Here is a 72,089-nt window from a genome sequence, read left to right on the forward strand (position 1 = left end):
TCAGGTAACGACAGGTGTTAACGAGGAAAACATTCAGACTGTTCACCTTACCTTCACACGGGGAAATAAACTGCCACACAACCGCGTGGTGAAAGTGAAAGTAAAAAGTAAAAAGAGGAAGTGGGGGAGGGGAGGTGACTTCTGTAATCTGAGTAGACAGACTGGTGTTTTTACTGCTGTTTATTTCTACTACTGAACCATAAAGAGTTAAAACATTAATGATAATATCGATCTCCAGTCCGCCGCTTGTCAGAAGAACATGTGTGTGTTTCCCCTGTGTGTGTTGTGTTGTTGTGATGTGGTCAGGAGCGTCAGCAGGGGGCGACACTGATCCACTGCAGCAGGGACAACACCCACAGGAGAAGAACTGGGAGCTTCCTAGAAAACATCCATGGAAAAGCAGATTGTTTTTGTTTTTTGTGCTTTATTGAGGTGAGATGAGCATAACAGCATTATCTAAGCACATAACATAGACATATGTTGACATTATGCATTATACAGAAAGATAAAGGTGGACAAAGCAGACAGGGGGATCATGAAAAAAGGAGACACAAATGACAATGACAATAAAAATAATGACAATTAAAAAGAAAAAGAAGGAAAAAACATAAAATAAACATTGCCAGATGATAAGGAATCCATCTTTCTAATAAAGGTTCTTAAGGAAGAGAAGATGGGAGAGGTCTTGGAAGATGGAGGGACTGCAGGTGTTCAAATCAGTGCATCCTATCCTATAATACTTTCCAGCATATCTATGGTGATAATTAACCTGCAGCTGAACATAAACCAACCTGAAAATGAAATAATAAATGTAACCTGTGAAGTTTATTTTTTATTATTTTTTTATTTTTATTAAACATTTATATATACACACATACAAATATTCAAACAATAAACATACCATGAACAGACAAACAAAACATATATACATATATACACTGAAAGGGGTACCAACACTATATTATATTTTATATATTATAGGTATTATTAAATAGTTGTTTGCAATAATTTATAATATTCCAAGGTTTTTATAGCTTTTCTGTCTTTCATATTTTGTAATAGCTGCATGTAATATCTGATTTCTATTTTAAACTCATAAAAATATGTTTTTTTGGATGACCATTTACATTTATGGATATAATATTTTCCTTGTAAAATAAAAAGATTCAACAAAAACAATTCCTTTCCCTTAAGGTTTTTTTCCATCATAAGTAAGAATTATATATATATATATATTTTTTAGTTTAATCTTGATGCCTGTCAAACATTTAAACATGTTTTCTAGTCCTATCCAAAACAAATGAGTATAACGACATTCAAAAAAAAGATGACAAATATTTTCCTCCTCCTGTTCACAAAAAGTACAGTGGATATTAATATTTTTAAATTTAGAGATGGCCTGATTGACCGGGTAAATTGAGTGTATAATTTTAAAGGAAACTTCCTTCATTTTGTTTGTGACACAGTATTTGTTATTTGAAGTCCATACTGAGTTCCAGATGTTTGAATTGTTATGACCCGTGTGGACCGGAGCTCCGTGTCCGTGGGTGTTTTTGGAGAGAGAGAGAGAGAGAGAGAGAGAGACTGAGACCGGAGAGACTCCCGGTGAAGCGGCCCCGTTAAAGGACAATTCCGGGCGAATTCAACTCTGGGGTGTGTTTTCATATCATTTTAGGTCTGAAAGAAGGAATCTGAAGATTTTCAGTTTAATCGCTCCTGTTTTGCAGTAGTTGTGTCTGTCCCCGCATCGCCACTGCAGCAATGAATGGGAGTGGATGTAAGTTCCGCTGTTTAGGCTGTTTCCAGCCCTCAAAGCCGCAATTTTTTTCCAGACAGCGTCAGATGGCGACTCAAACATGCACCGAGAAGTTTATTTACTTCAAGCAAGCCGACATGTTTGTAAAAGTCGATCTAATTCAAAGTCTCCCGGAGTCTCACGCGAGCCCGAAGTTGCAGTGCTGGTGTATTCAGGCGCAGTCGGAGCTACCGCTTGTGTCATAAACACAGGAATATCAACTCTTTACTTGCTTGAAGTGTACATTTTTTTCCACAGACAGCGTCAGGTGGCTACTCAAACATGCGCCGAGAAGTTTTTTTTACTTGAAGCAAGTAAAGAGTTGATATTCCTGTGTTTATGACACAAACGGTAGCTTTTCCCACTGCATGTGAACACACCGCGCACGGCAACTGGGTCTCGCGCGAGACTCCGGGAGACTTTGAATTAGATCTAGTTTTACAAACATGCCAGCTTGCTTGAAGTAAATAAACTTCTCGGTGCATGTTTGAGTCGCCATCTGACGCTGTCTGGAAAAAAATTGCGGCTTTGAGGGCTGGAAACAGCCTAAACAGCAGAACTTACATCCACTCCCATTCATTGCTGCCGTAGCGATACAGGGACAGACGCAGCTACCGCAAAACAGGAGCGATTAAACTGAAAATCTTCAGATTCATTCTTTTAGACCTAAAATGATATGAAAATACACCCCTGAGTTGAATTCGCCCGGAATTGTCCTTTAAGAGGCTCCGTTCACCGCTGACACGATGCCCGCGAACAGCGCGAAGAAGCGGCAGCAGCAGCGAAGAGACACCGCGGTAACAACACGTCATGTAGCTACTGTTACTGTAACGTTACTGTACCGAGGAACTGTAACTAAGTACTCCGTTACTAAGTACTAGAGTAGGGATTTCCATGACATGCTGCTGCAGCTACTCCATCACTACAACAGCTCAGAGGAACATGTTGAACATTTAGGCTGTTTTACAAACTAAATGAGCCTACTTTACTCATTCAGCCTACTTGTTATTTCCATATAACCTGCTTCTGTTTCACAATCATTCACAGGGACATATGAACTGTTTTACTCCTCCATTCATCTGACAAACGTGGCTAAAACTTATCAAACAACACAATATGAAGTTTTATTGTTTGTTTTTTATACCTTTTATCATAACAAATACAACAGTCAGTAGTAGCAGCAATAGAATAATAATCAAAATACTATTTCTATAGACATGGATGATGGATGGATGATTTAATAATCATTTTAAGTCTTTTTTCTTTCTAAGAAAAAACATTAAAACGTTTTTTTCCATATTGAGACTCTCTTTTTTTTGTGTGATAACATGATGAGTTTTAGATGATGTAGCAGTTGTAATTAGTTCTTTATCACCAAGAACATGAATGAAACAGATTAATGCTTCTTAGACACTCAATAACTGAATATAAAGTGATTTCCTCTTTCTACCTGTAATAAATATTACTATTACTACAGTATTTGTGAGTAGCGTACCTGAACTATCCTGTGTGTGTGTGTGTGTGTGTGTGTGTGTGTGTGTGTGTGTGTGTGTGTCAGCAGTGTGGTCAGTAAGGTGTCGGCTGCAGCTCACGGTTACTTCACTGACCGCTTCCTGCAGCGCTTTGTGTGTAAAGTGTCCAGAAGAGCGCCGCTCATCAACAGGTGAGTTCAGGTCAGGTGACCAGCTGGGTCTGATGTCATAGATATATATACTGACTAGAGGCCGCCTTCTGCTTCTCAGCGTGTGTCAACACGGCCGCCATCTTGGTCCGGGGTTTCTGACCCAGCAGTCAGACCCTTGTAGAACACATTTCAGTGTATTTATGCATGTGGGTGTATGTAGCCTAAATGTATGTTAGATAGCCTACAAAATTGTTGTTGTATCATAAATATATGTCTGACATTTATAATAAACCAAGCGGCTTGAAAATCGGTTGAATATTCAGTGAGTTATGGTGATTTTAATCGTTGAATCCTTTTTTTTAATTATTACAAATGACACTGACTCCAGCATTTAAATTCCTACCAGTTCAATGTTACGTATGGACCAGTATCTGAGCATTTACCTTTACTTTGGTGCCACATCTGCCGACACGGTTCTGACATAATCTTTTTTTGGAAAGTGATGATATTTAGGAATCTTTACGATCAATTAATTGTGGCGTTTAATACCGCGATTAACTGTGAAAAACAAGTAATGGTGACATCCCTAGTAGAGAGAACACCTGAGTTCAACTGAATGTTCATGTCAGTGCCTTTTATTTAAACCTGTGAACCTGCGCTGACCTTTACTTTGAAAAGACGGCACGGCACCCTTCAAAATAAAACACCCGTTTATAGAGAGTGTATACATAACATGGACCAGATGTAGTTAATGACAGCGACACCACGCAACTATCTCATCACTGATCGATCATTATATTGATTAATTGATCAGTTATTTTGGTCTGAAAACGACCATGACAGATGAGGAATGTCTTCAAGAGTCAGAAAACCTCTGAATATTCAGTTTCTACACAACAAAGGGAGAAAAAACACGTTCTGTGCAGAGTCTGAGGTGAAGCTTCTGGATGTTGTCAAGGAGATAACAGACTGAATGTAATAATAATAATTAGCTGAGAGGATCAGACAGGAAGCAGAGAGCTGAGAGGAGCTCCTGCTTTTCATTATTGACCCGTTAAAGAGTTCGTTCACACGGAAACGGTCTGAACAGAAAACCCTGCACTGCAATAACTCAAAAATCTTACCAAGAATATTTGTCTTATTTCTAGTCAAAACAATCTCATTCTACTTAAAATAAGACTCATCACACAGAAAGTAGCTTGTTTTTAGACACTTTTTACTTCTTTCAAGTCTATTTTCATTTGAAATAAGTAGAAAAATCTGATAGTGGAGCAAGTTTTTCTTTGTTATTACAAGCACAAAAAACTTGCTTTCACTGGCAGATTTTTCTACTTATTTCAAGTGAAAATTAGTTTGAAACAAGTGAAAATTATCTAAAAACAAGTTAATTTTTAGGTGATGAGTCTTATTTTAAGTGAAAAGAGATTAGTTTTGACTAGAAATTAGACATTTTGACAAGAAATAAGACAAATATTCTTGGAAAGATGTAGAGTTTTTGCAGTGTAAAGTGGCGTTGTTGCGTTCTCACTTCTTATTCCGTGTTTAGACGAGCGTTTCTAGGGAGGAAATCCGCGTGCACACGACGACGCAAAAGTCTGTGGAATTGAATGTTGTAGCACGCCAGGCGCCGAGGTGGCAGTGTCACTTTTCTGCGTTTTCAAGCCCCCAGGGCCTCAGACTTTGATGATGACGATGATGATGATGTGATGACACAGTCGGCTGCACCAATCGCTGTACGACCAGGGTCCAATACAAACACACTAAGAAACCTTGATGATGGTCTGTGACGAAGGGCACAACGCAACAACTCAGACCAGATCTGATCTGACTGCACCAGACTGTTCAGGTTCTGCTCAGGTATCTAGTAGAAACTAAACCAGGTGACTTCAGACTCCCCATCAAACATTAACCAGTGTAAATGTCAATGTGTTGTTGTTAGGGATCCATTACTTAGTTTTTTTTTGGCTGGTTTATATCTGTTTTTAATAATCTACCTTTAACTAAACATATTTTCACTCTGTTCCTGTTGTAAAGTCGACGTCGTTACATCAGGGAACTTAAATCCATATCGCTGGTGTCAGGATTCCTCCTGTTACAATCAATCAATATATAGATTGTTAATCTTTAAAACCATGACGTCATGGTATAAAACCAGAGACGAGGCTCAGCTACTAACCTGCACACCGTGGTTTAAAGACTTCTTCATCTGCACAGACAAACACATGTTGTATATTATAGTAGAATATATAAATATAAATATAAATATAAGAGTGAAGGGCAGAGGCAGGTTAGACAGACGGACTAACTGTACTGTAACTACTACTTTTTGCTCAGTAGGGGGCAGTGTTTTGTTTCTTCTTCTTCCTGTTACACTATGCTCTGGTCATTATTATTAGAGAGCGATGCTGGACATAAGAGTTGCTGAATTATTACAAAGCTAAAGGGTGTTTGTGTTGTTTTTTCTCATGTGTGCAATAAGAGCAGTGTAAGTGTTATTTTTGAAATGCAGCTGAGCAAGTGTGAAAACCCACTGTCACTAACAATACCAACAATGTGATGTATTTGTTGTATATAAATACACAAACAGAGACGATGTGACAGGAAACCTGTTGATGATACAAGACTGAGACAGTGACGATGTTTAGACTGTGATAGAGAATCAAATCCATGCCAGATTTAATCTGAAACCTTGATAAATACAAATCTTCAAGCTGTTGTTATTGATGCTGCTTTTAGCTGATGTATTATTATTATTATTATTATTATTATGGTTATTATAAGAGTTGTGATTGGTTGATCTCAAACAGGAAGTAGCAGCAGCTGCAGTGTCTGACCTCTGCAGCTCAAAGAAGTAAAGAAATAGTTTTTATTCTTCTGTTTTTTGAGCTGGAGTCAAAGTGAAGAGTTTTTACTTGAATCTCTCAGCTGTTTAATAGATACAGTGCCTCCTCCTGGCCTCCTGGCAGCATATTTATCTTCATTTCTAAACATTATTCTCATTTTATCATATTTATGACTTAGTTCAAGTGTAAATATCGGTTTTGAGACGATCACATAAGAAAGAACTATATTCACTGCTTTTAAAGAGAACGGTTCTAATCTGAGTTTCATGTGGGGAGTGTTTGTGATGATGATGATGATGATGATGATGATGATGATGATGATGATGATGTGTTGAATGTGAGATGGCTCCAGAGATGTACCGACTGCATGATTTATAAACTATTTTTTCTACAAAAATTAAAAAATATATTATATATGATTGATGTTTTTGTGTGTGTGTGTTTATTTATCTGTGATCTGTAGAGATAGATCATCTGACCCCCCCCCCCCCCCTCCCTACCTGACAGCACAGAAATAGGTTCATCATGTGAGTGGTAAGAATAGACCTGTGGTTTGTAAATGTCTCTGCTGCCAGTGGGCTCAGTTCAAGGCCTCAGTCCTCTCTGACCTTTGACCTGCTTTATGAGGCAAAGACAAACATCACGGCTGTGGTCGTCTCCAGAAAGCCAGGGAGAAGAACCATTAGAAACACTATAAATAATATTATGTAAGTTTAGTTTTAGGGTTAGGGGTTAGGGTTAAGATAAGATCATCCTTTATTTGTCCCACAGTGGAGGGGATTTACAAGGTTGCAGCAGCAGACAACAGCAAAGGAAGTATAGTACAGATAATAAAGAGCAATAGCAATAAAAAGAAAGCAGTATTTGTAATAGAGTATGATTAATGAATAATAACAATTAGAAAAAAGGGTAGTAACACTTTACAATAAGGTTACCTTAATTAACGCTAGTTAGTACATTACTAAGCATTTATATATAAACTAATGTGTTAAGTAATGCTGAGTAATGCATACATAATGATAAATAATGATATTATTCAACTTTTAATTTATTAACTAACTTTGAGTAGTAAAAATTAATTAACTGCTTATTAATAGGCTACATTAATTAATGTGTTTCCTAACCCTAAGTAATACATAATAATGATTGTTAATATATCTGTAAACAGTTAATTAATGCTTAATAATGTACTAACTAACGTTAATTAAGGGAACCTTATTGTAAAGTGTTACCAAAAGGGTTACCTACAACTAAATTTGGTTTAAGATACGATAAGAATTACTTTATGAACCCCAAAGGAAAATTCATCTGTGGAGGTTTAGTCACTTTCTTTATATATTAGGCTAAATAAAACGCTACTTTTCTAATTTTTCAATGTTTTTTTTTTGATAGTAAGCTTGTATGAGGTTATGAATATACCTGCAGTAGATTTAACTGTGGGCAGGACCAACAGAAAAAACTTTTGTTTTTATTAGACACTTTACAAAATGCCACTGAAACAATCCAACTGTTATTCCCACTACAGGTAATTAGCATAAATGATGACAGTCCAGGAAATAAAGTCAAACAGTTTTATTTTTATGATGTAGCTAAATGAAAGACGCTAGCGTTCAGAGTTTTACTGGGGAAACGTTGGCCAATAAATGTAATGAAATGATTTTGCCCAAAAATACAACATCATTTAAAGTTACCTGACACGAAATGTGAACTGCAAATCCAGGTGTCGTTGCCAGGAGCCCAGCCGTTTCTCCGGATTGCAGTGATCCATCTTGGTCTCTTTTCTGGTGCTTTAGGTAGCCGCCCGACATGAGAAATTGTTCCGCGACACAGGAAGAGCAGTGAACTGAGACACTGGGAGCTTCCGCTACAAACAAGCTTAAAATATAGACTTATTTCATTTTTTACGGAACAATTTCTCATGTCGGGGCTTCAATACAAGAGGGACATTACAGACGAGCAGCATGGAGGTATTTGGATGTTTTTTGGTGTGTCTTTTTGGATGAAGAAAAGTGGTGTCCATTGACAACCATTATATGGACAAATACTGCTGCACGGACCCCCCGTAACTCAGAGAAGCCACGGAGGACTCTGAAACTTCTCCCAGAAATTTGAATTTTGGGTGAACTATCCCTTTAACAACTAGAGAAAAACAACTGATAAACATTCTACAAAGTAAAAGTCACACATTGGCAGCAGTGAACAATTTCAGAATAAGACGTTGACGCCTATGGAGAGACATTTTAGTCAAAACTTGATGAATGAATTAAAATCTGCCAGGAAATGAATCACAAAATAAATCCAGTAATAAATGTCGACATGTAAATGTTTGTTTATTAATTCATTTATTTACTGATTCTTTTTTAAATCATGTTGTTGTTTATTTCACATCAGATTATTTACATTCATGGATTAAATCAGTTGATTTTTTAAACTCTTCTCAGTGATTCTCATAAACTTCTTCTTGTTTTTCAGGTCCCAGTGATTTTTCTGTTGCCATGACGCTGATGAGTTCATTATTAAACTGTGTTCATCTCTGTCCTGTGAAGACGACGTGAGTGAGAGACAGAGACAGACGTGTAGAGACTGAACTGTCTGTTCAACAGAGAGAAGGTTTCTGTGACAGGAGGAGACTCTGCTTCACTCAACACAGACTCACTGACGAATCAGGATAGAAGAGTGTAAACCCAGGATAGAGAGGTTGAGTGAAGGTGGTGTTGAAGGTGTAGAGGTGGATCAGTGAGTCAGAGGAGACTCTGTAGAAGGACAGAGAGCCAGCAGGACAGTCCACATACACTGCTACTCTGTTAGAGACAGAGGAGGAGGAGGAGGAGGAGGAGGAGGAGGAGGAGGAGGAGGTGATATCTGTCTGTATGTCATTGTGACAGACTCTGTAACCACCACCATAGCAGTACAGACTCCAGGACTGATCGTTCCATCCAAACACACAGTCATCACTGTTTCCTTTCCTGCTGATTCCTCTGTAACTCACTGATATCTCAACGTTTCCTCTCCTCTCGACCTCCCAGTAGCAGCGACCAGTCAGACCAGTTGAACACAGCAGCTGAGGCCAGTAGTCAAATCTGTCTGGATGATCAGGATATGACTGATGCTCCTCCACACGTGTTGCCTTCCTGTTGTTGTCAGACAGTTTGATCTCTGTGTTCACTGTGTTTGTGTCGATTGTGAGTGGACAGGAATCTGATGGAGAGAACAAGACACAGCTGCAGTTATTGATCATTGATCAGTTATTGACAGTTTGATGAAGACTCATGAGGTCAGTGATGTGACAGTGTGAAGATGGTTGAATGTGCTGCTTTGTTTCCAGTAGGGATGCACATTTTAAATTTCTTTTCTGACCGATAACCGACGCTCGTTAACCGATTATTAACCGTTAACTGATAAGATTACGACGCTCCAATTCTTTTTTTTTTTGCTATTAAAGGGACAGTTCAACATTTTGGCAAATTGGCCCATTGCCATAACCCCTATAGTCATAGCAGTAGGTTTGTTACCTTTAATTGCCGGTGCAAGCTGTTTTTAGAACGGTGGAGCAGAGCCACTAGCTGCTCAGTGTTCTAAAACAACTCTGTGTGGTAATGTTGTGTTATTATCTCATAGTGTGGTGAATGTGCAGCTCACAACTTGTCCTTGTTATGAATTTCCCTCCTCGGGATGAATAAAGTATTCTCTACTCTACTCTACTCTACCAGAGCATTTTGGAGTTGTTGGATTTTGTATTTGACGAGTTTGATGAGGGAAACAATCTTTGTTTGTTTTTTGGTACTGAGCGGGATCATAGGTTATACTCAGAAGTGATTGATAAAGATATGTACGTACTGATGAATTGATTGAGGGAACCCATGACTGATATTATTATTTTTTATATATTGTTTCTATTTATTTTTGTCTTGTTCTGTCTTTTTTGTTTGTTTGGCGTGTTTTTTATTTATTTTTATTTTTTTATGGTTGCTGTTGCTAATTTCTTTTTTCTCTTTTGTTTTCTTTTTAAATATTCTAAAATTTTGTTTGTCTACTAATACCACTTGTAAAATGAATTGTCCAAATGGTTACTGAATTAGTATTGTAAAACTGGTTGTGAGGAAATAATTAATAAAAAAATAAAAAATAAAAAAAAAAGATGAGGGAAACCAAGAAATCCCATAATGAGCCTCCGTAGCGTAGCTCTGAGCAGCTCACGGCTCTGCTCCGCCGTTCTAAAAACAGCTTGCACCGACAATTAAAGGTAACGAACCTACTGCTATGACTATAGGGATTATGGCAGTGGGCCAATTTGACTAAATGTTGAACTATCCCTTTAAATACACACGTGCGCTGTGACAGCTGATCAGTGCCACATCCACTCTGCTCTGTCTCAGCTGATCTCTCATATGGAGGTTAGATCGTCCAGTGTAGAACTGTTTTAGTTACAAAGTGCAGCCAAACACCAGACTGAAGGAGCAGCAGAGCTCCTCTGTGGAGCTGCAGGAGAGCTGCATCAGCCTCCTCTTTTAGTTACTTTTTTCATTGTTTTCAGCGCCGTTGTTACAGGTGATGCACATCTATGTCTGTGTAGCTACATTTATGGTCTGACCTTCGGGGGCTGCTGCACATACTGTCAGTCCTCCGGTGGAACTTTTTACTGCAAAATATGACTGAAGGCAGTGAACTCTGCACGTGTCGACACGCCCCCATGAGTTGACGACAAGGAGCTACTAAAATTAATAATTGATAGTATTAATCGGTCAAAGTTCTTGTTATCGGTTAACGGTTAAACGGTTCAACATGTGCATCCCTCGTTTCCATGAATCAAAGTAAAAACAGACTTACACTTCCTCAGACCTGGTGTCAACCATGGGACTCCAGCAGGCTCCACCCTGAAAGGAGGAGGGGGGTCAGAGCAGCACCTTCTCTGTCAGCATGCACACATGGACATTACATGGCTATCACACACACACTGTTTTATCACTGTGTTCACATGGAGGCTGGTATGTATGGATGAACACTGAGCACAGAGAAGAAGGAGCTGGAGTCTTTATCTAGTGATGATACAGAGCAGGAGGAGACCAGGAGGAAACACTTCATCATGTCTTTTCTCCATCTGATGTCACTGCAGTGTGAGACACACACTTTCACTCTCTGACTCTCAAGCTGCACAAACACACGTCACAGCAAAGAAGATGAAGACACAACAGGTGGAGCTGACCAGCCCAGATATCCCACAATGCACCAGGAAAGAAGAAGACTGCAGCTGTGAAGAGTGGATGCACTGCAAAAACTCAAAATCTTTCCAAGAATATTTGTCTTATTTCTTGTCAAAATGTCTCATTTCTAGTCAAAACTAATCTCTTTCCATTTAAAATAAGACTCATCACCTAAAATTAACTTGTTTTTACATCATTTTCACTTGTTTCAAACAAATTCTCACTTGAAATAAGTAGAAAAATCTGCCAGTGAAAGCAAGTTTTTTGTGCTTGTAATAAGAAAGAAAAACTTGCTCCACTGTCAGATTTTTCTACTTATTTAAAGTGGAAAATTTGCTTGAAAAAATTAAAAAGTGTCTAAAAATAAGATACTTTTTAAATGTGATGAGTCTTATTTTAAGTATAATTAGATTTATTTTGACTAGAAATGACATTTTGACTAGAAATAAGACAAATATTCTTGGTAAGATTTTGAATTTTTGCAGTGTGGTTTCAGTGTTTGATGAGGAAGGAAACACACTCAACACGTTTGTTAGAGCTCAGCAGGTTTCCACAGGAGCCACAGCAGCAATGAGTGGATGAAGGAGCTCTAATAGAAACCATCTGATCACAGTGACAGGACGGATCAGGATCTCATGATCAATGACTCTGTTCTTCTCTGCTCTTCACACAGATCAGCTGCAACACACTGACTCACTGAGATCAGTCACATCATGTGGAATAAAGCAGCCGTCCTCAGGACCAGTCCTGGGGCCTCATTTAGAAACGCTGCATACGCACGAAAGAAGGCGTACGCCACCTTGTAAGCAACTTTTGGGATTTATAAAGAACAAACTTGGCGGGAGAATGTGCGCAATTCCACGGCAGCTCTGACTCTGCCGTACGCACAAAATCTGGAGAAACGGGAAACGGCGACACCAACAGCAGAGGGATGAAATCAAAGAAAATATGTGAAATTGATACATTTGTGTGAAATAATAAAATATTGCCTTAATCATATGAAGGATATATTGGCAAAAACAAAGAACGAGGCATAATTTATATTGATAATTCCGGATTCAGAAGCACTAAAATTATTTCACACACATGGAAGTACCGGCCCGGTCCAACCAGCCCGTTCGGATGCGCTGGTAACTGGTAAACAAAAGCCTTGGTGCAGGTCGCACCTTGGGCTTCCTTTTTTATATTGTAATGTAAATATATAAATCACATATGTGTTGTTTATTGTGAAATGGACTGAATCGGCGCTGACGCATCAGCCTTTCTTTTTTTTTTTGGCTGGGTTCGGGAGAATTGATGCTGGTGAGTCCGGCCACAGCACCAGAACCAGCGCGTCCAATCGGCCCAGTATTTCCACGTGTGAAATGTTTTTCCTAGGCTCTTGTCCCCCCTTTTCCGCCGTCTATTGGTTCATTTGGTATGAATGAATATTCATAAAGGGTGTTCCCTGACCTTATATAGGCACCGTATGGGCGGGGTGAAGCGCTTTTTCACGTGCGCCAACTTTAGTATTGATTGTGATTTTAAAATGAAAACAGGCGTAGGACATGCGTGCGCAAGCTTTTATAAATCTGAAAGTTTTTGTGCGCAAGCATTTCCTGTGTTTCCTCCGTACGCCACCATAGTCATCTTTCCTACGCACAGTTTTATAAATGAGGCCCCTGAGCTCCATCAAACCTGTCCACACATTTTGACTGGACTTGAGGTCAGAGTCCAGAGGAAGCAGAGAAACTGTAGAGCAGAGAGAAGCAGGCTCAGCTCAGAGCGCATGGACTCAGACAGGAAGTGAAGCTCCAGCTGCTGGAGACTTTCATTAAGGAGCCACTTTGTGGCTTCATCTGATCTGGAGTCAGCACACACAGTCTGAAAACAGCTGTTTGACCACACACACATTCAGCCGCAAACACTGATTATTACACTGTTCACTACGGGGAGCATACATCAGTCCGACTGCCCAAAAGTCCGACAGCTCATTTTTCCGACTACCCATTCTACAGTGTTAAGGTTAGGTTTAGGGTAAGGTTAAGGGTTAGGGCCACTTAAGTCGGAGAAGTAGGAGGTCGGACTAATGGATGCAAAAATAAAGAAATGTATGGTCGGAGAAATGGGTAGTGAACAGACGTCTGTTCACTACACTTTCTTCTGAGTGACAGCTCCAGGCCTCTGGACAGTGAGGACATCTGGATGTCACACTGTGATTGACTGTCTCCTCAACACAACAACACATCTCATCAGGACAAGATCAGGATCTCAGAGAGACTGAGCTGATTATTGATCATCAATATCTGACCAGAGAGAGACCTGATGGTGCCGCCTGGTTTCTGTCTCTTATTTCCTCCTTGGTTGGAGACGCTGGGAGACGAATGTCTCTGAGCAGTGGACATGCTTTGATTCTTGTTGCTGTGTTGTTATTAGTGTGTCCACACTCAACAGTTGTCTACAGTAGAGTTCTCAACGGGTCGACAAGCCCGACTGGACCCGTGGGTTCGGGTAAAAAAAATATGAAAGTGACTCGGGTCGAGTCGGACCTCGGGCTTCCTTTTTTTCTCTCTCATAAAACACATTTCTGGTGTAAATTGTTGTTTGTTCATGTGTGAGTCTCAGACAAATATCCCAATCTGCATCTTGTGCTGCTGTGGGCAGAACCACTGAAACATTACGATAGACATGTGCCTACTCCACAGCTGCAGCTGTGCGTCAAAAGCACGTGCACTGGTTTGTGGATAAATCTCCACAAAGATGCACTGTTCCCGTGGCGGAAATGTAATCAATTGCGCCCGCAAAGGGCAAATCAAAGGGCAAATATAGCCTACAGCAGTGCCTTAAGTCCCGCCCATTAGCGGGCTGGTACCGTGAGGCAGAAGACAAGTGCTGCGTCTCCGGCAGCGGCACGTCCCGCTGCAAGCAGGCCTTTTTTTTCAGGCCGGGCCGGGTTTGGCCAACTAATTAATGCTGGTGTCTCGGGCTCCGTCGTGTCCGGGCTTAATAACCTGCGGGTCGGGTCGGTTCGGGTTGTAATTTTCAGGCCCGTTGAGAACTCTAGTCTACAGTCTCTGGGACTGTTCAGGTCAAACACTCTGTTGGTTCAGGAGCAGTTCAACCAGCTGCAGCTGAAATGTTTCCTGATACACTCTGAAATAAAGTCTGATCCAAACATCTGGAGAGACTCAGAGCACAGTTGCCAACAGCTGCTTTCATCACTGACATCTCTTCTCCTGAATATGACACAGTGAGTCATGATGAGACACTGAAGTCATCATGAGGAGAAACTCCTGATCCCAGTAGTTCATCACTGTGACTGATGAAAGCTGCACAGCTCATGTTTGAAACACTCTGAGACTTTGGCTTCAGTATAAACTGTGTTGAGACGAGTCAGACTGAGACAGAGGACGTCAGTGGAGTGGGCGGAGCTTCACTGTGGCCTACACCACCTCTGGATATGGTCTGAGTGATGGGATCTGATGTCATCAATGCATGGATCACCTGAGACAGATGTTAATACCAGGTGTGACCAGGTGTGAACGGGGCCATAGAAAATGTTCCAGCTCCTCCTCCTCTATCAGACAGTAGGTGCATTTCCATCAGCTGTTTAGATGCGCATCGAGATGTATCGCATCAGAAAATGATGATGGAAACGCCGTGATTCGAATTAAAATCCCCTGATTCGCACAAACTGAAATACGCTCGCTGTGGCCGGGTTTTGGTTGATTCGAATGGGATGGAAACAGCTGTATGCGAATCAAGTGTGACGTAGCGCACCGTCACCCCGTCTGCTCCCGTGTTTGCAGTTCACTCACAAGACAACATCAGGGTTTCCGCTGTCACACAACAATTAATTAATTGTGGCGCATCGCCACGGCAAAATAAAAGCCCCCACACACCTTCATAATTATGTTACTGCACAGTTCTTCATAGTTCCTCCTCAGTAAAAACCAAACTTATCAACCAGCGCGTCCAGCGTTTATCATTAATAAAGTCTGGGGCGGCGCAACTCTCTCTCTCTCTCCCACACACACACAAGTCGCGTTATGACGGTAATATGAGCTAAATCGCGCTAATGTGTTCAAATCAGACCGTCAGTCCGTCCGTCCGGCCGGGGGCGGGGGTGCAAAGTCCGTAGATGGAAACACACATGATTCGAATTTCTTTTAATGCGCATTTACCAGTAATTCGAATCACTTTGGATGGAAACATGGCTAGTGTGTGTGGCTGCAGCAGCCTCTCCATACCTGAGAGAGTCCAGTCTCCAGTCTGGATCCTCCAGTCCAGCAGACAGCAGCTTCACTCCTGAGGCTCCTGCATGGTTGTAGCTCAGGTCCAGCTCTCTCAGATGGGAGGGGTTGGAGCTCAGAGCTGAGGCCAGAGAAGCACAGCCTTCCTCTGTGACCAGACATCCTGACAGACTGAACACACACAACAACACACAGGAACCCTCTGTCAACACCTGCTGCTGTGTTCAAGTGGCATCAGATAAACAGCTGGATGGATCCTCACCTGAGAGTCTCCAGTCTACAGTGTGGACTCTCCAGTCCACCAGACAGCAGCTTCACTCCTGAGTCCTGCAGGTCGTTGTTACTCAGGTCCAGAGTCTCCAGTCTACAGTGTGGACTCTCCAGTCCACCAGACAGCAGCTTCACTCCTGAGTCCTGCATGTTGTTGTTACTCAGGTCCAGGTGTCTCAGACTAGAGGACTGGGAGCTGAGGACTGAGGACAGAGCTTCACAGCTTCTCTCTGAGAGGTTACAGCCACTCAGTCTGAAGAGATGATCATGAGGAATTAAAGAAGAAAGGAATGTATTATCTGTTCTGTTGAAAGACAGAATCTCTGTATATATCTCATACTAGAGACCTGAGTTTGACCTTAAAGTGAATCACCAAAACTATAGATGTGTTAATAAAGTTGAAGGAAAATAACTTCATTTATCTTTATTATTTGTTTGATGTCATAATGTGTAATGCTCCTTTATTATTTCATTGTACAGAACAAACCATCCACTACCTACACCAACCATCATCTATACTGTTTTCTCCAAACAATAAAATATTGGGACAGATTCCTGGAATCAGTGTTTTAATGTTCACACCACTTCAGATATTCAATGAGCCACCACCACCACATGCAGTTTAGTTTCTTCAGTCAGTGTTTGTGTCAGTTCACACTTAAAAACAACTCCTTGTAAGTTCAGTTCATTCAGATGAAAATTAACTAATTCATGTTCATTTAAATAAATAATCAGCTGTTGTTTTTCAGTAGAACCTCCTTCTCCCGCCATCACCAGCCTCTAATCACTACCACTAACAAACTCTATAATATTTTACCACATAAACAATGAGTCATGTTCTGCTGAAAGTGAAAGACCAGGTGTAGTGAAGGTAAACTGTATGTGGAAATATCCAGGGGCTTTTTTCTTTTTTCACTTGTTTGTTCATCAAACTGCTTCAAACACTCAAACAAACTGTCTTCAGCAGTGGTAGATGTGTCTGTACCTTCTGTACCACAATGACATACTATTTATGCTGAGCCGTCTCCATGGAGACGTCATGAGACGTGATGTAAAACTGTCATAAAACCTGAGCAGTGTTCACTCTAGTGACAGTGAACGCTGCTCAGGTTCATCATTTATAAACTGATTCGTTCAGTTCAACGTTCACTAAGAATATGAACATGTCAAATAAAGCACAGCCTTCCTCTGTGACCAGACATCCTGACAAACTGAACACACACAACAACACACAGGAACCCTCTGTCAACACCTGCTACTGTGTTCAAGTGTCATCAGATAAACACCTGGATGGATCCTCACCTGAGAGTCTCCAGTCTACAGTGTGGACTCTCCAGTCCACCAGACAGCAGCTTCACTCCTGAGTCCTGCAGGTTGTTGTTTCTCAGGTCCAGGTGTCTCAGACTAGAGGACTGGGAGCTGAGGACTGAGGACAGAGCTTCACAGCTTCTCTCTGAGAGGTTACAGCTGCTCAGTCTGAAGAGATGATCATGAGGAATTAAAGAAGAAAGGAGTTTATTATCTGTTCTGTTGAAAGACAGATGGGTTTTTATCTAATGATGAATAAATCCAACTATCTCTACACTTACATAACTTTGTTGGAGGCTTTGACCACTGGCAGCAGCCTCAGAAGAGCCTCCTCTGAAGCAGAGTATTTCCTCAGGTCAAACTCGTCCAGATCTTCTCCTGATGACAGTAAGATGAAGCCCAGAGCCGACCACTGAGCAGGAGACAGTTTATCTGTGGAGAGACTTCCGTATCTCAGGGACTGTTGGATCTCCTCCACTAGAGAACGATCATTCAGTTCATTCAGACAGTGGAACAGGTTGATGCTTTTCTCTGCAGAGGGAGTCTCTTCAATCTTCTTCTTGATGTACTGGACTGTTTCCTGATTGGACCGTGAGTCACTACCTGTCTGGGTCATCAGACCTCGTAGGAGATTCTGATTGGTCTCCAGTGAAAGACCCAGGAGGAAGCGGAGGAACAAGTCCAGGTGTCCATTTGGACTCTGTAAGGCCTCGTCCACAGCACTCTGGTAGAAGTTTGTCTCTGCAGATTTGACTCCTGTTGTTTCAGTCTTCTTGGAGGTTGTTTGTTGTTGTGACATCAGGTTGAGTCCAGAGTTGATGAAGGTCAGATGGACATGAAGAGCAGCCAGAAACTCCTGAACACTCAGATGGACGAAGCAGAACACCTTGTCCTGGTACAGGCCGCTCTCCTCTTTAAAGATCTGTGTGAACACTCCTGAGTACACTGAGGCTGCTCTGATATCGATGCCACACTCCGTCAGGTCTGCTTCATAGAAGATCAGGTTTCCTTTCTGCAGCTGCTCAAAAGCCAGTTTTCCCAGAGTCTCAATCATCTTGCTGCTCTCTGGACTCCAGTGTGGATCTGTCTCAGCTCCTCCATCATACTTGACCTTCTTCAGTTTTAGATGAACCACCAGGAAGTGGATGTACATCTCAGTCAGAGTCTTGGGCAGCTCTCCTCCCTCTCTGGTCTTCAACAGCTCCTCCAGAACTGTAGCAGTGATCCAGCAGAAGACTGGGATGTGGCACATGATGTGGAGGCTTCGTGATGTCTTGATGTGGGAGATGATCTTTCTGGCCTGCTCCTTATCTCTGAACCTCTTCCTGAAGTACTCCTCCTTCATTGGGTCAGTGAACCCTCTGACCTCTGTCACCATGTCAACACAGTAAGGAGGGATCTGATTGGCTGCTGCAGGTCGTGTGGTTATCCAGAGGCGAGCAGAGGGAAGCAGGTTCCCCCTGATGAGGTTGATCAGCAGCACGTTGACTGAGGTGGACTCTGTCACATCAGTCAGGATCTCAGTGTTGTGGAAGTCCAGAGGAAGTCGACACTCGTCCAGACCGTCAAAGATGAAGACGACCTGGAACTGATCAAAGCTGCAGATTCCTGCTTCTTTGGTTTCAGAGAAGAAGTGATGAACAAGTTCCACCAAGCTGAACTTTTTCTCTTTCAGCACATTCAGCTCTCTGAAGGTGAAGGGAAATGTGAAGTGTATGTCCTGGTTGGTTTGTTCTTCAGCCCAGTCCAGAGTGAACTTCTGTGTTAAGACTGTTTTCCCAATGCCAGCCACTCCCTTTGTCATCACTCTTCTGATTGGTCGGTCTCTTCCAGGTGGAGCTTTAAAGATGTCTTCTTGTCTGATGGTTGTTTCTGGTCTGTCTGGTTTCCTGGACGCTGTTTCAATCTGTCTGACCTCATGTTCATCATTGACCCCTCCAGCCCCTCCCTCTGTGATGTAGAGCTCTGTGTAGATCTGGTTCAGAAGGGTTTGGTGTCCTGCTTTAGAGATCCCCTCAAACACACACTGGAACTTCTTCTTCAGGGTAGATTTGAGTTTACGTCCACAAACAGGAGCAAAATATTCTGAATAAAAACACAAGAAATTAGATCAATAAGAGAATATAACATTTTAATTCCTCTAAACAACGACTATGTGAACATGTTTCCCTCCGTGTGTTGATGTCAGTGAATGTCTCATTTGTCCATCATGTTGAATCTTTAGAGAAATCCTCTTACTGCTCTGCAGACGCTCAGCCAGCTCCTCCTGCTTCATCCTCCTCAGGAAGTTCACTGTGATCTTCACTAATGCCTCTCTGCTGCTCCTCCTCTGCTCTTCATCCTCACCGTCCAACACCTCCTCATCCTCCCGCTGACTCCCTGAGCATTCTGGGTAATCTGGACTCAGAGCCTTGTGGATCTTCTTCAGCTCGTTCTTGACAAAAGTGACCATGTTCTCCTCCAGCAGCTGGAACAGAAACTCTATGAGTGACAGCATCAAACTAAAACCATGGAGCCAAACATCAGATCCATGTTGGACAGACTGACAATCCACTGGTGTCAAAGTGCAGCATGGAGATGATGGTGAACACAACAGATGTGACAGCAGCTGTTGGACATGTCCTCACCATAAATATGGAGTCCAGGTGTGTTTGATGCTGCTGGGCAGACTGGCCACTGGGAACCTCTGAGCTCTCCTGGTCCACTCTGTGGAGGAATCAGTGTCAAGTCAACATCAGGACAGAGAGATAATACAAGATGGACTTCATATGTCCCCTGAGGACGTTCACAACAGACAGAGACACTTTGGTTTCAGACCTGGTCCAACAACACGTCGTACAAACTGGTTCTTTTCTACAATAACCTGAGTCTGACTGTCAGTTGCAACTTACATCTGATCAGTCGGTCCACGTCCTCCTTTAAATTTAATCAGCCAGTCCTTTGAGTCGTTGCTCTTTAGAGACAGACAGCTGGGTTCGGGAGAGTCTGGTCTCTGCTGCTGGATCCTGAAACAACAACACAACTGAAAGAGTTCCTTTTCCTACATTTTGTAACAATGGGCCTCATTCACCAATATCTCTTTAAGTTCATTCATCTTCTATCCAGCTCATCCGCACTAGGGTGGAGGGTGAGCTGGAGCCTTTCTCAGCTGACTTTGGGCAGGAGGCGGGGTTCACCCTGGACAGGTCACCAGTCTATCACAGGGCCAACACATACACACACACATTCACACCTATGGGTGATTTAGAGTCACCAGTTAACCTGCATGTCTTTGGTCTGTGGGAGGAAGCTGGAGAGAACCCACACATGCACGGGGAGAACATGCAAACTCTACGTCAGATTCATGAACGTGTTGTTAAATCAAGAATGTCAGAGAAGGTGAGTTGAGAAAGAAAGTTAAAATGTCCAAACAAAAATCTACAGGGAGCGTCGGACTTCAAACATAAAAAGAACTTTAGTGCTGAAGTGGAGCGACTGCTGCAGGAAGTGAACAAAAAGCAGCTGTTATATTTAGTAGTGTCAGCAGTGGACGCAATAACAGAAAAAAGATGCATGGGATGCTGTCAGTCATTCACTGAACGTGTGTCTGAGTTATAACTCAGTTTTTAATGAGAATCATTGAAATGTGACTCCACAGGAAGAACGTTCAACAGAAACTCAAAACCTTTGAAATGTAGTTTTGTCTCTTACATCTGATCAGCTGATCCACATCCTCCTTTAAAGTCAATGACAATGTCCTTTGAGTCGTTGCTCTTTAAAGACAAACAGCTGGGTTCAGGAGAGTCTGGTCTCTGCTGCTGGATCCTGAAACAACAACACAACTGATAAATGTGCATGTTGGAGAAAAACTGATGAGAAATATCTTCAATCTGAATCTTTTAATAAACACAACAACTGACTTCTAGAGAGAAAAGTCTTTCTGACTGTTTTGAATTTGAATTTATTGGTTTAAATATACAGAGACAATGCACATTAAACTCTGACCTTTGACCTGTGGTCTGGCTCTTGGTTTTAGAGGGAGGGGCTCCCTCCTCTCTGTCCTCACACTGATCCATGCTGCTGAGCTCACATCCACATCAGCTCACACACACTTTGTAGCTTCACCTGCAGAGGAAACACACATCATTCATCTGCACAGCAGCTCACATGTCCATCATGTCTCCAGCTGCTCCTCCACTGATTGGCTCTTCTCCTCTGCTTCATATCAGTGTCAGCTGAATGCAGTCACACAGCAGTGAGGAAGAGGAAGCTGCCATCAGCTGCTGTACTTCTACTATCCGTCCACTAGATGGCGTCATGGAGCTGCAGCCCAGCAACATGATCCATGGACCACTGTTTCCATCCACTGACACACACAAGGACTGAGATCCACTGAGTTGATGTGACACAGTCTCTGTGTGGACAGCGTCCCTGTAGAAAACCACTGGACCAAACAAGCTACACACACAACAACTGGGCCTCCACTTATTTCACCTCACAGCTCCACTATCACAACAACGAACATCAGGAGTTTTATTTTTAACCTTTTCTTCTTTTTTCTAATGGTGGCAAATAGTAACATCTATTGTCTTCTAGGGTGTAGCAACCAGGCTAAAAAGCACAAAACACAACATTATCACACACATTTATGTTTCATCTTCTTATTCAACTTCAGACCAACCTATTAATACTAATTTCACACTTTTTTTGTAATTAATACCTCATTTATATTAAATTATAACTATTTTTTGAGTTTTACAATTTTATTTTTAATTCATAAAAGAAACTGTAATTTAATTACACATTTTCCCAATTATGTAAATTTTGTAATTAAATTACGTAACGGCGTTACATGTAATTCGTTACTCCCCAACACTGATTATACCTATTTTTACTTTACTTTGTTGAAAACAGAAAATCTGAATAATTTCAAATATAGTAAAGATCAAAGGAAAATGAATTGATGGATTAACAGACACTGGTGTATGACAAACTTCCATCAGGATTTTTTTGTTAACCCTTTAATTTTTTTATGGCAGCAAATAGTAACATCAAAATGACCCCAACTGGGTGATGTGGGTTAGGGTTAAAAAGCACAAAACACAACATTATCACACATTAGGGGTGTCACGATTTCGATTTTTTATCGAAATCGATCGAAATTACGTCACGATCTCGAGCATCGAAGTCAAAGAGAGGATCGACGACCCCCCCCCGCGCCCGCCGCCCCCCCCGCAAAGCTACAACTGCCCGTTGTCCCCATTGCGCACCAAGCCTCTTGTCAGTCACTGGTCCGAGTTCTCCTTTACTTTTTATTTCGAGACAACACTCACTCACTCTCTGCAACTCTCTCTCTCTCCCTCTCCCTCTCTCTCTCTTTTTTTTTTTTTACCGGCGGTGTCAGCTGATGTGCACGTCTGCAGCAACCCAAACACATTCGCTATTTGCCAAAACATGGATGAATGAAAACTATCGACCACGTCTCATATTTCTATCGAAGAAAAGTTATTTCACAATTTATAGCGTTTTATCACCCAGCCCTGGTGGGCTACTGTCCCCCTCCTACCTGGGGAACAGGAGGGAGACACAGCTCTAACTGCACAACACCGACAAGCACTGAGAGCCGCATGTTGCAGAGACGTTATAAGATTTAAAAAAAAAACAAAAAACCCGCAAATAATAAGCCGACGAAAAGGTGCAACTTGCCACTTTTTGTCGATGTATTATTTGCAGGGGCTTTCGGGGGATCTGTGACGGTGGAGGATCCGGGACTGATTGACTGTGGGCCACCTGATCATCAGGTCCATGGCAGCACAGCAGCTGCAGCTCTGCCCCGCTGTCACATGAGACTCTCCGTATCAGCGCAATCTCGTTTACATTACATTAAACCGACATGTTTTGGAAATGAATGTTGATTTGTTTTATAACACAAATATGTGTGATAATGTTGTGTTGTGTGCTTTTTAGCCGTCAAACCAGGTGGAGTCATTTCCTGTTTTGTGAAACTCAGAAAATAGGTTTTATTTCATATAAATGAGGTGTGAAATTAGTGTTAACAGGTTGGTCTGAAGTTGAATAAAAAGATGAAACACAACTTGTGTGATAATGTTATGTTTTGTGCTCTTCTGTCCTCTGGGGACAAAGAGTGTTACTAAATTCAATAAAACACCCATAATTCAACCACATTGTTTCTAATTTATTTTAACTATTAACACCATAGTATTGAACAAATCCACTAACCCATCCACTGACTCTGCTTCTGCTCTTATTCCAGCTTCTACCCACAACATCCACACAACATGGAGGACACGGTTCTACCCACAACATCCACACAACATGGAGGACACGGTTCTACCCACAACATCCACACAACATGGAGGACACGGTTCTACCCACAACATCCACACAACATGGAGGACACGGTTCTACCCACAACATCCACACAACATGGAGGACACGGTTCTACCCACAACATCCACACAACATGGAGGACACGGTTCTACCCACAACATCCACACAACATGGAGGACACGGTTCTGTCGGTCCAGACTTTACAGCTACAGCTCTGACTCAGCTACAGTCACATTATAACAACACAACCAGTGCTTTAAATGGGCCGGTACTCACCGGTACGGAGTACCGGCACTTCTAGATTTTAACCCCCGGCGTACCGGGACTTTTTACGGCGTACCGGGGAGTACCGGGAGTCTGGACATACTCTGTCCTGTTCTCATTCTCTCTGACCGATTTGTGATAGTGATGCCTCTTTCACCCTGAGCGCCACGGTTCTGTTGCCCTGTTCTCTGTGCTCCTCTGTCTCTCACTGAGGGGCGGGGCTGCCGCGCTGTGCGCTCTCTCATCCATGACTCTCTCACATGCACGTACGGAGCGCACGCCGCTGCCTCGTCATAGTATAACTCCATGTGTCCAGACGAGATGTGAATGTGGAGCGACTAAAACCTTCGTGAGTTACAGTGTAAAGCCATTTACATGACTTTCCAGTGGTAGCCTACCAATAAGTAGCCTTCCACTTACTGTATTCAACATGCTTAAATGTGAGTCATATTTCCCAAAATGCTTAACACTACTCGTTAACAAGAGCAGAGTAAAATGAAAGCTCTTACTGAGAAACACTGTGAAACTGTTGCTGTCAGCTTGTTAGAACAATGACAGCTGTCTGTGGAGGCTGTTTATTTGGCCACAAATCACAAAAACTTCTTGATTTTAGTGAAAATTTTAATTTGGCAATAATTTAGGACAGCAATTAGGGAAGGATAGAGATACTTTATGAAGTGGGTAAACTTAAAATAACAAATACTGATTCATTTGTCGTCATACATTATTCACAGATGGATTTTAACAAGAAAATACTTTTTAAAAATCTTTCTGGAAAGTTCAATTGAACGTTTTTCTTTTTTTAATCAACATCATATTTGAATGTAAAGTAGCCTGTCACTTAATGATGTGCTGGTATCGACCGCCCACCGCCTAATTTACCAGCCAACAGCTGAAAAGGGGAGTACCGGCACTTATTTTTTCCCACTTAAAGCACTGAACACAACAACAACACAACAACAACACAACGACACGTTGAAGGGCAGAGAACTCAGGTAACGACAGGTGTTAACGAGGAAAACATTCAGACTGTTCACCTTACCTTCACACGGGGGAATAAACTGCCACACAACCGCGTGGTGAAAGTGAAAGTAAAAAGTAAAAAGAGGAAGTGGGGGAGGGGAGGTGACTTCTGTAATCTGAGTAGACAGACTGGTGTTTTTACTGCTGTTTATTTCTACTACTGAACCATAAAGAGTTAAAACATTAATGATAATATCGATCTCCAGTCCGCCGCTTGTCAGAAGAACATGTGTGTGTTTCCCCTGTGTGTGTTGTGTTGTTGTGATGTGGTCAGGAGCGTCAGCAGGGGGCGACACTGATCCACTGCAGCAGGGACAACACCCACAGGAGAAGAACTGGGAGCTTCCTAGAAAACATCCATGGAAAAACAGATTGTTTTTTTGTTTTTTGTGCTTTATTGAGGTGAGATGAGCATAACAGCATTATCTAAGCACATAACATAGACATGTTGACATTATGCATTATACAGAAAGATAAAGGTGGACAAAGCAGACAGGGGGATCATGAAAAAAGGAGACACAAATGACAATGACAATAAAAATAATGACAATTTAAAAAAAAAGAAGGAAAAGGAAAAAAACATAAAATAAACATTGCCAGATGATAAGGAATCCATCTTTCTAATAAAGGTTCTTAAGGAAGAGAAGATGGGAGAGGTCTTGGAAGATGGAGGGACTGCAGGTGTTCAAATCAGTGCATCCTATCCTATAATACTTTCCAGCGTATCTATGGTGATAATTAACCTGCAGCTGAACATAAACCAACCTGAAAATGAAATAATAAATGTAACCTGTGAAGTTTTTTTTATTTTTTATTATTATTAAACATTTATATATACAAATATTCAAACAATAAACATACCATGAACAGACAAACAAAACATATATACACTGAAAGGGGTACCAACACTATATTATATATTATAGGTATTATTAAATAGTTGTTTGCAATAATTTATAATATTCCAAGGTTTTTATAGCTTTTCTGTCTTTCATATTCTGTAATAGCTGCATGTAATATCTGATTTCTATTTTAAACTCATAAAAATATGTTTTTTTGGATGACCATTTACATTTATGGATATAATATTTTCCTTGTAAAATAAAAAGATTCAACAAAAACAATTCCTTTCCCTTAAGGTTTTTTTCCATCATAAGTAAGAATTATATCTTTTTTTTTTAGTTTAATCTTGATGCCTGTCAAACATTTAAACATGTTTTCTAGTTCTATCCAAAACAAATGAGTATAACGACATTCAAAAAACAGATGACAAATATTTTCCTCCTCCTGTTCACAAAAAGTACAGTGGATATTAATATTTTTAAATTTAGAGATGGCCTGATTGACCGGGTGAATTGAGTGTATAATTTTAAAGGAAACTTCCTTCATTTTGTTTGTGACACAGTATTTGTTATTTGAAGTCCATACTGAGTTCCAGATGTTTGAATTGTTATGACCCGTGTGGACCGGAGCTCCGTGTCCGTGGGTGTTTTTGGAGAGAGAGAGAGAGAGACTGAGACCGGAGAGACTCCCGGTGAAGCGGCCCCGTTAAGAGGCTCCGTTCACCGCTGACACGATGCCCGCGAACAGCGCGAAGAAGCGGCAGCAGCAGCGAAGAGACACCGCGGTAACAACACGTCATGTAGCTACTGTTACTGTAACGTTACTGTGGGCGATTCCACCAAAAGAGTGCCATTTCTGTCCCCAGCATATTAAATGTAGCCTATAAAAACATGTAATAATATAATATAAATTGTATTTAATTAATAAACAAAGCACCATACACATGAATCACTGTAGAAATTAAAGATATATAATTTTTAATTACTATAAAAAGGCTTTCAAAGCACTGAAACATAGCCTTTGTTGCATGTCCCCACAGCCAAACGCTATAGTTTACCACAATGCATAGTGAATAAAATCCTTCTAAAATCTCATTTTTTTTGCATATTAGTGTGACTTTATATTATATCTACACTTATATAACATTTTTTAAATTAAAACCTAATTATATTTTGGTTAAAATTCACATTTTAGTCCCGTCCCCAGGTTTTCACTCAGTGCTGTTTAACACATTCTACACTCTAAAAGTTTTGGACCATTCCACCAGTGACATGTTCAGCAGGAAGTGACATCATTTAGGCCTTTTGAAAGTCATGGGAAGACCAACATTAAATTCTGTAATTTATTTTTCCTGAAACTGAATGATATTGTAGCTATGTCAGGGTCGGTCACTCATTCCTGTTACCTAAATTATCTCTAGACAGTGTTTGTTGATATCAAAAGTAAAATATTCAGTTAAATCCTCAGAATGTGCTCTGTGTGCTCCAGCTATTAGTATAGATGCTATTTGGCTGGATTTCACACAATTGCTGATTTTATGCTAAAAACTCATTGCTGTTACCCTCATTGCTGTTACTCATACTTCAAAAATGCAATGATAAAAGCAGCAATAAATTAAATAAAGTAGCCTGAGATTGACCAGTACTCACTTTGAATGAGTAAATGTGTATATTAAAAAATTCTATACTGAAATGGAATGAAAAATGAAGTTTGAACTTTTTCCTTCATTCATCTGACAAACATGACTCAATTAAAACATATCAAACAACACAGTGTGTTAAGTTTTATTGTTTTGTTTTAATACCTTTTTATCAAAGAAATCATTCAGAGAAACAATAACAGTAGAATAAAAAACAGTAGAATTATAATGAAAATACTATTTCTATATATGGATTAAGTTGGTTTCCCAGAGAATGAATCAGGTCTTTTTTCTTTCTAAGAAAAAACATTAAAAAGTTATTTTTTCCATATTGAGATTTTCTTTTCTTTTTCTTGAATGTGGTGATAACATGATGAGTTTTAGATGATGCAGCAGTTGTAATTAGTTCTTTATCACCAAGAACATGAATGAAACAGATTAATGCTACTTAGACACTCAATAACTGAATATAAAGTGATTTCCTCTTTCTACCTGTAATAAATATTACTATTACTACAGTATTTGTGAGTAACGTACCTGTACTATCGTGTGTGTGTGTGTGTGTGTGTGTGTGTGTGTGTGTGTGTGTGGGTCGGTACCGTCTGCTGGGAGTGGACCTGAGGGAGGAGGAGCAGCTGGAGGAGGCGCTGGCTGCAGCCGGTCTGGACCGGTCCGCTCCGACCCTGGTTCTGTCTGAGGTGGTGCTCACGTACATGGAGACACAACGGTAAACACTGAGTGTGTCTATGTAGTATAGTACATGATAGAAATACTCTGTTTTCTGTGTGTTTAGTAAATATTTTGTTTGGAGAAAAAAACTTGTTCTCATTTCTTTACACACTGTTCGATCCCCGGGAATGAAGCTTATTATGTGATGTGAAGTCGTTGTTTAGCCTCTTCTATCTCACATTTGAGACATTTGGTGAAAGAAGAACGACAGGAAACATTTATGGTTAAAGCCCCAGTGTGTAACTTATTTGGCTTTTTATTAGCAAAAATCAAATATGTCTTTTTTTTTCTTTTTAGAGAATATTACGTTACTAATTATTTCCACAAAGTATCTATTAAAATACGACCAATTATTAAAGTGTTGGAAATATATAACTCATTAATTAATTGTCATCGATACCAAATGTTGAAGTTAATTTGAATCTTTTTTTTTATTATTACAAATGACACTGACTCTAGCATTTAAATTCCTACCAATTCAATGTTACGTATGGACCAGTATCTGAGCATTTACCTTTATGTTGGTGCCACATCTGCCGATACGGTTCAGACATAATCTTTTTTTGGAAAGTGACGGTATTTAGGAATCTTTACGATCAATTAATTGTGGCGTTTAATACCGCGATTAACTGTGAAAACAAGTAATGGTGACATCCCTAGTAGAGAGAACACCTGAGTTCAACTGAATGTTCATGTCAGTGCCTTTTATTTAAACCTGTGAACCTGCGCTGACCTTTACTTTGAAAAGACGGCACGGCACGGCACCCTTCAAAATAAAACACCCGTTTATGGAGAGTGTATACATAACATGGACCAGATGTAGTTAATGACAGCGACACCACGCAACTATCTCATCACTGATCGATCATTATATTGATTAATTGATCAGTTATTTGGTCTGAAAACGACCATGACAGATGAGGAATGTCTTCAAGAGTCAGAAAACCTCTGAATATTCAGTTTCTACACAACGAAGGGAGAAAAAACACGTTCTGTGCAGAGTCTGAGGTGAAGCTTCTGGATGTTGTCAAGGAGATAACAGACTGAATGTAATAATAATAATTAGCTGAGAGGATCAGACAGGAAGCAGAGAGCTGAGAGGAGCTCCTGCTTTTCATTATTGACCCGTTAAAGAGTACGTTCACACGGAAACGACCTGAACAGAAAACCCTGCACTGCAGAAACTCAAAACACCAAGAATATTTGTCTTATTTCTAGGCAAAACAATCTCATTCTACTTAAAATAAGACTCATCACATTTAAAAGCAGCTTGTTTTTAGATAATTTTCACTTGTTTCAAACTAATTTTCACTTAAAATAAGTAGAAAAATCTGATAGTGGAGCAATTTTTTCTTATTACAAGCACAAAAAAAGATTTTTCTACTTATTTCAAGTGAAAATTAGTTTGAAACACATGAAAATGATCTAAAAACAAGTTAATTAGTTAATAGGTTAATTTTTAGGTGATGAGTCTTATTTAAAGTGGAAAGAGATTAGTTTTGACTAGAAATGAGTCTCATAAGACAAATATTCTTGGAAATATTTTGAGTTTTTGCAGTGTAAAGTGGCGTTGTTGCGTTCTCACTTCTTATTCCGTGTTTAGACGAGCGTTTCTAGGGTGGAAATCTGCGTGCACACGCCGACGCAAAAGTCTGTGGAATTGAATGTTGTAGCACGCCAGGCGCCGAGGTGGCAGTGTCACTTTTCTGCGTTTTCAAGCCCCCAGGGCCTCAGACTTTGATGATGACGATGATGATGTGATGACACAGTCGGCTGCACCAATCGCTGTACGACCAGGGTCCAATACAAACACACTAAGAAACCTTGATGATGGTCTGTGACGAAGGGCACAACGCAACAACTCAGACCAGATCTGATCTGACTGCACCAGACTGTTCAGGTTCTGCTCAGGTATCTAGTAGAAACTAAACCAGGTGTGACTTCAGACTCCCCATCAAACATTAAACAGTGTAAATGTCAATGTGTTGTTGTTAGGGATCCATTACTTTTTTTTTTGTGGCTGGTTTATATCTGTTTTTAATAATCTACCTTTAACTAAAGATATTTTCACTCTGTTCCTGTTGTAAAGTCGACGTCGTTACATCAGGGAACTTAAATCCATATCGCTGGTGTCAGGATTCCTCCTGTTACAATCAATCAATATATAGATTGTTAATCTTTAAAACCATGACGTCATGGTATAAAACCAGAGACGAGGCTCAGCTACTAACCTGCACACCGTGGTTTAAAGACTTCTTCATCTGCACAGACAAACACATGTTGTATATTATAGTAGAATATATAAATATAAATATAAATATAAGAGTGAAGGGCAGAGGCAGGTTAGACAGACGGACTAACTGTACTGTAACTACTACTTTTTGCTCAGTAGGGGGCAGTGTTTTGTTTCTTCTTCTTCCTGTTACACTATGCTCTGGTCATTATTATTAGAGAGCGATGCTGGACATAAGAGTTGCTGAATTATTACAAAGCTAAAGGGTGTTTGTGTTGTTTTTTTCTCATGTGTGCAATAAGAGCAGTGTAAGTTATTTCTGAAATGCAGCTGAGCAAGTGTGAAAACCCACTGTCACTAACAATACCAACAATGTGATGTATCTGTTGTATATAAATACACAAACAGAGACGATGTGACAGGAAACCTGTTGATGATACAAGACTGAGACAGTGACGATGTTTAGACTGTGATAGAGAATCAAATCCATGCCAGATTTAATCTGGTCGCTGGTTTGAAACCTTGATAAATACAAATCTTCAAGCTGTTGTTATTGATGCTGCTTTTAGCTGATGTATTATTATTATTAGGGCCACGGGCAATCGCACCGGGCACTGGTCCCAACAGCTATGAAATAGCTGCAGGGACCAGTGCCCGGGCTTTGCCCGGGCACTACTGTTATTGTGTGGATTTTTTCTTATTATTAGTGTGAATGCTGGAAGCATTCACACTATTGTTATTCGGTTCGGCCATTTTCTGCCTTTCTTCGTCATGTAACTAGTCCTTCATACTTTGTGCTATTTCAACAATTCAAATATCAAAATGTTCAGCCTTTTCGGGACAGGTGTGCTATGTCTTTTCTCTTTTCAACTATTCATACTTTTTGCAATATTCAACTATTTCTGATTTTTTTTTCCCCATAGAGAATGCATTGGAACAGTCTTGAAACTCTTCAAATCTTCTTACTTCTTTCAGCCTTTAAAGCGTCCACATACTTTCAGCTAGAGACTTCATTCAAATTCTGAGCTGTAGACAAACTTCTAATGTATTCATCCTGTATGTACAACTTTTTCATAGCTTGTACCGTTTTTGAGATAAATCCTTTAAAAGCACATGAGGATTTCTGACAAATTTCACACTTTTCAATGAGTGTGTATGGGGTTGGGTCAGAGTGAGTGACATCATCGTTAGAGTGAGAGGGATCGAAAAAACATTCAGGATTTTTTCTGGATAAATTGCCAGCACGGCCACAAATTAAACTCTAGACACATGATTTCCTCACCGGTTTGTAGCCACACTTGTTGTGTCTCATTTAATGTGTTCAAAACAGCAGACAGACTTACAGAATTGTCTCAGTGAGCCTAATTGTGCAGCTAGACCCGCTCCAGTGGCTCATCCACTTCAATAGAAAAGTAGGAGCTGATTTTTTTAGAAAAGCAGAAATGCCCCCCTTTTCTACCTTGCGACCCTGAGAAAAGTTTTTGCCCTACAAACATTTAATGCACATTGCCTCGCTCAGGAAGGTCTGCTTGCCCAGATGGTCAGATGGCCACATTCTGATAAGAGGTATGGTTCTCTTTTTCTGGGCTGTTTTGGGAAGCTGCACAGAGCTCAAATCTCTCTGCTCTGCTCTGCTCTGTGTGCAGTTGGTCCAGCTGTTGGGGCCAGCTCGTTATCATGTCTATAAATAGAACAGGTGCAGGTGCAGCCTGGCTGCTCGTTAAGATGTTTTTAAACACAGCCCCACACACACACATGATAAACCAGACTGACAGAGGATGTCCACGCACAAACACAGGCATCACACTCACACAGACAGACACACACAGACACTCACACACAGTCACACATGCACGCATACACAAACAGATAAACACACAAACACAACACTGTTCCACACAGTAAAATGTAAGCATGGTAGTCGCCATGGTAACTTCTGAGGGCAGGCTGCCACACAGGTGTAATCAATCAGATCATTAGGGAGAGAGGAGTTTTGTTGCGCTTAAAGGGATAGTTCACCCTAGAATGATATTTCGCTCATTATCTACTCACCCTCATGTGGACTAAGGGCTGGAAGAATTCTCAGAGTCCACCGTCCCTTCTCTGAGTTACAGGGGGTCTTGGAGTAGCAGTGCATGTCCATATAACGGTTGCAAAGGGACACCAGAGCTCTTCGTAAAAAAACACACACAAAAAAACATCCAAATACCTCCATGCTGCTCGTATGTAATGTCCCTCTTGTATTGAAGCCCCAAATTGCGTAATTGTCCCGAAAAAAATTAAATAAGTCTATATTTTAAGCTTGTTTGTAGCGGAAGCTTCTCGAAGCTCCTCTTCCTGGTCCGTCCAAATCTCGCGTGATTCGCAGTAACCGTACTGACGCCGGCGCAGTACGAGATTTGGACGGACCAGGAAGAGGAGCTTCGAGAAGCTTCCGCTACAAACAAGCTTAAAATATAGACTTATTTAATTTTTTTCGGGACAATTACGCAATTTGGGGCTTCAGCACAAGACGGACATTACATACGAGCATCATGGAGGTATTTGGATGTTTTTTTGTGTGTGTTTTTTTACGAAGAGCTCTGGTGTCCCTTTGCAACCGTTATATGGACATGCACTGCTACGCCGAGACCCCCTGTAACTCAGAGAAGGGACGGAGGACTCTGAAACTTCTTCCAGCCCTTAGTCAACATGAGGGTGAGTAGATAATGAGCGAAATATCATTCTAGGGTGAACTATCCCTTTAACAGTTTTACTTTCTGCACATGTACACGCAGACAGAGAGACCGTCAGACTCACACACACACACACACACACACAGGTTTTCAGCTCAAATTCATCAGGCTCTCAATTATTTTATACTTTTGATGTAAACATCTCCAACAATTTATATTTTTCTCATGAATTTAAGTTCAGACGTTTAGTCTTTCCAACTCTATTAATAGTAGTACAATTACAGGTGGAGCCTAGGACATAGGATGCAGCTTTTAACATGTGTCCTATCTATCTATCTATCTATCTATCTATCTATCTATCTATCTATCTATCTATCTATCTATCTATCTATCTATCTATCTATACCCCTCCCTATTTTTTAACCCCTCTGTCTCCTTTCTTTCTTTCTTTCTTTCTTTCTTTCTTTCTTTCTTTCTTTCTTTCTTTCTTTCTTTCTTTCTTTCTTTCTTCTACTCCTTCATTTGTATTTTACGTAACTTTTTATATCCTTCCCTCTCTATCCATCCATCCATCCATCTACCTCTTTCTATCTATCATCCCCCTCTCTCTTTTTCTTTCTTTCTTTCTTTCTTTCTTTCTTTCTTTCTTTCTTTCTTTCTTTCTTTCTTTCTTTCTTTCTTTCACTCCATTTCTGTCTTTCTTTCTATTCCTTTTCTCTTCCTTTGTTTTTACTCCATTTCTTTCTTTCTTTCTTTCTTTCTTTCTTTCTTTCTTTCTTTCTTTCACTCCATTTCTGTCTTTTTACTTCTTTGTTTGTTTGATTCTTTCTTTCTTTCTACTCCTTTTCTCTTCCTTTGTTTTTACTCCATTTCTTTCTCTCTTTCTTTCTTTCTTTCTTTCTGTCCTTTTCTTTTTTCTCTCTTGTTTCAATCTTTCTTTCTTTCAACAATTTCTTCAGCTCATTCAGCATTGCTTCCAGCATTCACACCATTTCCATTCTTGGAAATGTTTTTTCTAGTTATTTTTCCACTTCCGGACGATTTTCGATTCGCAACTAGTCATATTATATATCAAAACGTGCGTCTTGATCGGGATCGGGGTGCTATTACTTTTCTCAACAGTTTACGAATTTTTCGCGACGTAGTCGCGAAAAACTGCGCAAAAATTTTGCATGTAAGTCAATGGGACGGGCGGAAAAAAAAGACCGAAAAAGACCAATCATTGGAGTTTAACAAACGTCTACTGCTCAGGCATACTTTCACCTAGAGACTCCATTTAAACTTTAAACAGTAGACACAAGTCTTGTGTATTGTCGTATTACTCCACGTTTTGATAGGTCATATAGTTTTTGATCAATCCCTGATCAATGACCATGATCATTTTTGGAGAAATTATGAGTTTATAATGGGTGTGTATTGCATGGAATGTTCGTGTCAGAGTGCGTGACATCATCGGTTAGAGTGGGAGAGAGTGAAGAAACATTCTGTATTTTTTCTGGATAAACTGTCAGCACGGCCACAATTTACACTCTACAGACATAATTTTTTCAGAATTTGTAAGACAAACTTGTTATCTCTCATGTCATGTGCTCAAAATATCAGAGAGACTTACAGAATTGACAGAATCAGCCTCTGAGTGCGGCCACGTCTGTCTCTGCTCCTCATTGAGTCCAATACAAATATTTTCTGAGAGGAGCAGAACGGCCTGATGTTTTAAAACTGCCAGCGTCGCCAAAATATTTACTGTAGAAACACCAAATCGTACCGAAATTTTCATTAAGTCCTTAGAGCAACGTTGATCTGTGTTTTGTTCTGATAGGAGTTACCGTTTTGTCATGCTAAGCCTAATTGTGAGACCGGTTTAGAGGCAGAAAATGGCTCTTTTTGTCCACGTTTCTGTCTGTCTCAGCCTGCGGGGGCCCCTATCGCCGTGGTAACCTCTTTGATCCTCAGGCCAGGGCTCGTTAACTTCATAAACAATCCACCTGGCGCTCGTTTAAATGTTTATAAACACAGACACAGCTAAATCAGACTGACACAGGATGCAGCTACTAACTAACTATGTGACAAGTCAGTCACACACACACACACAGACTCTAGAGCCAGCTTCATGTGATTACAGTCACACACACACACACACAGACACACACACACACACACACACACACACACACACACACACACACACACACACACACACACACACAGTTAACCTAATGTGGTTACAGCTCCTCCATATCAGTGCTTATAGAAAGATGATCATGTGTCTGTCTGATCAGCTCTGTCTTGACCTTAAGATCGTGGGTTTGATTCCCATGTTGACAGAGATGGCACAACCCGCAGTAGCTCCCGTGGCCCATTCAAAATTTCCCGAGAGGAAATTTTCTAGTTATAAACAGTTATTGGTAGTCTAACAGCTAGAATGGTGCTGTGATGTCACTTATGGTCCAGCAGGGGGTTTAATACAAGTAGATCCATCAGGAGGAAACCACTGGAGTGAAATAGAGAGCCTCAGCGGAAGCAGAAAGTAACGTTGCCATGGGAACTCAATTGGTAAAAAACCTCCATGTAAGTGAACGGGAGTCAAAATTTTATTTCGTGATCCGATTGAATTGTGTCATGAGAAAAAAATGTGACCTCTACCTGTTTAAAACACCACGGTTCATGAAGAGAAACCAGCAGTTTGTTGTAAAACTATTGTAAAATAAAACTCCTTAGAATCCGTAACCATAGAGACTCCAGCTGGCGTAGTGACGTCACCATGGCGACCACATGGTGTCCTTCCTTTCCCGTGTCAGTTGGTGACGTATTTTTAGTGGGACACCAGATCTGTAGTCCGTAGAGCATCTTCACACTAAATACATTCTTCTGTTGCCATTTTACGACAAACTGCTGATTTTTTTGGCATGAAACATGATGTTTTAAGTAGGTTAAGGTCAGATATTTTTCCCATGACACAATCACGAAATACATTTTTTTGACTGAGGATTTTTTCCAAATTGAGGTCCCATGGCGAGCTTCACTTCTGCTTCCGCTTAGGCTCTCTATAACCAAGTCTGACTGATCTCCAAGGTTTCAGAGAGATGGAGAATGTGTGAGCGATGGAAACTCCACATACACACAGCAAGAGATGAAGTGAAGACATAAAGCACAGAGTCAGATCTGAGCTCTCATAGAAGAACCTCAGAGAGGCAAGGAAGAGTTAATCCACCTTTATTTTGAAAGGTGAAACTTCCTCCAGATGGAGTCCACGGCGTTGAAGAGGCACGTATAATAGCAGACTGTTTAGACGGGGAGAGGAGGTGAGACTTAATACTGGACCCGGTGAGGTGGTTGGGTGTCCGGTAAGCTAGCTGGTTGTCAGCTGTCAGGGATTTCCCCACGCTGTCAGACCCAGTTGGATCAAAGTGTGGGACAAAGTGCAGCTTAAAAACAGGATTCAGTGACTAGAAATCCTATGAGCGGTTAAAAACAACTAGAGGAGGTAAGCAACTATAAAACAGAGTAAAAAGCGTTTGTATTTTGTTTGTTTTTCAAGTCGCAGGGGGAGAGCTCAGTTGTCAGTGCAAAAACTCAAAGTCTTTCCAAGAATATTTGTCATATTACTTGTCAAAATGTCTCATTTCTAGTCAAAACTAATCTCTTTCCACTTAAAACAAGACTCATCATCTAAAAAAATAACTTGTTTTTAGATCATTTTCATTTGTTTCAAACAATTTGTCACTTGAAATAAGAAGAAAAATCTGCCAGTGAAAGCAAGTTTTTTGTGCCACTTTCAGATTTTTCTACTTATTTCAAGTGAAAATCTGCTTGAAAGATGTAAAAAATATTATTATTATTATTATTTTTATTTTTATTTTTTTTTATTATTATTTTTAATATTATGAGTCTTGTTATAAGTATGATGAGATTAGTTTTGACTAGAAACAAGACACATATTCTTGGTGAGATGTTGAGTTTTTGCAGTGAGTCACTGACGCCATCTTGCTACCTGTCTGTCATACTTCCATCACTATTTTCTTGTTTTCCACCGTTTGAGGTTTGACTGCTCCTATTTTAATGACGCTAACACTCACTATGAATGACCAGGTGAGGTCACAGGTGAGTGAGAAGGTGTTGCTGACCTCACCTGAAGTATCTGACAAACACACACACAGTGGTTTAATATAATCTTAATGTGACACTCATGTGTTTGTGTGTGTTTGTTGTGTAACTGTGATAATCAACAGTTCACAGTGACAAACAGCTGGCGGCCATTTTGACCGTTTCTGAGCTGCTGCAGAGCGACAACGTCCTGACGTCAGAGCTTTGTGTGGTGTAGTTCAACAGGTTCAGGTGAGATTCTGCCTCATGTGACGTCAGCGCCCCCTACTGTCATAAACCTGCACCTGCATCACAGAGCAAAGGAGGAAAGGCACAGGATTATGGGTAATGGTCACATCAACAGAGGATTTGCTTTGTGAGAGTGAGAAGAACTCTGTAAAGAAGAAGAAAATGACCTGGAGTGTCATTCTTCAGAGATGTTTCACTGCTTCACATTTTTACAATCTTTAGTGAACAATATCCACTATTTCATTTTCTTCAGCTGCTGTGAGGAACATGGAGCTGGGCTTCCTATCAGAGATCATTGCAGTCCTCACATGGAAACGGATCAGGGAGTTTTTCTGCCACGTTTTCCTCCAACACTTACAAAACATTGATTAAACCTGTGAACCACATCATCCATGTCGTCCTTTTTAATGTTCCTGTAACCCAGTAGATGATTGGCTCTAATTATATGAATATATAATATAATAATATTGTTTGTTTACCTCAAAATTCATTTATTTTAGGCAGCAGAAAGCTTATATTGTCCCCGCAGAAACATGAACATGACCTACAGTTACTATTGTTTGTGCATTAAAGGAAGATTTAAGGCATTGACAACCTGTTATGAGCTATGATATATTGTGTGGATGCTGAACTCACTGTATTGTGTTGGTGTGTGTGTATTGCTTGCACTGATAATGTGCATTATAAACGGAGAACCTGCTAAATATGTTCATTACAAGCAAAAGCAATGTTGTGAATTTAAAAATTGAAGCGTTTGATTTGTGTTTTTACTGTTTCACAGTTGATAACTTAAAGGATTTGTTTAATGGTTAAAAAGAGATTAAACAAAATGAATCATATTTCATGGTTAAAAGTAAAACAAAAAGTATTGTAATTTATGCAAAACAGCTAAAATCCTCACATTTCATGGCAAAAAAAAACAAAAAAAAATTTACAGGATGGTTTTAAAATGTGTACAAATAAATATTCCATTTGATAGGCTATAGAACTAAAACCTGTACAGTTAATAAAATGTTTTCTATCATTACACTATTGTATTACAGTACTAGTGTGTTTAATTGTGTGATTATGTGATGTGAGTATGGCCATAAAGAGAAGAGTGTTATGACTATGAAGTAACAGTCCTGTCTCTGTTCCCCAAAGACTTTCAAAAAACATTAATTAAAACTCTTTTTTGTTATTATTATTTTCCTCATGTGGATATTTCCCATATGTGATAGAGAACAATTTGATTTGTCATTTGTGAAGAACAAAAAGAAAGAAACTGTGGAACATGAAGTCAGTTATTGTGCTGAATTTTCATTTTATCTTTATTTTTCATAAAGCATATGTTAACTCCAAAGTAGCTTGTGACTTCATTTCCTCATTGTGTTTATCACTCACCTAACCCTCCTATTACGAGCCCAGTCTTTCCTGCTCCATATAGCTTCATATCCTGTGACACTCTGAATGAAATACTGAGGGGAACTTCATTGTGTTGAGACATTTTTGATAATAACATTTTATATATCCCATATTCCTTTAGTGTTGTTTTTGGTGTTATTAAATATTGTCCTATAGTTTTATAGTATTGGTTCACCTATTCTGATACTTACATGTATTTTCTGCCTCTTTAGTTCTTTGTTTAATAAATTCTCTGTAGAGTGTATTTGTCTTTTGACAGGTGTTTCCTAATCCCTTCATGATCCATGGTGCATCTATAGAGGCTACTTTAGTTTTCTGCTTTGTTGTTTCACTGGACACTTTTTGTTTAACAATGATGTGAATATTCTTCAAATGTTCCATATACATTGTCAATATCGTTTTCGTTATAAACTGTTTACAAGTCATTCCTAAACACATTGATGCTTTCCTCTGTCCTCACTCTGCTGTAATGTGTTTTATTTATTTATCTGGCTGCTTTGTCTTGTACTTGCTGCTGTAACAGAGTTAAGGAGTTAGTAATTCCACTAACTGTAATTCTGTTATTATGGAAGCTGCACTACACTTAGTTTATTATTATTATTTATCTGCCTGTTACAATATGAAGTCGTTCTCCTTTATTTCTTTTTTATGATCTATGAGTTAGAAGCTCTTATTTTGAAACGCCACACTAACGAGCCCCTGCAGACTTGGCGGGTTGACCCGTTTCTAGGCAACAGTCTGCTGTCGGAGCCTCGTGGTAGGTTGACTTGTACTGAGCTCCGTTAATCTAACTTTCTATTTGAGGGTTAAAGGTGACTTTATTGATCATACATGTGAAGATCTGCTGCAGACAACAACTGCTGATGTTCTGTGATGATGCTGAGTGAGATACATGACAAGTTCATTGATACGGAAAAGCTTTTCACTCACTTTGATAGCTTCATGTTAGCTTGTGGCTAATCCTAGCAGCGTGACTGTTGAACAGGCAGAGAGTGTTGTGAAGTTTATTTTGTTCCAGTGTGTGTGTGTGTGTGTGTGTGTGTGTGTTATCCTGAGCTGTGACTGTGAAGCCTGATGCAGAGATTATTTCTCCTCTTTTCATTAGCAGATGTAAATAAAGTCTGATGGGAGTCTGACAGTGACGGTCCTTGTCCTCTGTGAAACTACACGACGACGCATGAGAAAGCACTGAACCGCTACGCTGCCATCAACTGTAACAACTGGTAGGTGCTCACTGAGCTCAGAGATTCATAGTCCACTCACTGGCTTGTTTTCTGTCTCATTGGTCAATATGTGCTCCGTTAAAGGGATAGTTCACCCGGAATTCAAATTTCACTCATTATCTACTCACCCTCATGTCGGCTAAGAGCTGGGAGAAGTTTCAGAGTCCTCCGTGGCTTCTCTGAGTTACAGCGGGGCTCCGTGCAGCAGTATTTGTCCATATAATGGTTATGAATGGACACCACTTTTCTTCGTCCAAAAAGACACACCAAAAAACATCCAGATACCTCCATACTGCTCGTCTGTAATGTCCCTCTTGTATTGAAGCCCCGACATGACAAATTGTTCAGAAAAAAGTTAAATAAGTCTATGTTTTAAGCTTGTTTGTAGCGGAAGCTCCCAGCACTGCTCTTCCTGGTCCGTCCAAATCTCGCGTGATTTGCACTGACACCCAGTTCACGAGATTCCGGCATTTAATTTTTTTTGGAACCATTTCTCATGTCGGGGCTTCAATACAAGACGGACATTACAGACGAGCAGCATGGAGGTATTTGGATGTTTTTTGGTGTGTCTTTTTGTTACGAAGACAGTTGGTATCCATTTGCAACCGTTATATGGACATGCACTGCTACGCCGAGACCCCCTGTAACTCAGAGAAGCCACGGAGGACTCTGAAACTTCTCCCAGCCCTTAGTCCACATGAGGGGGAGGAGATAATAAGTTAAATTTGAATTTTGGGAGAACTATCCCATTAAGGCGGCACAATGGGCTGTGATTCTGCTGGATCTAGTGGTTTTTGGATATAGGCTCATTGTATTGATGAACTCATCAGTCATTCTGTGCTTATTGGGATTTAGCAGATCAGTGTTTAATAGATAACTGTAATAATGTGTATTCTTATTTATGTATGTAAGCACACGGAGACCCGACTTGGTTGCAATAATTTCTGTTTACTTCCTGGTTGCTCTTTATGACACGCTATCAGGTTAACCACAACTCTGATAACATACTCCACCTAGTGGTAGGAGTCATACATGCACATACATCACACACTGTACACTGCAAAAACTCAAAATATTTCCAAGAATATTTGTCTTATTTCTCATCAAAATGTCTCATTTCTAGTCAAAACTAATCTCTTTCCACTTAAAATAATAAGACTCATCACCTAAAAATGAACTTGTTTTTAGATCATTTTCACTTGTTTCAAACTAATTAGTGTGAATGCTGGAAGCATTCACACCATTGTTCTTCTGTTCGGCCATTTTCTTCCGCCTTTTTACGGTCTTCCTCTAGTCCTTCATACTTTGTGCTATTTCAACAATTCATATATCAAAACGTGCAGCTTTTTCTGGACTTTATCGGCATTACTTTTCTCTTTTTAACTATTTATACTTTTTAAAATATTTAACTTTTTCTGCAAATTAAACTCTAGACAGATTATTTTCTCCAGTTTTGTAGCCACACTTGTCTTCTGGCTAAAATTCTGGTCAAAAATGCAAAGAGACTTAGATAATAATTTAAAATATTTTTTAAATGCAGCCAGGGAGCTCTCTCCTCTCATTCAGCCCAATGCATTTTTTTCACAGCAGCAGGAGAAGGAGCTCAACTTTGTAACTTCTCCACAACTCTGTCTGTAGTCCAGTTGGTAAGGTGGCTGCTTGCCAAACCCAAGGTCACTAGTTCGAATCCAGGCTGAGCAATCTTGTTATGTGATGTTGAATTCTGCTCCCCTCCCCCACCCTCAATTGGTTACAGGTGTTCGTTAAGAGACGCATTAATTGCTTCTGCCACCGTTTGCAGCCCATCATCACATTACAATGGCAACACGCCCATGTCTGTGCTCTCTGTGGCGAAGTGGCAGAGTAAAGGTTTACTGATCATCAGGTCATGGGTTCGATTCCTGCCTCATTCATGTTGTACTTTCTGCTAGAGACTTCATTCAAATTCTGATTTGTAGACAAACTTCTAATGGCTCATTTATGATGCTTTTTTAAAGACCCACTCCCGTGAAAATCGTGTTTTTTGAGCTTTTCACATGTTCCTGTGGCATTTTTCTTGTGTTAAAGCACATATCAGCAGAAAAGGAAGTGCAAAATTGCATTTCTGAGTTTTTCTGCCTTCAAACTGCTGTGAACCAATGGCAGACGCAAACTGGCAGTTTCAGGGAGACTGGAGCTGACGTGTCACAGCTCCAGGGGAGGGCACTAGTGCTACAAGCTGCCGCCCCGTTCTTCATCTGGCTCAGAGGTGAAAGGCTTGACAGCTCGGTGTAGCTGTCAACGTATAATAGGTATAGCTCATCTGGTAGAGCAGCTTGCACTGTGAGCAAGGACTATGCTCCAGTCTGGGATCGAACCCCAGTGTGGAGTTTTACACTAAATGCGCTGAATCTGTAATTGTACAATGTCCAGCTGTCAGCAACCGGGGGGTGGGGTGCGAGGAGCTGGCTGGGCGGGTGCAAAACAGCGCAGTCTCCGCCCACCCCCCAGAGGTGAATTGCTAATGTGCATGGCTAATGAGCTGGTTTTAAAATGGCCGAAAAGGGTCGCGGGAGTGGGACTTTAAAGCAGAAGTAAGTGGTCCGGCCGTTTTCGCTAATGCTGCGTTCCAGGCAGGCTTTTGAAATCGTAAATTACAGCTTCAAGTCACAACTTACGACTTTGTAGCGTTTCAGGCAACCCACTCGTGTTTTTCCGACCTGTTTTACTGGTGAAAGTCACTATAACGGCCACTCGTAACTTCCGACCCGTGAACTCGTACCAGATCGAACTGGTACGACTTCACGGTCGGAAAAATACGAGTTTCCTTGAACGCACCATAACAGTCCTCGTCCCTACGTCACGGCGTCCCATGGCTGCACACACAGCCCTGCATGCCGTTCTCTCTCCTCATTGGATAAAAACTGTAGGATACGATAAAAGTTTTCTCCTGGGCTCAGAGCAGAGCAGAGTGACTGACAGACCCGTGTTTCGGTCCAAACACTCTATAGAAGTGATTGCTGTCGGAAGATATAGCCTAACTATTTAAGACTTATATTAACACAAATATATCACTTACTTCTGCTTTAAGCATCATTGAAAAATCTCACATTCATCAATGTCTCAACCTCTACTTCATCAGAAGTGTTGGAATGGCCTACTGGATAAGGTTCCTGCCATCCAACCACAAGGTCACAGGTTCAAATCCCACCTGAGCAATCTTCTTAGTGTGTCAGCCACTTTGAACTTTAACCAATACCACTTGGTCTGGTCACATGATCAAACTTGATAATACATATGCGCCCCCACCTATTCTCTTTACCTCTTTCAATCTTGGTTTGTGTTAACATGTTTCTTGTTTATACCACTGCACTAAGATTGATTTGCACTGGAACTACAGCTTTGGGCTCGTTAACTTCAGAGTGAGACAGAGTGCAGTTCATCAACAGACAACAGTCTCTGTAACTGTGTGTACACTGTGGCCTAGAGGCAGAGTGAAAGTCTGCTGACCATGAGGTTGTGGGTTCGATACCTACCTTGGTCAACCATTTGAATGGTGATCACTGCTTGCACTATTTGCTAATTCTGCAACAGCGTTCAGCTGCTTTCAGCAGTCACACCATTTCCATCAGGAAATGCTACTTTATCTAGTTTTCACTTGAAATAAGTAGAAAAATCTGCCAGTGAAAGCATGTGCTTGTAATTAGAAAGAAAAACTTGCTCCACTATCAGAATTTTCTACTTATTTAAAGTGGAAAATTTGCTTGAAAAAATTAAAAAGTATCTAAAAACAAGCTACATTTAAATGTGATGAGTCTTACTTTAAGTAGAATGAGATTTATTTTGACTAGAAATTACATTTTGACTAGAAATAAGACAAATATTCTTGGTAAGATTTTGAATTTTTGCAGTGCATATATAAAGATGTGCTGCTCTTTTTGCTCCATTGCTTGTTATGAGAAGCCAGTGATGCAGTCGGCTACTAGTGCTCATATCTGTAACAGACGGACACAGATGCTGAACCCTGACCTGCCTGCAGAAACAGAGAGTATCAGTGTGGACTCTCACATTCAGAGTGTTGGAGGCCTGCGTGGACTTTGCTGCACAGGGGGCTCTTCTCCTCGCTTCCAGACCATCGGAGAGGTTTTCGGGGACACGGCAGGGTGTCCTACGCTGCTCTCACTAGGAAGCTGAGCCGTGACTGTGGAGTTGGCCAGATGTCTGCCCATGTTACCGCCCTGTCGACGGTGTCCTCCCAGAGGGTCCATGCTCCTTGTTTGCCCTGTGGGACACGGCCTTGATGCAGAAGTGGTCCCGCTCCACTTAGTGAGACCTCTTCCACAGCCATGTTCTTCCTCTGTTCCCTTGTGGCTTTGGACCAGAACGCTCCAAAACTCCAGATCGGTAAATACAGAGACTGCTGCTTGATGAAAAACTGTCCCTGAAGGCAACGCCCGACATGAGAAATTGTTCCAGCGGTGACACAGGAAGAGCAGTGAACTGAGACACTGGGAGCTTCCGCTACAAACAAGCTTAATATACAGACTTGTTTAATTATTTTCACAACAATTTCTCATGTCAGGGCTTCAATACAAGAGGGACGTTACATACGAGCAGCATGGAGGTATTTGGATGTTTTTTGGTGTGTCTTTTTGGATGAAGAAAAGTAGTATCCATTGGGGTGAACTATCCCTTTAACAACTAGAGAAAAAACAACCGATAAACATTCTACAAAGTAAAAGTCACACATTGGCAGCAGTGAACAATTTCAGAATAAGACGTTGATGCCGATATAATTCATTTATTTACTGGTTCTTCATTACATCACGTTGTTGTTTATTTCACATCAGATTATTTACATTCATGGATTACTGTAAATCAGTTGGTTTTTTAAACTCTTCTCAGTGATTCTCATAAACTTCTTCTTGTTTTTCAGGTCCCAGTGATTTTTCTGTTGCCATGACGCTGATGAGTTCATTATTAAACTGTGTTCATCTCTGTCCTGTGAAGACGACGTGAGTGAGAGACAGAGACAGACGTGTAGAGACTGAACTGTCTGTTCAACAGAGAGAAGGTTTCTGTGACAGGAGGAGACTCTGCTTCACTCAACACAGACTCACTGACGAATCAGGACTGGACCTGTAGAGTCTAAACCCAGGATAGAGAGGTTGAGTGAAGGTGGTGTTGAAGGTGTAGAGGTGGATCAGTGAGTCAGAGGAGACTCTGTAGAAGGACAGAGAGCCAGCAGGACAGTCCACATACACTGCTACTCTGTTAGAGACAGAGGAGGAGGAGGAGGAGGAGGAAGAGGAGGAGGAGGAGGAGGAGGAGGAGGAGGAGGTGATACGTGTTGATCTGTTATTGTGCCAGACTCTGTAACCACCATCATAGCAGTACAGACTCCAGGACTGATCGTTCCTTCCAAACCTACAGTCTTCACTGTCTCCTTTCCTGCTGATTCCTCTGTAACTCACTGATATATAAACCTCTCCTCTCCTCTCGACCTCCCAGTAGCAGCGACCAGTCAGACCAGTTGAACACAGCAGCTGAGGCCAGTAGTCAAATCTGTCTGGATGATCAGGATATGACTGATGCTCCTTCACACGTGTTGCCTTCCTGTTGTTGTCAGACAGTTTGATCTTTGTGTGCACTGTGTTTGTGTCGATTGTGAGTGGACAGGAATCTGATGGAGAGAACAAGACACAGCTGCAGTTATTGATCATTGATCAGTTATTGACAGTTTGATGAAGACTCATGAGGTCAGTGATGTGACAGTGTGAAGATGGTTGAATGTGCTGCTTTGTTTCCAGTAGGGATGCACATTTTGAATTTTTTTTCTGACCGATAACCGACGCCCGTTAACCGATTATTAACCGTTAACTGATAAGATTACGACGCTCCATTTTTTTTTTTAGCCATTAAAGGGACAGTTCAACATTTTGGCAAATTTGGCCCATTGCCATAATCCCTATAGTCATAGCAGTAGGTTCGTTACCTTTAATTGTCGGTGCAAGCTATTTTTAGAACGGCGGAGCAGAGCCGTGAGCTGCTCAGAGCTACGCTACGGAGGCTCATTATGGGATTTCTTGGTTTCCCTCATCAAACTCATCAAATACACAATTCAACAACTCCACAACGCTCTGGTGGACAAGTTGTGAGCTGCACATTCACCACGCTATGAGATAATAACACAACGTTACCACACAGAGTTGTTTTAGAGGGAAATTCATGCAAAACCGCTGATGCACGTTGCCTTCAGGGACAGTTTTTCATCAAGCAGTCTCTGTATTTCCCTCTAAAACAACTCTCACGGCTCTGCTCCGCCGTTCTAAAAACAGCTCGCACCGACAATTAAAGGTAACGAACCTACTGCTATGACTCTAGGGCTGTGACAGCTGATCAGTGCCACATCCACTCTGCTCTGTCTCAGCTGATCTCTCATATGGAGGTTAGATCGTCCAATGTTGAACTGTTTTAGTTACAAAGTAACACAGTACATCTAACTAGATCTGTTACGAGGGGTGAGTGTAGTATTCCTCAACGTAGAACTCAGTTTGGCAGCTCTTCTTTTTCCTGTGTGGCCATGAGTCAGTGGAATGTCCTTCCCACACAACTTATTCTATGTACAAATCCTCACACATTCTCATGCTTGTCAAAGCGCTGGTTACTAAGTAAGCAAGTTTGCACACATTGTTGAGTATTATGTGAGTGTGTGTATGTGTCTGGCTATGAGTTTGTGTGGTTATTAGAGGAGGATGATTGTTATCTGTGTATTGTATGTGTATGTGTTTGAATGTGTGATGAGAGTGAGAGAGAGTGTATGTGCTGTTAGTCCCTATTGTGCACTTTATGATTTGGCGCTCTTGTTTCCCTGCTTTTATTAGTGCATTCTGTCAATTTTTTAAATATTATGGTTATTATGTCTTATTTCAATTAATCTTAATATTGTATCTGTTTAGCACTTTACCTGCCCAGGGACTACAGGCGGAAATTAGCAATTGTTGCTATAACCTGGCTCAAAGCAGCTCTTCTTGTTTTACAAGATGAATGTTTTTTTGTGCATTGTCCCTGTTTTAAATAAATGAATTCATTCAAGTGCAGCCAAACACCAGACTGAAGGAGCAGCAGAGCTCCTCTGTGGAGCTGCAGGAGAGCTGCATCAGCCTCCTCTTTTATTTACTTTTTTCATTGTTTTTCAGCGCCGTTGTTACGGTGATTCACATCTATGTCTGTGTAGCTACATTTATGGTCTGATCTTCCTTCATGGGGGCTGCTGCACATACTGTCAGTCCTCCTGTGGAACTTTTTACTGCAAAATATGACTGAAGGCACGTGGAAATCTGCACGTGTCGACACGCCCCCATGAGTTGATGACAAGGAGCTAATAAATAAATAACTGATAGTATTAATCGGTCAAAGTTCTTGTTATCGGTTATCGGTTAAACGGTTCAACATGTGCATCCCTCGTTTCCATGAATCAAAGTAAAAACAGACTTACACTTCCTCAGACCTGGTGTCAACCATGGGACTCCAGCAGGCTCCACCCTGAAAGGAGGAGGGGGGTCAGAGCAGCACCTTCTCTGTCAGCATGCACACATGGACATTACATGGCTCTCACACACACACTGTTTTATCACTGTGTTCACATGGAGGCTGGTATGTCTGGATGAACACTGAGCACAGAGAAGAAGGAGCTGGAGTCTTTATCTAGTGATGATACAGAGCAGGAGGAGACCAGGAGGAAACACTTCATCATGTCTTTTCTCCATCTGATGTCACTGCAGTGTGAGACACACACTTTCACTCTCTGACTCTCAAGCTGCACAAACACACATCACAGCAAAGAAGATGAAGACACAACAGGTGGAGCTGACCAGCCCAGATATCCCACAATGCACCAGGAAAGAAGAAGAGTGCAGCTGTGAGCAGTGGATGCACTGCAAAAACTCAAAATCAGAAAATAAGTAGAAAAATCTGCCAGTGAAAGCAAGTTTTTTGTGCTTGTAATAAGAAAGAAAAACTTGCTCCACTATCAGATTTTTCTACATATTTAAAGTGGAAAATTTGCTTGAAAAAATTAAAAAGTGTCTAAAAACAAACTACTTTTTAAATGTGATGAGTCTTATTTTAAGTATAATTAGATTTATTTTGACTAGAAATAAGACAAATATTCTTGGTAAGATTTTGAATTTTTGCAGTGTGGTTTCAGTGTTTGATGAGGAAGGAAACACACTCAACACGTTTGTTAGAGCTCAGTGAAACACACAGTGGGTCTCATTCATGAAACGTGAGCAGCATGGATTTGTGTGTAAACCCTGAGCAGCGCAAATTTACGTGGATTTCCGCATTCATCAATCTTTTAGTAGCGCTGATTTTTTCGTAGCTACTCACAAAATCTACACCTGCTCCGGACTGTGTGTAGCGCTTGTGTAAATGTAGGAATGCAAATAAATACTGCTTGTCACTGTTGAAAATTACAATTTTAATCTGTATTACTCTCTCTCATGTTCAAAATACGCCGACGCCTTTGAAACACGTAATTTAAACATGACAAACAATTAGAAATATTTGGAGAGAGAGACGTTTTAGGGATCGGACACGCACAAACACGTCAAGGCTCCATTTTATGATGAAAATAATCTGATATAAAACCGGAAAAACTTTTTTGTGTTGCTAGCCTACACGCTTGGTGGATGCACACTTCACCCTGCACAGCAGCGCAGTCGGCACCGGTTTGGATGGAGCTGTGACAGACGGCTGGTGCTTCTGTAACAATATAACCTGCCTATATAACTTCATGTGTTGATACAACCATGCTCCTCTACAGCTGAGGCTGTGAAGAGCCTCCTCCTCCCGTCGCTGCTGTAGCTCTGTAGTTGTGTGTTTTTTTTTTTTTATGTTTCATATCGAACTATTCTGGTTTTACGTCTTAAACGGTTCTTTAAAAAACCAAGGATACTTAAAGCAGAAGTAAGTGATATATTTGTGTTAACATAAGTCTTAAATAGTTATATCTTCCGGCAGCAATCACTTCTATAGAGTGTTTGGTCTGAAACACGGGTCTGTCAGTCACTCTGCTCTGTTCTGAGCCCAGGAGAAAACATTTATCGTATCCTACAGTTTTTATCCAATGAGGAGAGAGAACGGCATGCAGGGCTGTGTGTGCAGCCAAGGAACGCCGTGAATGTGGCGACGTAGGGACGAGGACTGTTATGGTGCGTTCAAGGAAACTCGTATTTTTCCGACCGTGAAGTGGTACCAGTTCGATCTGGTACGAGTTCACGGGTCAGAAGTTACGAGTGGCCGTTATAGTGACTTTCACCGGTAAAACAGGTCGGAGAAACACGAGTGGGTTTCCTGAAACGCTACAAAGTCATAAGTTGTGACTTGAAGCTGTAATTTACGATTTCAAAAGCCTACCTGGAACGCAGCATTAGCGAAAACGACCGGATCGCTTACTTCTGCTTTAATTCATTAAATCTGTTACTTCCCTCCAGCCTTTGATTACCTGTCCCAGTCACACCACTACTAATTAAATATTTTTTCTGGACTCCACTTCACCCAAAATGACTTCGATCCGTGATCTCTCTCTTTTTTTCTCTCTCTCCCTCTTTCCTCGTTTGCGTCATGGCCGCAGGTGAACAGGATGCACCTACCTCCTAATATGGTGGTCAGGATCTCCTTATATGGCTGTTCATGTATGGAGATCTATGCTAATTGCTGATCACCGGGGGCGTGTTGTTAGTTTACGATGGGTTGGCATTCATGAAGTTACACACGTGTTTACGATCAAATCTGAGTTTCCCGCACCGTTCATGAATCCGGAGTAGAGTTTCAGTAACGTGAGCTTTTATGTGCAAATCTACACACAGATTTACTCACGTTTCATGAATGAGACCCAGTGAGTGTAGTGAGAAACACTGAGTGTGAACACAACTTGTGTTTGTCTGAAGAAAACTCCACAGGAAGCTGAAGAATGAGGCTGTGAGCAGGTTTCCACAGGAGCCACAGCAGCAGTGAGTGGATGAAGGAGCTCTAATAGAAACCATCTGATCACAGTGACAGAGCAGACTTTATTTTCTTAGGAGGCTCAGGTCATTTAACGTCTGCAGCACTATGCTGCAGATGTTCTACAACTCAGTGGTTGCAAGTGTCTTTTTTTATGCTGTGGTTTGCTGGGGAAGCAGGTTGAAGGCAGCCGACGTCAACAGGCTCAACAAGGTCATCAGGAAAGCTGGTTCTGTCCTGGGAGTAGAGCTGGAGTCTGTGGTGGAGGTGGCTGAGCGGAGGATGCTGACGAAGCTGCTAAACATGGACAACACCTCTCACCCTCTGCATGCCACACTGGCATCCTGCCAGAGCTCCTTCAGCCAGAGACTGCGACCACCTAAGTGCACTACAGAACGCCACAGGAGGTCTTTCCTCCCTGTGGCAATCAGATTGTACAATTCCTCACCCTTTGCTGGGAGGGGAACATAAAACATACACAATAACATATCTAATTCTTAGATTGTGTTTTTCGGACTTTGTATTATAGCACTTTTTTAAATTAATGTTGCACTGTATTTTAACTTTTAACTTATATCTAGGTTGCTCCTTTGTTGTGTATATTGTCTAGACATTGCAGGATATATTTTGTCATATATTTTCCTCCTTGTATCCTATTTATTTTCTTTAAGTGTTTTTCTCTGGAGCGGCCTGGCCCAATAATTTCCTTCGGGATGAATAAAGTTCTATCTATCTATCTATCTATCTATCTATCTATCTATCTATCTATCTATCTATCTATCTATCTATCTATCTATCTATCTATCTATTGTTGTCGGCACCATAGACTTTATACAGTAAATAATGATGCAAATTAAACATATTTCCCCAACTAGGATTTCTTAGGACTTTTAGTGTGTTGTTCTAGACACCTCATAGAAATGATGTATGGTGAAAAACCTTCTGTGACAATTATTTCTATTTTTGGGTCCAAAATGAGCTAAATTGCCTGGACTATACACTCACTTTCTTCTAATTGCCAGCTCCAGGCCTCTGGACAGTGAGGACATCTGGATGTCAGACTGTGATTGACTGTCTCCTCAACACAACAACACATCTCATCAGGACAAGACCAGGATCTCAGAGAGACTGAGCTGATTATTGATCATCAATATCTGACCAGACAGAGACCTGATGGTGCCGCCTGGTTTCTGTCTCTTATTTCCTCCTTGGTTGGAGACGCTGGGAGACGAATGTCTCTGAGCAGTGGACATGCTTTGATTCTTGTTGCTGTGCTGTTGTTAGTGTGTCCACACTCAACAGGTGTCTACAGTCTCTGGGACTGTTCAGGTCAAACACTCTGTTGGTTCAGGAGCAGTTCAACCAGCTGCAGCTGAAATGTTTCCTGATACACTCTGAAATAAAGTCTGATCCAAACATCTGGAGAGACTCAGAGCACAGCTGCCAACAGCTGCTTTCATCACTGACATCTCTTCTCCTGAATATGACACAGTGAGTCATGATGAGACACTGAAGTCATCAGGAGGAGTGTAAATGACCTTTAATATGAGCATAGTATTTTTATAAATGTGTTTTTATGTTTACTTAGTAACATTCTTTAAAGCCAGGCTTTTATTTTTTATATATCAAGCAGACGGATATTCAGTGCTTTTATTTTGAAAGCGTCTCGCCGAGACCTCGTACACATCCGGTGCTTCGGACTTTACCGGTGTTACAAATCAACTGGTTTCCACGTTAACTGGTGACTTTTGTTTACAAATGTTGGGCCGTTGCCAGATGCTCCGATCACGGAGAGAAGATGTAGGTGACCTCGCGAATGCCTGAATGAATGAATCTGTTGATCTCTCGCTCCACCTCATTAATCCAAGCATGATGCTTCATGTTGTGCATTACAAGTGTGGGACCCGAAATGCTGGACACAATATTGTGTATAGGATTCTCAAATAAAATTTGAAAAAAAAAAAAAATCTTGTAATGGGATTCGAACCGAGTCTATCACCAGCTGGAAAATGTATGAACCCGTGCTTACCCATTACACTACGTCCTTACAGGTGACATGGTTGCCACAAGACCATGTGATGACTGTTGAGACGTGTATAGTCATGGCTGTCAAAACAGTCACCACGGGCCAAATTAACTTGTGACCACTGTTATTGCAACGAGTTGGTGATGCTCGAGGAAAATCAAGCATTTGATGTTTTGGACACGTTTAACAATGTTTGTTGTAAATCATGTTGAAGCAAGTATGTAAATAAAACAATTTGAAATCGAGCAGAGTAGTAGGGTCTGTCATTATTTAGATAATATAAGATTTTTGATATTTAAGTCATTATGTGGAAAGATCGTTTTCATCACACCACGAAAAAGTTTTTCCAAACAAAATTATGAAAATTACCAATTTTTCAGAGCTTTTATAGAAATGTCAGCTGCATAATTTCCAGAACTGCAAATTGATGTATTTTTTTAAAATTAATTTTATGTGAAAATGTGTGTTGTGATGGAAATGGCAATGTGTGGTGGAAATGACTGCACATGTTGGAAATGACATTTGACATACAAATAGCTGAGTCACCTCCAAAAACGTGATGTAGTGAAATGACTGTTGTGAAAATAACAATCTGTCATATTTTTTTTTAATCTTATGATATAATGGCATGATGGTCTCATCTTTAAAGATAGTAATAAATGTACACAAAATGCACAATATCATTTTTATTTTATTTCATTTTATTTTAATTTATTTTTTACATTATTTGTAGTAGCCTACATTCAAAGGAAATATGAGCTGTTTGGAAATGACGACCAATAAACATACTCTTTGTTTGTCTGAAACATCAAATGCGTGATATTCCTCGACCATCTTCACCAGACTTGATCTTGATCATCGTGAAATGTTTTTCAGAGGTGCAACAAGCTGGAGTTGCAAAGCGGTATCATTGCAATAACAGTGGTCACAAGTTAATTTGGCCGTGGTGTTGTTCTGACAGCCACGACTACTCACGTCATTTTATTCTCTACAGCAGCACGACCTTGTAACTCGCTAAGACACTGGAAAGAGGTAGTGTAGTGGATAACGTATAGCGTTACGGTTTTGCAGTCGGTGGCAGACTCGGTTCGAACCCCGTGTTGGCTGACTTTTTTTTTTTTTTTGTAATTGATTTTATTTGAAAATGAATACATGTTATTGTGTCCACTATTTCGGATCCCACAATTGTAATGCACAACATGAAGCACCATACTTGGATTAATGAGGTGGAGCGAGAGATCAACAGATTCATTCATTCAGGCATTCGCGAGGTCACCTACATCTTCTCTCCGTGATCGGAGCATCTGGCAACGGCCCAACATTTGTAAACAAAAGTCACCAGTTAACGTGGAAACCAGTTGATTTGTAACACCGGCAGTAAGAAAAGTGTGTCTGCAAGGCTAAGAGTGTGTCTTCAATGCTAAAAGCAAGCAAAGTGTGCCTAACTCACATGAAACGCCCTAGCACCTGGCTGATAAGGGGCACAAGCAGCCCCGGCTGCAGAACCAAATCAAAGGGGGGGCATTACATCTTTTCAGGGGGGCGCACTTTTTAAAAATATTTATTTACTATCTAATAGAGTGTCGCCCCCCCCCTTCACAAGCACACACACACACACACCACTTGCAATAGGGGGGTCTGGGGGCAGTCCCCCAGAAAAACATTTTTTTAACACATAGGCTAAATGAGGCATTCTGGTGCACTCTGAGGAGAAACAGGGGGAAAAGACAACATTGCTTCAGATTAAAAAAAAAAAAAAAAAAACTGATTCAGTAGCCTACTGACTGGGGTTCCTATCATTGTAATGGCAAAAATGGCTAGAGTGTATTAAACTGGTCTGGGGAGCTGTGGCTGGAGAGCCCTGGACCAGCCTTCTAGGGCCTGATTCCTCTGCTTCACCATGGAGCTCACTGTCTCCTTCCAAACTTCTGCCCTATTTTCATCTTTATGTTGATAGCTGTGGCTACTGTCAGATATTAATATAAGACCCACACATGCTTTAGCTTTATACTGCTGAATAATTGTGTCCTGAGATTTTCAGCCTTCTATGATTATAGAATAAAGCCTTTTACAGCATGTACACACGCAGCGCGAGCACACACACGCGCGAGCACACACACACACACACACACACACCTGTTATGGTTCTCCTGCTCAGCTGTCGCTCGTGCCTCAGGTTGCTGCTCTGTCCTACCAGAGGCAGTTTTAGTTGGTGGCGGTGGTCGGAAAAGAATTTCCTAATATCCATTGATATCAGTCTTTAATTAGCCTACACATTTCCCCCTGCTCCGAGACGGCAGTGTGAATGTAAACAAACTTCCGAGCGTCACTTGCAGCAGCACGTACGCGTCACGTGACACAAGCCGAGACGTATCTGCCATAATGAATTAAATCATTAGGATTTTTTTTTTTGTATTTTAGATTTTACTGATTTCAGTTAACTGAATATGAATTAATACAATGTGACACACAAAACAAATTATGACTTCTCCCCCAAAAAAATTCAGCAGGAAAAAAAGACTCATTGCTCCTCTGACAGCCAATGGGGGGGCAAGGAGGCACGTAGTGCCCCCCCGCCCTTGACCCCCTGACGCCGGGGTTGGGCACAAGGTTTGTTTTGTTACCATTTCATGCTATATTTATGTCCGGCTCGAGTTTGGTCGCCGTTGATATTTTCATGTATGGAACGTATTGTGGTTAGCGGTAGCTACTATTAGCATCGGTCAAGTTGCCGTGTCGGTCTGTATTGAAGTGAGATTAAGATAACTCGTAGGTTGTTTTAATAATGCAACAGGATGTATTTTGTCTGTTTTATATAAGGTCTGCTAAAGTTAAAAACTGTTTATTGAGTTAAAAACGAACGGTTAAAAATGCTAATTTCATGTTAAATATTGTTTTATATTGCACTTTATGGGAGGTTGTCTTTCAGTTAAAATGTGAATTTTCCTTCATGATTGTAACATCAATCGTAGCAGTTAAAATATACATGTATTTAAATTCATGGAGTAAAACCTGTGAGTCTACAATAAGTTTATTAGATAAAAAGTCAACTTACATGATTGTGATAAAGGCAGTTAAAGGTAATTTCAAGTAAGAGTAAAGGTAACTGTATTTGTCGCCGGTAGACTGAGGTTTTGTATTAAAATGAAAAGGTGGCTGTTTTGTGGGCTGATGTGTTGTGGACTGATCGTTAAAATAACTTGGTACATGGACAGATGCTGATTGGGACTTGAATTCATGGAGGAAGTAATGGGACTGTTGAGACTGTGGGGGGGGGGTGGTGTGTACTCTTTTTTTTGTTCACAGCTGATCTGGATGAGCCTAAAGATTAGGACTGGTTGCTGATTGGTCGGCCGCAGGACCAGCCTTCCAGGGGGCCGTGGTGATTGGCGGAGCGGGGGGTGTGCCGGGGGGCTCACCTGAGGAGAAAAGGCAACAGCGTGAGACACGGGGAGATTCAGTTTTTGGTGCAGGCCAGCAGAGACGACGGGGACGAGTCGGGAGCCCGAAGGAAGCCCTGGACGGATCGGTGCAGCGGGTGAGGGACCGCTGTTTGCCTGTTTGGAGGAGAATAGGACCGAGGGCGGACTGCAACCAGCCGGAAGCGTTCGCGGCGAGGCCCGAAAGACCCCTTTACAACGCTCGCTATTGCATGGTGAAGGGAAGTCGAAACGTCAACCCCCGTGGCGTGTGTGTGAGTGAAGCCCTGTAGAAAAGGGATCATTGCTGATTCTCCGTTTTGTTTGTCCCCGGCAGCCGTCGGCCTCGGGACGCCCTGGAAGAGCATCGCTGGACCGCCTGCTTGGGGAGCGTGGAGACGCTGCGCCATCACGGACAACCGTGCTGTCGCCCTGCTGTTCGGGACCTCGCCGGTGGTGCCCCGGGGCGAAGTGAGAGACAGTAGGCTATTGTTTAGATTCTCTCGGTCGTGGCTCCCGACCGAGAGCGGACATTTATTTTTCTTATCCCGCTGTGCAGCCAGCGGCCGCTATCCTGGCACCTCGTCATGACAATGTTTATATGATAGGTAATTAGTGCCACCGCTTGCTAAATTCCACCCTCGTTTTTGACTGTCTATACTCCCCTCTAGTGGCCAGGGGGTGCCATAAGGGTGTTTCACTGGGTATAGTGTGCTGTGAAAAAGGGGGTGTCCCACCCCTTGTGTGGGTTTATAAAATTGACGATCGGGTGCAGTGATTTATTCCAACGAAGTGTTTGCTGTGAAATGTCCTCTCTTCAATGAGTGTGTGTAGTGGAAAAGTGTGGGTTCATTTCTTGTAGTGTCAGTTTCCGGTGCTACTCCTCCAGCATCCTTAGCCAGGAAGGAAGGGGAGAGTGGGGATACAATGTTAGAGTGGTTTTAGTAACTTACCTGTCGTGTTATTGGTCGAGAGCCGGGGGAGGGGGGGGGGGCTGGGCAGGTGGGATTGTGTAACTATATTTTAATGCATTGAAATACTAATAAAGTTGTTATATTTTTTGTACCTGACCTCGCCTACTGTCTGTGTGATTTGGGGGATCTAGATCCTGAGTGTTTCGCGACATATTTTGTTTTCTTCTTTTCATAGCTCTTACGGTGTGAGATTGAATACGGTCCAAGGAATAAAACATTGTGAACCATCAGTTTGAGAGTTCGACCATCATTTAGCCGGGAATGCTACAAGGAGAAACTCCTGATCCCAGTAGTTCATCCCTGTGACTGATGAAAGCTGCACAGCTCATGTTTGAAACACTCTGAGATTTTGGCTTCAGTATAAACTGTGTTGGGACGAGTCAGACTGTGACAGAGGACGTCAGTGGAGTGGGCGGAGCTTCACTGTGGCCTACACCACCTCTGGATATGGTCTGAGTGATAGGATCTGATGTCATCAATGCATGGATCACCTGAGACAGATGTTAATACCAGGTGTGACCAGGTGTGAACGGGGCCATAGAAAATGTTCCAGCTCCTCCTCCTCTATCAGACAGTGTGTGTGGCTGCAGCAGCCTCTCCATACCTGAGAGAGTCCAGTCTCCAGTCTGGATCCTCCAGTCCAGCAGACAGCAGCTTCACTCCTGAGGCTCCTGGATGGTTGTAGCTCAGGTCCAGCTCTCTCAGATGGGAGGGGTTGGAGCTCAGAGCTGAGGCCAGAGAAGCACAGCCTTCCTCTGTGACCAGACATCCTGACAGACTGAACACACACAACAACACACAGGAACCCTCTGTCAACACCTGCTGCTGTGTTCAAGTGGCATCAGATAAACAGCTGGATGGATCCTCACCTGAGAGTCTCCAGTCTACAGTGTGGACTCTCCAGTCCACCAGACAGCAGCTTCACTCCTGAGTCCTGCAGGTTGTTGTTTCTCAGGTCCAGGTGTCTCAGACTAGAGGACTGGGAGCTGAGGACTGAGGACAGAGCTTCACAGCTTCTCTCTGAGAGGTTACAGCCGCTCAGTCTGTAGAGATGATCATGAGGAATTAAAGAAGAAAGGAGTTTATTATCTGTTCTGTTGAAAGACAGAAGGGTTTTTATCTAATGATGAATAAATCCAACTATCTCTACTTACAGAGCTTTGTTGGAGGCTTTGACCACTGGCAGCAGCCTCAGAAGAGCCTCCTCTGAAGCAGAGTATTTCCTCAGGTCAAACTCGTCCAGATCTTCTTCTGATGACAGTAAGATGAAGACCAGAGCCGACCACTGACCAGGAGACAGTTTATCTGTGGAGAGACGTCCTGATCTTAGGTACAGTTGGATCCCCTCCACTAGAGAACGATCATTCTGTTCATTCAGACAGTGGAACAGGTTGATGCTTTTCTCTGCAGAGGGAATCTCTTCAATCTTCTTCTTGATGTACTGGACTGTTTCCTGATTGGACTGTGAGTCACTTCCTGTCTGAGTCATCAGACCTCGTAGGAGATTCTGATTGGTCTTTAGTGAAAGACCCAGGAGGAAGCGGAGGAACAAGTCCAGGTGTCCATTTGGACTCTGTAAGGCCTCGTCCACAGCACTCTGGTAGAAGTTTGTCTCTGCAGATTTGACTGTTGTTTCAGTCTTCTTCTTCTTCATGGAGGTTGTTTGTTGTTGTGACATCAGGTTGAGTCCAGAGTTGATGAAGGTCAGATGGACATGAAGAGCAGCCAGAAACTCCTGAACACTCAGATGGACGAAGCAGAACACCTTGTCCTGGTACAGGCCTCTCTCCTCTTTAAAGATCTGTGTGAACACTCCTGAGTACACTGAGGCTGCTCTGATATCGATGCCACACTCTTTCAGGTCTGATTCATAGAAGATCAGGTTTCCTTTCTGCAGCTGCTCAAAAGCCAGTTTTCCCAGAGACTCAATCATCTTCCTGCTCTCTGGACTCCAGTGTGGATCTGTCTCAGCTCCTCCATCATACTTGACCTTCTTCAGTTTCAGATGAACCACCAGGAAGTGGATGTACATCTCAGTCAGGGTCTTGGGCAGCTCTCCTCCCTCTCTGGTCTTCAACAGCTCCTCCAGAACTGTAGCAGTGATCCAGCAGAAGACTGGGATGTGGCACATGATGTGGAGGCTTCGTGAGGTCTTGATGTGGGAGATGATCTTTCTGGCCTGCTGCTCATCTCTGAACCTCTTCCTGAAGTACTCCTCCTTCATTGGGTCAGTGAACCCTCTGACCTCTGTCACCATGTCAACACACTGAGTAGGGATCTGATTGGCTGCTGCAGGCCGTGTGGTTATCCAGAGGCGAGCAGAGGGAAGCAGGTTCCCCCTGATGAGGTTGGTCAGCAGCACGTTGACTGAGGTGGACTCTGTCACATCAGTCAGGATCTCAGTGTTGTGGAAGTCCAGAGGAAGTCGACACTCGTCCAGACCGTCAAAGATGAAGACGACCTGGAACTGATCAAACCTGCAGATTCCTGCTTCTTTGGTTTCAGAGAAGAAGTGATGAACAAGTTCCACCAAGCTCAACTTTTCCTCTTTCAGCACATTCAGCTCTCTGAAGGTGAAGGGAAATGTGAAGTGTATGTCCTGGTTGTCTTTGTCTTCAGCCCAGTCCAGAGTGAACTTCTGTGTTAAGACTGTTTTCCCAATGCCAGCCACTCCCTTTGTCATCACTCTTCTGATTGGTCGCTCTCTTCCAGGTGGGGCTTTAAAGATGTCTTCTTGTCTGATGGTTGTTTCTGGTCTGTCTGGTTTCCTGGACGCTGTTTCAATCTGTCTGACCTCATGTTCATCATTGACCCCTCCAGTCCCTCCCTCTGTGATGTACAGCTCTGTGTAGATCTGGTTCAGAAGGGTTGGGTTTCCTGCCTTAGCGATCCCTTCAAACACACACTGGAACTTCTTCCTCAGGACAGATTTGTGTTTACGTCGACAAACTGGAGCAAAATGTTCTGAATGAAAACACAAGAAATTAGATCAATAAGAAAATATAACATTTAAATTCCTGTAAACAACGACTATGTGAACATGTTCCTCTCCATGTGTTCATGTCAGTGAACGTCTCATTTGTCCATCATGTTGAATCTTTAGAGAAATCCTCTTACTGCTCTGCAGACGCTCAGCCAGCTCCTCCTGCTTCATCCTCCTCAGGAAGTTCACTGTGATCTTCACTAATGCCTCTCTGCTGCTCCTCCTCTGCTCTTCATCCTCACCGTCCAACACCTCCTCATCCTCCCTCTGACTCCCTGAGCATTCTGGGTAATCTGGACTCAGAGCCTTGTGGATCTTCTTCAGCTCGTTCTTGACAAAAGTGACCATGTTCTCCTCCAGCAGCTGGAACAGAAACTCTATGAGTGACAGCATCAAACTAAAACCATGGAGCCAAACATCAGATCCATGTTGGACAGACTGACAATCCACTGGTGTCAAAGTGCAGCATGGAGATGATGGTGAACACAACAGATGTAACAGCAGCTGTTGGACATGTCCTCACCATAAATATGGAGTCCAGGTGTGTTTGATGCTGCTGGGCAGACTGACCACTGGGAACCTCTGAGCTCTCCTGGTCCACTCTGTGGAGGAATCAGTGTCAAGTCAACATCAGGACAGAGAGATAATACAAGATGGACTTTATATGTCCCCTGAGGACGTTCACAACAGACAGAGACACTTTGGTTGCAGACCTGGTCCAACAACACGTCGTACAAACTGGTTCTTTTGTACAATAACCTGAGTCTGACTGTCAGTTACAGCTTACATCTGATCAGCTGATCCACGTCCTCCTTTAAACTCAATGCCTAAGTCCTTTGAGTCGTTGCTCTTTAAAGACAGACAGCTGGGTTCAGGAGAGTCTGGTCTCTGCTGCTGGATCCTGAAACAACAACACAACTCATATTTTACAGTTTTAGGTTTTCAAAATAATTCTCTGCAAAGTTATTTTAAGGGTTACAAATGTGAATGAGTTCATTTTCCTACATTTTGTAACAATGGGCCTCATTCACCAATATCTCTTTAAGTTCATTCATCTTCTATCCAGCTCATCCTCACTAGGGTGGAGGGTGAGCTGGAGCCTTTCTCAGCTGACTTTGGGCAGGAGGCGGGGTTCACCCTGGACAGGTCACCAGTCTATCACAGGGCCAACACATACACACACACATTCACACCTATGGGTGATTTAGAGTCACCAGTTAACCTGCATGTCTTTGGTCTGTGGGAGGAAGCTGGAGAGAACCCACACATGCACGGGGAGAACATGCAAACTCTACATCAGATTCATGAACGTGTTGTTAAAGGTGCTTGAGGCAAGATCAAGGAATAAAACTCACTAGCGATACAACGGCCGTAGCGGCCGTCAGGGTTACTGCAGCCATATCAGCCAAGCTGGTGCGGGAGCGCGCATCAACTCTCCACAGCAGCAGCTGATGCTGTGACAGTGACACTGTGGCTGAATTGGAAACGGCAGAACGTTATACCAGTGTTTTCCACTAATCAGCCGCCACAGTTTGGTTTGTGTCCGCCGCAGCAGTCTCTCACAGAAAAAAAGAACATTTTTCACTATCCCTCATCTCTGCCAGTCAGCCCCTCTACCTGCTGTCTCTCTCACGACACACACACACACACCGCACACACCGCACACACACACACACACACACACACACACACACACACACACACACACACAGCGTTTGGCTGTTAATAAACAGTAAATGCGCCATGCCGCGCTCATTGTACAGTGCTCAATTTACCGCGACACCGGGAGGTTGACCGCCCGGGCATCAGGTCAGCAGCGGCCGCCGCCGCCGCCTCTGTGAGCCGCTGCTGCTGCTCGGCTGCTCTAGTGGCTCTGCTCCTCCGAACACGTCGGAGAATTTCCTTACAGACGTTGTTTGGATAAACTGACCACGGATGAATCAATCGGCTCATTGTAAAACTATTTATTTATTTATTGAAGTAGCCTAAATATGGTGATTTTTGTACGTACAGAGCCCCAAGGCTGCGCTGCTCACACACACCTGAAGCTTCACTTTTCATTCAAATGAACTAATGCGACTGCCACAGTGCCACTGTTAGATATCATCAATGAGACCAGCATTTATCTCATCAAAACAATTAAACCAGCCGGCAGAAAACCTCTAAAAACCTGTGGGGAAGTTACTCGGCTGGTTTTCTTCCCTGGGAGGAGGAGAACAGAGGACAGAGGTTGCCCGGCCGATGAGCTCAGCTCCCCGGCTGCAGCCTCCGTGACGAGCCGCTGCTGCTGCTGCTGCTGCTGCTGCGTGTGTGGCTCTGCACTCCTCCGAAAAATGTCGGAGCAAACCTAGTACTTACAGACGTTGGATAAACTGACAACAGATTGGGAATCTAAACCGTCACTTTCTCGCATGAAAAAATATTAAAATGTAAGAAAGTGACGTTATTTCTCTACTCGCTGCTCGCGTAACTGTTCAGGCTGCAAGACATCCGCCGACAACTGGTCGCACTCGCAAGCGGAGGAAGGCCGAAGCTGTCGAGGACGCGCATGCAGCGTCATTTGACGTCACATCCGCGGACAGCGCGGGAAATTCGGACCCAGAATTGCAGCGCATTATGCAGCACACAGCCTGTTCAAGGCAACGGAGAGATACGCGAGTGGGCTCATTCTTTTTGGTTTTTAACGCTTCATCGCCCATCAGCAGTAAAAAACTTAAAACGCATGTGCATTTCTTGCCTCATGAACCTTTAAATCAAGAATGCCAGAGAAGGTGAGTTGAGAAGGAAAGTTAAAATGTCCAAACAAAAATCTACAGGGAGCGTCGGACTCCAAACATAGAAAGAAGTTTAGTGCTGAAGTGGAGCGACTGCTGCAGGAAGTGAACAAAAAGCTGCTGTTATATTTAGCAGCGTCAGCAGTGGATGTAATAACAGAAAGAAAGATGCATGGGATGCTGTCAGTCATTCACTGAACGTGTGTCTGAGTTATAACTCAGCTTTTAATGAGAATCATTGAAATGTGACTCCACAGGAATAACATTCAACAGAAACTCAAAACCTTTGAAATGTAGTTTTGTCTCTTACATCTGATCAGCTGATCCACGTCCTCCTTTAAAGTTAACGATAATGCCCTTTGAGACGTTGCTCTTTAAAGACAGACAGCTGGGTTCAGCAGAGTCTGGTCTCTGCTGCTGGATCCTGAAACAACAACACAACTGATAAATGTGCATGTTGGAGAAAAAATGATGAAACATATCTTCAATCTTTTAAAGGGTTAGTTCGGGTCTTTTGATATGAATCTATATGGCATCCCCATCACCAGTTACGTGCTGTGACAGCGACTTTCCCCGTACTGCGTCCCGTGAGCGGAGTTCCGGTCTGGTTTCGGTGCTGACGAATGTAGTCCGGCTAGTTGGCTGGGGTCACGAAAATAAAGCGTTTTTCTTCTCAAAACAATATGCGTTCAAAAGAGTGATACATTTGCATCACAAAACCGTTGTCCACGAAAAAGTCTGACCTCGCAATCGCTTGGCGCTATTTTCTCTCCCTCCGTATCACTGCGCGCTGCCGCCTGTAGACGGCTGTGCGTGTTTCCATCAGCTGTTTCACTGAGTTTACTGCTCGGATATAGATTATATAGATTCATATCAAAAGACCCGAACTAACCCTTTAATAAACACAACAACTGACTTCTAGAGAGAAAAGTCTTTCTGACTGTTTTAAACTCTGACCTTTGACCTGTGGTCTGGCTCTTGGTTTTAGAGGGAGGGGCTCCCTCCTCTCTGTCCTCACACTGATCCATGCTGCTGAGCTCACATCCACATCAGCTCACACACACTTTGTAGCTTCACCTGCAGAGGAAACACACATCATTCATCTGCACAGCAGCTCACATGTCCATCATGTCTCCAGCTGCTCCTCCACTGATTGGCTCTTCTCCTCTGCTTCATATCAGTGTCAGCTGAATGCAGTCACACAGCAGTGAGGAAGAGGAAGCTGCCATCAGCTGCTCTACTTCTACTATCAGTCCACTAGATGGCGTCATGGAGCTGCAGCCCAGCAACATGATCCATGGACCACTGTTTCCATCCACTGACACACACAAGGACTGAGATCCACTGAGTTGATGTGACACAGTCTCTGTGTGGACAGCGTCCCTGTAGAAAACCACTGGACCAAACAAGCTACACACACAACAACTGGGCCAAGACTTATTTCACCTCACAGCTCCACTATCACAGCAACTTCCATCAGGATTTTTTTTTCTTAACGCGTTCTTCTTTTTTTTTAATGGCAGCAAATAGTAACATCTATTGTCTTCTGGGGTCAAAATGACCTCAACTGGTTTGACGGCTAAAAAGCACAAAACAACATTATCACACACATTTATGTTTCATCTTCTTATTCAACTTCAGACCAACCTATTAATACTAATTTCACCCTTTTTTTGTAATTAATACCTCATTTATATTACATTAACAATACATTATACCTATTTTTTGAGTTTCACAAAACAGAAAATCTGAATAATTTCAAATATAGTAAAGATCAAAGGAAAATGAATTAATGGATTAACAGACACTGGTGTATGACAAACTTCCATCAGGATTTTTTTTGTTAACCTTTTCATTTTTTTTTTTTTATGGCAGCAAATAGTAACATCAAAATGACCCCAACTGGGTGATGTGGGTTAGGGTTAAAAAGCACAAAACATTATCACACATATTTGTGTTATAAAACAAATCAACATTCATTTCCAAAACATTTAACACCCAGTTGCCCCTCACCCAGCTGCCCCTCATCCAGCTGCCCCTCACCCAGCTGCCCCTCACCCAGCTGCCCCTCATCCAGCTGCCCCTCACCCAGCTGCCCCTCATCCAGCTGCCCCTCACCTAGCTGCCCCTCACCCAGCTGCCCCTCACCCAGCTGCCCCTCACCCAGCTGCCCCTCACCTAGCTGCCCCTCACCCAGCTGCCCCTCACCCAGCTGCCCCTCACCTAGCTGCCCCTCACCTAGCTGCCCCTCACCTAGCTGCCCCTCACCCAGCTGCCCCTCATCCAGCTGCCCCTCACCCAGCTGCCCCTCATCCAGCTGCCCCTCACCCAGCTGCCCCTCATCCAGCTGCCCCTCACCTAGTTGCCCCTCACCTAGCTGCCCCTCACCCAGCTGCCCCTCATCTAGCTGCCCCTCACACAGCTGCCCCTCACCCAGCTGCCCCTCACCTAGCTGCCCCTCATCCAGCTGCCCCTCATCCAGCTGCCCCTCATCTAGCTGCCCCTCACACAGCTGCCCCTCATCCAGCTGCCCCTCATCCAGCTGCCCCTCATCTAGCTGCCTCTCACCTAGCTGCCCCTCATCCAGCTGCCCCTCACACAGCTGCCCCTCACCCAGCTGCCCCTCACCTAGCTGCCCCTCATCCAGCTGCCCCTCATCCAGCTGCCCCTCATCTAGCTGCCCCTCACACAGCTGCCCCTCACCCAGCTGCCCCTCACCTAGCTGCCCCTCATCCAGCTGCCCCTCATCTAGCTGCCCCTCACACAGCTGCCCCTCACCCAGCTGCCCCTCACCTAGCTGCCCCTCACCCAGCTGCCCCTCATCCAGCTGCCCCTCACCTAGCTGCCCCTCACCTAGCTGCCCCTCACCCAGATCCTGCCCCTCACCTAGCTGCCCCTCACCCAGCTGCCCCTCACCCAGCTGCCCCTCACCCAGCTGCCCCTCACCTAGCTGCCCCTCACCTAGCTGCCCCTCACCTAGCTGCCCCTCACCCAGCTGCCCCTCATCCAGCTGCCCCTCACCCAGCTGCCCCTCATCCAGCTGCCCCTCACCCAGCTGCCCCTCATCCAGCTGCCCCTCATCCAGCTGCCCCTCACCCAGCTGCCCCTCACCTAGCTGCCCCTCACCCAGCTGCCCCTCACCTAGCTGCCCCTCATCCAGCTGCCCCTCACCCAGCTGCCCCTCACCTAGTTGCCCCTCACCTAGCTGCCCCTCACCCAGCTGCCCCTCACCTAGCTGCCCCTCACCTAGCTGCCCCTCACCTAGCTGCCCCTCACCTAGCTGCCCCTCACCCAGCTGCCCCTCACCCAGCTGCCCCTCACCTAGCTGCCCCTCATCTAGCTGCCCCTCACCTAGCTGCCCCTCACCTAGCTGCCCCTCACCCAGCTGCCCCTCACCTAGCTGCCCCTCACCCAGCTGCCCCTCACCCAGCTGCCCCTCACCCAGCTGCCCCTCACCCAGCCCCAGCTGCCCCTCACCTAGCTGCCCCTCACCCAGCTGCCCCTCACCCAGCTGCCCCTCACCTAGCTGCCCCTCACCCAGCTGCCCCTCACCCAGCTGCCCCTCACCTAGCTGCCCCTCACCCTCACCTAGCTGCCCCTCATCCAGCTGCCCCTCACCTAGCTGCCCCTCACCCAGCTGCCCCTCACCCAGCTGCCCCTCTCCTAGCTGCCCCTCACCCAGCTGCCCCTCACCTAGCTGCCCCTCACCTAGCTGCCCCTCACCCAGCTGCCCCTCACCCAGCTGCCCCTCCCCCAGCTGCCCCTCACCCAGCTGGCCCTCACCTAGCTGCCCCAGTTGCCCCTCACCCAGCTGCCCCTCCCCCAGCTGCCCCTCACCCAGCTGCCCCTCCCCCAGCTGCCCCTCACCCAGCTGCCCCTCACCTAGCTGCCCCTCACCCAGCTGCCCCTCACCCAGCTGCCCCTCACCTAGCTGCCCCTCCCCCAGTTGCCCCTCACCTAGCTGCCCCTCACCTAGCTGCCCCTCACCCAGCTGCCCCTCACCCAGCTGCCCCTCACCTAGCTGCCCCTCACCCAGCTGCCCCTCACCTAGCTGCCCCTCACCCAGCTGCCCCTCCCCTAGCTGCCCCTCACCTAGCTGCCCCTCACCCAGCTGCCCCTCACCTAGTTGCCCCTCAACTAGCTGCCCCTCACCCAGCTGCCCCTCCCCTAGCTGCCCCTCACTTAGCTGCCCCTCACCCAGCTGCCCCTCATCCAGCTGCCCCTCACCCAGCTGCCCCTCACCTAGCTGCCCCTCACCTAGTTGCCCCTCACCTAGCTGCCCCTCACCCAGCTGCCCCTCCCCCAGCTGCCCCTCACCTAGTTGCCCCTCACCTAGCTGCCCCTCACCCAGCTGCCCCTCATCCAGCTGCCCCTCATCCAGCTGCCCCTCACCTAGCTGCCCCTCACCCAGCTGCCCCTCATCCAGCTGCCCCTCACCCAGCTGCCCCTCACCCAGCTGCCCCTCACCTAGCTGCCCCTCACCTAGCTGCCCCTCACCCAGCTGCCCCTCACCTAGCTGCCCCTCACCTAGCTGCCCCTCACCTAGCTGCCCCTCCCCCAGTTGCCCCTCCCCCAGATCCTGCCCCACCACTCTAAAGGGTTATTCTGCGTTCTTCCCTCACCAGACTGATGTCAAAACAGACAAAATGGGCCAAAAGTCAACGCACACATCTGCACACAACACAGTCTCACTACAGCATCAGAGGACACATGCAGACTGGTTCTGAATGAAGACTGATGCTGAAACGTTGGTTCTGAATGTGCTGATGCTGTTAAATGTTCAATGTTTTGGAAATGAATGTTGATTTGTTTTATAACACAAATATGTGTGATAATGTTATGTTGTGTGCTTTTTAGCCGTCAAACCAGGTGGAGTCATTTCCTGTTTTGTGAAACTCAGAAAATAGGTTTTATTTCATATAAATGAGGTGTGAAATTAGTGTTAACAGGTTGGTCTGAAGTTGAATAAAAAGATGAAACACAACTTGTGTGATAATGTTATGTTTTGTGCTCTTCTGTCCTCTGGGGACAAAGAGTGTTACTAAATTCAATAAAACACACATAATTCAACCACATTGTTTCTAATTTATTTTAACTATTAACACCATAGTATTGAACAAATCCACTAACCCATCCACTGACTCTGCTTCTGCTCTTATTCCAGCTTCTACCCACAACATCCACACAACATGGAGGACACGGTTCTACCCACAACATCCACACAACATGGAGGACACGGTTCTACCCACAACATCCACACAACATGGAGGACACGGTTCTGTCGGTCCAGACTTTACAGCTACAGCTCTGACTCAGCTACAGTCACATTATAACAACACAACAACAACACAACAACAACACAACGACACGTTGAAGGGCAGAGAACTCAGGTAACGACAGGTGTTAACCAGGAAAACATTCAGACTGTTCAGTGATTTATTCATTTTAACTGTAGAATGTAAAACTGTTGAAAGGACAATAAACCATAAAGACTGACTGAAAAAAATATGGAAAGCATACATTAACGTTAAGTTGTTAGCTCAATGTCCTTCATGACCAAATTTGAGTGAGGGCACTTTAATAAAAGCAACTAATCAATTAATCAGGATAGTATATGAATATATTGTTTTCCAATACTTTAGATAACTAACACACCACACCATCAGAGTTATTAGCTATAGCTAGTTATTATGTCAAGTAAAGTTCATAGCAACCGTTCTGGACCATTTACAGTATTTTAATGAATGTTTATCCACACCATTCTGGAAAGCACATACCTGCTTAACACGGTATCACTACCTCCTTCACATGGTGGAGAGTCTTCCTCAACACTTATTTCAGCCTCCTCCTGCACCATAAGGGCACTGGTAACACGTGAAGGACCTGCTGCTGAAGCTGCAGCATCGCTGCTTCTCGCCCTTCTCGCTTTTTTTTTTTACTTTTCTTTTCCGTTTTCGTGCGCTGGTGCTCTCTCTCTCTCTCTCTCTCTCTCTCTCTCTCTCTCTCTCTCTCTCTCTCTCTCTCTCTCTCTCTCTCTCTCTCTCTCTCTCTCTCTCTCTCTCTCTCTCTCTCTCTCTCTATGACTCCTCATCATTAAAAGGGATTGGACGAGGGGGGGTCTAGAACATGCGTGGGTGGGACTCCTGGGCCTCTGTAGCCTCTCTGCTGTGTCTGCAGCTGAGCACTGTGGGCCGAGCCATGCGTGTCTCTCTCCCTGGGCCGAGTTAAATAAATATATACATTTAAAAAAACGGCCGCCTAAAACTCCCGGTACTCCCTCTGGCCAATCCGCCCCTGCTTTCGATCAACCGAGTTGAGGCTAAATTCAGACAGGATAACCAACATATCCCGGCTTAATCCCTTATCTAGGTTTCGAACAACAGGCCCCCGGTTCTGTCGGTCCAGACTTTACAGCTACAGCTCTGACTCAGCTACAGTCACATTATAACAACACAACAACAACACAACGACAACACAACGACACGTTGAAGGGCAGAGAACTCAGGTAACGACAGGTGTTAACGAGGAAAACATTCAGACTGTTCACCTTACCTTCACACGGGGAAATAAACTGCCACACAACCGCGTGGTGAAAGTGAAAGTAAAAAGTAAAAAGAGGAAGTGGGGGAGGGGAGGTGACTTCTGTAATCTGAGTAGACAGACTGGTGTTTTTACTGCTGTTTATTTCTACTACTGAACCATAAAGAGTTAAAACATTAATGATAATATCGATCTCCAGTCCGCCGCTTGTCAGAAGAACATGTGTGTGTTTCCCCTGTGTGTGTTGTGTTGTTGTGATGTGGTCAGGAGCGTCAGCAGGGGGCGACACTGATCCACTGCAGCAGGGACAACACCCACAGGAGAAGAACTGGGAGCTTCCTAGAAAACATCCATGGAAAAGCAGATTTTTGTTTTGTTTTTTGTGCTTTATTGAGGTGAGATGAGCATAACAGCATTATCTAAGCACATAACATAGACATATGTTGACATTATGCATTATACAGAAAGATAAAGGTGGACAAAGCAGACAGGGGGATCATGAAAAAAGGAGACAAAAATGACAATGACAATAAAAAATAATGACAATTTAAAAAAAAAAGAGGAAAAAACATAAAATAAACATTGCCAGATGATAAGGAATCCATCTTTCTTATAAAGGTTCTTAAGGAAGAGAAGATGGGAGAGGTCTTGGAAGATGGAGGGACTGCAGGTGTTCAAATCAGTGCATCCTATCCTATAATACTTTCCAGCGTCTCTATGGTGATAATTAACCTGCAGCTGAACATAAACCAACCTGAAAATGAAATAATAAATGTAACCTGTGAAGTTTTTTTATTTTTTTTTATTATTAAACATTTATATATACACACATACAAATATTCAAACAATAAACATACCATGAACAGACAAACAAAAAATATATACATATATACACTGAAAGGGGTACCAACACTATATTAGGGTGACATCAGGTAAATTGGGCCATCAGGTAAAATGAGCCAGTTAAGGTTTGAGCCTCCTAGCTTTTTAAGTTTTAACAGGCAATGGCTGTAAATGATTTCAAATTGTTGCTACAACTGTACTTGAAAAAAAAAACAATTGATTTGAGTGATCTCTGGTTGCTGTTGTGGGACAATGCTTTATATCCAGCCTGCTGAGGAGAAGTGTGCGAAAAGTGGCCTGGCAAACAAATTTCACTTGAAACTGATAAGGTTGATAACTCCGTAAAAAAACAGATCTACAATAAAAAATGTGATTTATAATACACATTGTGATTCCCCCCATTGGATAGAATGCAAAATTCTTGCTAAGCTTACTTATTTTTAATTTAAATGCATTTTTTGTGGGTGGCTCAATTTACCTTAATGCATCATGGTAAATTGAGCCATGCATTTCAGCTAAAATGGGCCACATACAAAACACAGTCTTACACTGAAGTTACACAGAAATTGAGGGTGCAAAACATGTTCAAAGTTAGATATATATCCAAGGTTGGTCAGTGCCACTCATGGTGCCATTAGCACTGTGGGGGAAAAATGGCATCTATAATGCCACACACACACATATACACACAGTAAAAGAGCCTATAACATAGTCAGCTAACAAAGAGCATAGCAACAACATGATCATGTAATTTTAAAATGCATTTTAAGATTAAAAAATGTCTTCAACCTCTTATGTTTTTACTGTTAATGTTAAGTTTAGTGTTGTAGTTTAGTAGTAGTGTCAATTAATTATTAAAATTTTAATGATTTCTGCTAAAATTACTGTGTTGTTCTCTCTTGGCCCAATTTAACTGAACGGCTGGCCCATTTTACCTGAACCTTCATCGTACCTCGAGAGGGAATATCCCGATACTTTAACTCTCATAATTCCAAAATAATTATACTTTTTAATTTTTTTTTCACACAGAAACATTTAAGAGACCTATGTCGATTTTTAAGAATATCAATGGATTTCATGCATAGCGTTTTTGATGGTCTTATTAGTCGTTTACCAAAAAGTGGCCCATTTTACCTGACTTCACCCTATAGGTATTATTAAATAGTTGTTTGCAATAATTTATAATATTCCAAGGTTTTTATAGCTTTTCTGTCTTTCATATTCTGTAATAGCTGCATGTAATATCTGATTTCTATTTTAAACTCATAAAAATATGTTTATTTGGATGACCATTTACATTTATGGATATAATATTTTCCTTGTAAAATAAAAAGATTCAACAGAAACAATTCCTTTCCCTTAAGGTTTTTTTCATCATAAGTAAGAATTATATATATATATATTTTTAGTTTAATCTTGATGCCTGTCAAACATTTAAACATGTTTTCTAGTTCTATCCAAAACAAATGAGTATAACGACATTCAAAACAAAGATGACAAATATTTTCCTCCTCCTGTTCACAAAAAGTACAGTGGATATTAATATTTTTAAATTTAGAGATGGCCTGATTGACCGGGTGAATTGAGTGTATAATTTTAAAGGAAACTTCCTTCATTTTGTTTGTGACACAGTATTTGTTATTTGAAGTCCATACTGAGTTCCAGATGTTTGAATTGTTATGACCCGTGTGGACCGGAGCTCCGTGTCCGTGGGTGTTTTTGGAGAGAGAGAGAGAGAGAGAGAGAGAGAGACTGAGACCGGAGAGACTCCCGGTGAAGCGGCCCCGTTAAGAGGCTCCGTTCACCGCTGACACGATGCCCGCGAACAGCGCGAAGAAGCGGCAGCAGCAGCGAAGAGACACCGCGGTAACAACACGTCATGTAGCTACTGTTACTGTAACGTTACTGTGGGCGATTCCACCAAAAGAGTGCCATTTCTGTCCCCAGCATATTAAATGTAGCCTATAAAAACATGTAATAATATAATATAAATTGCATTTAATTAATAAACAAAGCACCATACACATGAATCACTGTAGAAATTAAAGATATATAATTTTTAATTACTATAAAAAGGCTTTCAAAGCACTGAAACAGCCTTTGTTGCATGTCCCCACAGCCAAACGCTATAGTTTACCACAATGCATTATGAATAAAATCCTTCTAAAATCTCATTTTTTTGCATATTAGTGTGACTTTATATTATATCTACACTTATATAACATTTTTTAAATTAAAACCTAATTATATTTTGGTTAAAATTCACATTTTAGTCCCGTCCCCAGGTTTTCACTCAGTGCTGTTAAACACATTCTACACTCTAAAAGTTTTGGACCATCCCACCAGTGACATGTTCAGCAGGAAGTGACATCATTTAGGTCTTTTGAAAGTCATGGGAAGACCAACATTAAATTCTGTAATTTATTTTTCCTGAAACTGAATGATATTGTAGCTATGTCAGGGTCGGTCACTCTTAAAACTCATTCCTGTTACCTAAATTATCTCTAGACAGTGTTTGTTGATATCAAAAGTAAAATATTCAGTTAAATCCTAAGAATGTGCTCTGTGTGCTCCA

The 72,089-nt window shown here is 42.4% G+C and overlaps 3 protein-coding genes across 3 annotated transcripts; all 3 read right to left on the minus strand.

Moving 5' to 3' along the window:
* Window positions 1-8,903: 8,903 nt before the first annotated feature.
* Window positions 8,904-24,116, minus strand: LOC146965663 (NLR family CARD domain-containing protein 3-like). The gene is made up of 7 exons (XM_085766348.1): window positions 24,077-24,116; window positions 17,555-19,358; window positions 17,268-17,441; window positions 16,090-16,218; window positions 15,958-15,984; window positions 11,090-11,136; window positions 8,904-9,460 (listed from the first exon to the last, which is right to left on the minus strand). Exons 1-7 carry the CDS (start codon window positions 24,114-24,116, stop codon window positions 8,904-8,906), a joined length of 2,778 nt encoding a protein of 925 aa, XP_085622474.1.
* A 20,936-nt stretch (window positions 24,117-45,052) lies between these two features.
* On the minus strand, window positions 45,053-45,767 carry LOC146965664 (neoverrucotoxin subunit beta-like). The gene has a single exon (XM_085765083.1). It carries the CDS (start codon window positions 45,668-45,670, stop codon window positions 45,053-45,055), a length of 618 nt encoding a protein of 205 aa, XP_085621209.1. The 5' UTR covers window positions 45,671-45,767.
* A 10,510-nt stretch (window positions 45,768-56,277) lies between these two features.
* On the minus strand, window positions 56,278-60,015 carry LOC146965665 (protein NLRC3-like). Its single transcript, XM_085765085.1, has 5 exons — window positions 59,881-60,015; window positions 59,492-59,720; window positions 57,529-59,338; window positions 57,244-57,417; window positions 56,278-56,293 (listed from the first exon to the last, which is right to left on the minus strand). The coding sequence occupies exons 1-5, from the start codon at window positions 59,881-59,883 to the stop codon at window positions 56,278-56,280; spliced, it is 2,232 nt and encodes a 743-aa protein (XP_085621211.1). The 5' UTR covers window positions 59,884-60,015.
* Between the last annotated feature and the right edge of the window lie 12,074 nt (window positions 60,016-72,089).

Source organism: Trachurus japonicus, chromosome 21 (genome assembly GCF_045865225.1).
Source record: "Trachurus japonicus isolate A0001 chromosome 21, Traja_1.0".
Taxonomy (NCBI): Eukaryota; Metazoa; Chordata; class Actinopteri; order Carangiformes; family Carangidae; genus Trachurus; species Trachurus japonicus.

Coding starts and splice junctions, on each gene's coding strand:
- LOC146965665 (XM_085765085.1), bottom strand. Junction 59,339..59,491: donor GGCTGAGCGTCTGCAGAGCA/GTAAGAGGATTT, acceptor GTTTTCATTCAG/AACATTTTGCTCCAGTTTGT. Junction 57,418..57,528: donor AAAGCCTCCAACAAAGCTCT/GTAAGTAGAGAT, acceptor TCATCTCTACAG/ACTGAGCGGCTGTAACCTCT.
- LOC146965664 (XM_085765083.1), bottom strand. CDS start 45,670: ATGATCAATAACTGCAGCTGTGTCTTGTTCTCTCCATCAGATTCCTGT.
- LOC146965663 (XM_085766348.1), bottom strand. CDS start 24,116: ATGGATGAGAGAGCGCACAGCGCGGCAGCCCCGCCCCTCA. Junction 17,442..17,554: donor AAAGCCTCCAACAAAGTTAT/GTAAGTGTAGAG, acceptor TCATCTCTTCAG/ACTGAGCAGCTGTAACCTCT. Junction 11,137..15,957: donor TGTAGACTGGAGACTCTCAG/GTGAGGATCCAT, acceptor TCCTCCTTTCAG/GGTGGAGCCTGCTGGAGTCC.